Source organism: Ixodes scapularis, unplaced genomic scaffold, assembly GCF_016920785.2.
Source record: "Ixodes scapularis isolate PalLabHiFi unplaced genomic scaffold, ASM1692078v2 PGA_scaffold11__112_contigs__length_91849675, whole genome shotgun sequence".
Taxonomy (NCBI): Eukaryota; Metazoa; Arthropoda; class Arachnida; order Ixodida; family Ixodidae; genus Ixodes; species Ixodes scapularis.
Genome location: NW_024609837.1, coordinates 50637999 through 50709148, shown reverse-complemented (window position 1 = coordinate 50709148; position 71150 = coordinate 50637999). Strand labels below are relative to the sequence as shown.

The 71150-nt window shown below is 47.2% G+C and overlaps 4 protein-coding genes and 1 pseudogene across 5 annotated transcripts in view; 4 read left to right on the top strand and 1 right to left on the bottom strand.

The window, feature by feature from the left end:
* Positions 1 to 23493, top strand: part of LOC8027320 — a 599914-nt gene extending 576421 nt beyond the window's left edge. The window contains exons 2-3 of the mRNA XM_040211912.3: positions 13020 to 13167; positions 20669 to 23493. Of these exons, the coding sequence (XP_040067846.1) occupies positions 13020 to 13167; positions 20669 to 20906 (386 nt within the window). The 3' untranslated portion in view covers positions 20907 to 23493. The remainder of the gene's footprint in view (positions 1 to 13019; positions 13168 to 20668) is intronic.
* Positions 23494 to 28276: 4783 nt separating this feature from the next.
* On the bottom strand, positions 28277 to 36931 carry LOC121835064 (annotated as a pseudogene).
* Positions 36932 to 40068: 3137 nt separating this feature from the next.
* On the top strand, positions 40069 to 52728 carry LOC120850090. Of its 2 annotated transcripts, none has more exons than XR_006077449.1 (8): positions 40069 to 40161; positions 42409 to 42595; positions 45886 to 46182; positions 46613 to 46839; positions 47723 to 47882; positions 50905 to 51032; positions 51923 to 52024; positions 52312 to 52728. XR_006077449.1 is itself a non-coding variant. In XM_040222454.3 (8 exons), exons 2-7 carry the CDS (start codon positions 42412 to 42414, stop codon positions 51947 to 51949), a joined length of 1023 nt encoding a protein of 340 aa, XP_040078388.2. In that variant the 5' UTR covers positions 40069 to 40161; positions 42409 to 42411; the 3' UTR covers positions 51950 to 51975; positions 52312 to 52727. The 2 variants fall into 2 exon arrangements, 1 of the variants encoding a protein (XP_040078388.2); XM_040222454.3 differs by having other exon boundaries at positions 51923 to 51975; positions 52312 to 52727.
* Positions 40728 to 42299, top strand: LOC8035862. Its single transcript, XM_040211916.3, has one exon. The coding sequence runs from the start codon at positions 40728 to 40730 to the stop codon at positions 42297 to 42299; it is 1572 nt and encodes a 523-aa protein (XP_040067850.1).
* Positions 52729 to 59909: 7181 nt separating the features above from the next.
* LOC120841084 (legumain-like) lies at positions 59910 to 63991 on the top strand. Its single transcript, XM_040211915.1, has 3 exons — positions 59910 to 59937; positions 62662 to 63329; positions 63767 to 63991. Exons 1-3 carry the CDS (start codon positions 59910 to 59912, stop codon positions 63989 to 63991), a joined length of 921 nt encoding a protein of 306 aa, XP_040067849.1.
* Positions 63992 to 71150: the final 7159 nt, after the last annotated feature.

Sequence of the window (71150 nt, the reverse complement as noted above, 5' to 3'; positions counted from 1 at the left end):
AAAAATAGTGGGTAGACCCGAAGGCGGTCTACCCAATATCTTTTAAATCAAAGCCAACCAGAACTCGGCGTGGTCCTGACGTCAATACAAGTCCTGCGCAAGAGGCAGACGACATGCTGTCCGCATGCATATCGCGATGACCCTGAACGAGCCTCGAGCGCACGAGGCTGCCCTTGTTCTAAGTAGGTGTACGGCGGCACTTGGCGAGTGAACGCTATTTAAATTGACAGCACCGTGCAGATCTACTTTATATTTTTTATAGGGTGTTTCGAGTTACTTGGGAGTCCCCCGACCAGCTTAAGGGGGGGGGGGGGGGGAGGGAGGAGGGGGGTTAGTCTACCGCCCAAGGGTTGTGCTCTCAAGCAACAGCACCTAGAGGAGAAGGCCAGCACACGCCTCCGGTGACGTCACGGCAGCAGGCTGACGAGCGCCGCGCTATAGAGCTGAGCTGAAGGCTTCGCGCGTAGCTTTTACGTCGTAGAAACGCGGGTTTTCGCACTATTTATTTTTTATGAGCTAACGTGAGAACTGTGAACGCCGAGTGATATAAAGAACCAATTTTAGAAAGCAGGAAAATTCTTATAACTTACAATTATTGTAGTGAAATACGAGAAAGTGATATCTTGAGACAGATGTGTTATTTTTTAAGCGATAAACTGGGTGGTGTAATTATCTCTGAACGACATGGGACTTGTGTAATAAAAAAGAATCCCTATGAAATGACAATAATCGAAGTTGGAGGACCAGATAAAACGAACTGAAGTAACAATTGGATAAATGATGCAGAGGCATTCATTTCATTTAATTTCATTCACCTCAAAGGCATCCAAAGACGCATTACATCAGGGGGAATTCAAATAAATAAAAGACAAAATAGTAATTGAACATAAAAGAGACACCAACAAAAAGAAAATGTCACACACACACACACACACAAAACCGCTTATTAGCATGTTATTGTTATGATGCAGTTTTACAAATCAAAGTTCAGTTACACAAATTGATGCACTTTTTCAATGAAATGGGATATCTCTCAGTTACAATATGGTCAGGTAGTTTGTTCTAGTCAGTGTTGCAAGGTACTAAGGAAGAAAAAAGGAAAGTGTAATTATGGCACTGAAATGGTTCAATCTTGAAGGAATTATCTAACATGGATGATATGAAATTGGCAGCCCAGCACTAAGTAGATTGAAAATTGGAATCTGAGTAATATACATCTTGGAAAAAAAAACACACACACAATCAGACTATTTTTCGTCTTCTTTCTAGATTAGGAAGATTTATGCTAGCTTTTAAAGCGGAGACACTACTTTCGAATGAATAATCCCTACATATAAATCTGTCTGCTTTGTTCTGAAGATTCGAGCCTCTAGATTATAGGTAACTTAGGTGTGGATTCCAAATTATGCTCGCATATTCTAATGGTGGGAGGATAAATGTTTTGTATGCGAGTAGTTTTGCTTTAATAAGAGCTAGATCCCTACTAAAAATCTCATTTGTATGAGAAACTTCTGTGTCCAATAAACATGTATGAATCATACAAGATATATAAGAACATATAAGAGCCCTATAAGAAGTAGATTAGAATAATATAAGAAATTTGTAAGAGGTTTCTTATATATCTTATATAGTTCTTATATGGTTATCATATATCTTGCATGATTCATGCATTTATTGAACACAAGAATTTTCTCGTACAAATGGATTTTCACAAATTAAGTGTTTTTAGTGCGCTATTTGTTATTTGCTCAATCCATGATAATGAGTCTGTGAAATATGCGCCCAAATACTTGTACGACAGTGAGTCTTCTGGTGGTTTGGAAAGTAACGAGTACTGGGTTAGTGTTTTAGTGGAGGACTTAATTATGGACAATTCTTTGCATTTATATGTGTTAATGTTCATCTGCCATAGGGAACACCATGATGATATTGTATCTAAATCATCTTGTGATTAATATAGGTGTATTAATTTTCCGGTAAATAACTCATGCATTAGCAAACAGTCTAATTGTCGATTTGATTGATAATGGTAGGTCATTGATGTATATTAGAAACAATAGAGGCCCGAGTACACTACCCTTAGGGACATCTGATGCAACAGCAACGGGACCCAAATTGCCAGACAAGTATAAAAGTAATAACATTCTAAAATTGTGATGTGCTGGTTTGAAAAATGTATTGCACATAGTTTGAAAAATGTATTGCACATATTTTGAAAAAGGTATTCCACATATTTTGGCAAACTTTTCTTAGACCTGTGATCAAACTGCATAGGTTCAGCAATTCAAAGCGCTCTGCCTGTTCAAATATAGTACTTGTTTTGCAGCAAGCAACCTATCTGGTTACTACATCAAGAAACACCTGTGACCTATTTCTTGGCAATGTCATAATGTGAAAACTTTATATTTGCAAAAAAAAAAGTGCCGCAATACCCGAACGTTGCCCCATATGCAGATGTAATTCGACAGTACCGAGTCTGTGAAACGACACATTTAGGGCAGCTAAAAACAAGTTTTGTACACAAACAGAAGTGGGCATGGGAGCATCATATTCAAAGTTGCTTGCATTTACAATGCAGAAGAGTCATAAAGAAGAAATTGGTCACCTTTGAACACTGCGAAACGAGCCTCCTGGTATCCATAAGTTCTGAAAATATCCGTCTTCAAAAACATTTATACACATGCATCTCAGATGCTGTAGATTATGTGACACCGAGACACACAATATCTGTGCAGCATGTTGGCATTTACGTTGTAGCACCACAAGATACCCAACAGACTGCTACAAGGACACTGATTATCTGCACACACGTTTCTCAGTTGAAAGTTTTCACTGCAGTCCAACACATGCTTCAGCTCGAACTCACGATGGGTTCATCATCACAGGCGTCAGACATACTCTTCCTTGGTCCGAGTTCGCTTCTTGACATCCGTGACGGTTGGCAGCGAGTGTCTTTGATCGAGTTTCAGCTTTTCATTTCTTCTGTTTGGCATTCTTGGCGTTAATGCAAACATTCATTTCGCTACAGCATTTACACCAGCTCTGTCTTCCTGTGCAAGCAAACTGTAGCCGACTTGTTTCGTGCTGTCGATGCGGCCTTGCATTTTTCGCCCCTTAGGTTTTTCAAGGTGGTGTAGACTGCACAGCTGGCCACATAGCCCAACACCGGGAGGCTGTGCCTTATTTTTTTTACAGCCCAGGGCCACATTGCAGGTATACCACGTTGCAGGTAGGGCGTCAAGTATCCGCTCGCTTGGGAAGATCTTTCTAGTTTCCATTGCTAGCTGTAGTGATTGTTGACATTGTGCTCCACAGCAGTATTCTGTTTTCATCTTCGCAAATGTGCCTTGTAGACACCTGATATTAGAAGCAAGCCAGTTGCCTATGCACTCCGAAGCAGAGGTCGGCATTTTAGGTCGCCCTCACTCACCCTCACCCTCACAGCCACACTCACTTAAGCCCCTCACTCACCCTCACCCTCACAGCTACACTCACCTTGAGCCCCTCACTCACCCTCACCCTCACAGTCACACTCACCTTCAGCCCTTCACTCACCCTCACTGAACCTCACGGCCCTCACGCACTCACCGCCCTCACGGCCCTCACAGCCCTCACGCCCCTCACTCACTCATGGCCCTCACGAAACTCACCGTCCTCACGCCACTCACTGCCCTCACGGCCCTCACGCACTCATAGCCCTCACGCCACTCACCGCCCTCACGGCCCTCACCGCCCTCACGGCCCTCACGCCACTCACCGCCCTCACGGCCCTCACCGCCCTCACGGCCCTCATGCCACTCACCGCCCTCACGGCCCTCACCGCCCTCACCGCCCTCACGCCACTCACCGCCCATTAACAATACTAATGCACCTTTCTGAAACAGTTTATTTCCAAAAAACGATCGATTTCAAACCAGAACCAAGTCTTTCGGTGTCATCATCACCGGCACGAGGTATCACGTGAAAATTTTGCGTCCCTGATTGGATGCAGCCGCTTCAAACGTATTCGAATTGCTCCGAGTTGCTTGCTTATTTCGAGCCGGACCCGATCTCAGCAATTCGTGTCGATCTAGGGAAAGCTAGAGAACAACCCGTCATTAACACCTAAATTGCTGAGAAAGATACTCGATCTGAAGGGGGCCTCACGCACTCACCGCCCTCACGCACTCATGGCCCCCACACCACCTCATGCACTCACCGCCCTCACGGCCCTCACGGCCCTCACGCCTCTCATGCCACTCACTGCTCTCACGCACTCATGGCCCTCACACCCCTCACGCACTCACCACCCTCACACCACTCACGCGCTCATGGCCCTCACGCCACTCACCGCCCTCACGCCCCTCACGCACTCATGGCCCTCATACCCCTCACCGCCCTCATGGCCCTCACCGCCCTCACGGCCCTCACGACCCTCACCGCCCTCACGGCCCTCACGGCCCTCACGGCCCTCACCGCCCTCACCGCCCTCACAGCCCTCACGGCCCTCACCGCCCTCACAGCCCTCACGGCCCTCACTCACCCTCACACTCATGAATTTTCCTGGTTCAGAAACTCACTCACCCTCACCTCACCTGTGAGGATGAGGGTGAGTGAGGGTGAGTGAGGGCCCTCATGAGTGAGGTTTGCCGAGGTATGCTCCGAAGTACTCTTCTAAGGTGTCAGTTTTCAGCTTGTCCCATGGAGGCCGTACAGTAGCCAGAGTTCGTCAAAGCAGTATCCGGGATGTGTGACCGCTTCTGCAGGAAATAGAACGAAAAAGCAGAAAATTATATTAATCTAAAAAAAAGGTAATGTAATCAAAAATGGTTATAAAAAGAAAAAAACAAGAAGAAAGAATGCTCTTCTTTAAGCTGAAGTGGTTCCGTATTTGACAGAAAACACTGGCAGTGTTTCGATCTGGTATTTTGGATCACAAACATCAAAATTATTCTTGAATTTGATGGGCCGAATGCGCTATAATAGTAATAATAATAATAACAATGCTTATTGCACGAGCACATAGAACCAGGTAGAGAAAATAATAATAATTAATATAGCTTCCTGGTGTGTGGTGGGATTCTTTGGGGAGCCTGAAGCGGCTCCAGCTAAATTGTTAGTATATGGCTCTGGTGTATGGATAAGTGAATTGATCAATGAACCATATTCCGGCTTGCGTGCACTCCAAACTACAGCTCAGAGACCCGCTGAAATATAGGTCTTACTAGTTAGCTGTAGCGGATCATTTCTGCGCTCCGATGAGGATACGCAGAAACGACACAATGTACTTCTGTTGTTGTTGTCGTTTTTTAATTGATGTGCTGGTTGCAACCGCGATAACCTATCACTTGCGTAGCTTGCGAAAACATTCCAACCTGAACTCATAAATCAAGTCATTTTTATTTAATTCTGCACCTGCAAGTAGCGCCAGCATTTGAATATGTTGCTTCCAGGCCACAACCAAATCACTCCCAAGAATGCATTCAGCGAAAAGTAAAAACAAAAAAACGAAACCACGATGATAAAAATTAAAAGTTCTCACCCTGCCATGCCGTCAAGGAGCGAGATCTTCCCATCGATTCGCTGTATAGTCCACGCTTTCGTAGTCATCCTTGCAGAAACTCAAATATGGACACTTTCACATTCAGTTTTCCGTCAAAGCGCGGATAAACAACATCTGTACCGAATGACAGCACCGACCAGGCACCGACAACCGAAAGGCAGCTTTCACGTCCACACACGAGGCCGCGAGAGCACATTCCAAGATGTGCTCGATCTCACTCGAGAGTTGAACCTCTGACCCTCGGCGTCCAAAAACCTACTCGCTTCCAGAGTTGTTCTAGTTGATTCCTCCAGCCTTATTGTCACGTGACCCAACCCGCAGGAGTAAGTAAAAAAAGCCGTCGAAGAAAGGAACGCGACAAACGACCGTTGGGAAAAAAAAAAATAAATAAATAAAACGCGACGCCGTGGCGTTTTGTTTTCCCTTTTCCTCTACGCTTGACGGGGCGTCAAGCGTAGAGGGAAAGGAAAAGTAAAAGAGAACGTGCATTGCAAATAAGCCAACTGTCAAGGGGAGCCTTGCGGAGAAGCGCACTACCAGTTCAGCCTACTCACGCCGACGCTCCTTGAAGGGAGAGAGGGAAGCGCTCCGGCTTTCCATCTAGGTGGTGTTGTCTCAAGCCGGTTGGGGGCCCGACAGCTATAGGTGCTCCCTACTATAAAACCGCCTATAGTAACTCTTGACACAACAGCAGTCATTTCCTTGAGCACCTAATAGAACCAGCCGCTCTGTCCTCTCTATGTTTACATGGATATCACTTGACGTCATTCAAAGAGCGCTCTGATGGCCACCAGAGAAGAGGGCAAGAAGGAGCTTCCCTGTTATTAGGACCCCGTTTTGTGCCTCCCGGATTCGCACACACGTCGCTATTTTCCTCCAAGAAGATGATAGAAGATTAATTTGTCACTCAAAAATCTTACAAAAGCAGCTTCCCTCTCCTCCTCTTACATGGTGGTCAAAGTATGTGATATGACGTCAGTGCAACCCATGTATGCAAAATAAAGTAGCGGAATCTGCTAATATTTTTGCCAGAAAACAACTTCCGCGGTCTTGCATGTCTCCAGTACAAACGCGCCAGTGGTATCAGCATGCTTGCCTATATTATACCGAATCCCACAAGCGTTTGTGTGATGACGTATAGCTTGCAGGTCGGTAATACCAGTCGAAACGTTACAGGGAATCATTCGGCACAATTTCGTTGAGCACATTGCAAGGAGCTCACAAACAAGCTAAAGCACGACTATCCGTCGTGCTCTAGTTGGTCGTCTAGCTCGTCACACGTGGCTGCTTTCGAGCTTCCGAAAGATGAAAATGTTACAGTATTTTTTCGGACATTCAGTTAGACGTACGGCTTTGTAATTTTACAAGATAAAACCGACCTGGAAAATTCACCTTTGACGAAAAGTTTAGATTGGTACGTGCAGGTGCAGATATTTACGGCCCATTTTAGATCAAGCCTGGTTATTTCTGACACCCTATACCTTCATTGGTGACGTCACTGAAACATTCGTGGCGATGCAGCTGGAGCGAAAGGCGTGCTGAGGCGCGACACGGAAACGTGGCTTGGACAAGACGCCACGACGCAGCTGGACCGAATGGCGAAATCAACTTGGCAGCTGGCGACCTCTAAAGTGTTTTCTTACGTTTTCTTGCCGGCGAAGGCTGAGGCGACTAGGGTGAGGAAGCCTGCTCTAAAGAAGTTCGCCGCTCCGAGCGAACACGACCCTGACATATACTGTGCCATTTAAGTGCGCGGAGGATAAACTTAACGAGGCGTGTATCCTTCGACGCCGATGTCTTCAGCGTGTATGTTCCGCGTGTCGGAATAACAGACGACGGGCGTCGTGGCGGCAAGGCGCCGTCGCTTTTCTCTGACGCACGTTCATACTTTTTCCCTGACGGTAAACGGACGTCTCTCCTTTCCCGGTCGGCTCGGTATAGAAGATTATATGGCGGCGGTTCCTAGAACGACACCCCCACGAGTCCTCGGGGAGGAGTTGCGACCGCGAGTCGACGGCCCATATACATTTCTCGCGGCATTCGGGGCCAGCGATCATCATCTGCTGAGCCAAGGGCTTGCTGCTCTGTGCGAGACAGCGGCGTTCCTGGAAGACGGCAGCTAAAAATGGCAGCCTCATTTGGGTCTATCGCTGTTCCGTCCTCGTCGCCGCCTTCTTTTGTTTGTTTTGAGGTGTTGTTTTCAGTTACCCTTTTCCTGTTTGTGCGTTTGTTTTGTCGCCGTGTGTGTATCTCAGTCTCTCCGCGTGTGTAGCTGGTAGCGTCGGCTGCGTTTGGACTTTAGGGTGAAGCGAAGTATAGGTGCTCGAGTGCATGCGAATGAGACGCAAGATAAAGCCAAGCACTTTTACAGCAGTGGAAAGCTGCAGTGCTGTGGGTGTTACGCTGGCCTTGGCGATGTAGCACGAAATAGTTGACGCCGAGCGTAGAGCTTTCCAGCGTTTGTCACCCGGGCGAATAATGGTGAGTCACATAGTTGTGGACGCATGCGCAGCGTTCAATATATGGCACAGCAGATGAACAGCGCATGCTCAGAAGGCGGTCCACAGCCAGCTGCAGCGGACGAAAATGGCAGCGCGCAAAAGCCGATTTTCGCGAAGGTCGAGAGGATCTGTAGATATTACCGTGTTACGACAAACTTGGGTGTGTTACTGGAAGTTCAAAGCGATGTCACACCGGTCATAAACATTTAAACTGTAAAAGGGAACTTTCTGCAAAGCGTGTACATTCTGTCGCGGAATCTCTGAACTGTCACCAAACGTTACGCAAAGGATCAGAACCATTTGGGTGTTCTGTGAACAGTATAATATTTTGGTCGTTGACCAACATATAGGGGATGTCGAAACACAAAGAATGATTCCAAGCATCTGGTAGTGGAGAAGCCAAAGCAGCCTCAATAACAGGAACAAAGGCCAGGCTCATCCTTAAGGTGAACAGTTGGCTGCACCAGAGCAATTGAATGAGTCTGCATGTACACTTGTAAATGCGCAACTGTACTACATGTGTCGGCTTGAGAAAAATGAAGGCGACGCTGGCCACGAATCTTAAAGACACTGCAGTCTCGAACAACCAAATTATTTTCGCGGGTCCTGGAGTCTCAAAAGTCAGTTGCACATTAGATCTTCGCACAGCATGTGTTTAGTCTGTCAGAGTCTGGCGGCATTGTTGGACGCTATATATGAGGAATTTTGTCAATTCCATTCAACTTCTAGTCTAAGGTATGTAACGTATATCGAAACCAGCATATCTCGAATACTCTATTAAATATACTCTATTTCAATACCTTTAGTAGTCTTTTGGGTATCTGGAAAATACGCCTGATTTGGGATATCTGATAAACTATCCTAATTACGTTTTTGCTATGTTACTCGTTATCTAAAATGCATTAAAGTTGTTTTCAACTTTCAAAGAAATATATATCGCAGGAATAATTTACGGGAGTAAGAACACGCAGCGCTTCTGGAGCAATGTAACACAGCTTGTTTTTATGAACTTTATTCGTATAGGATTAAGATACATATTATTTTTGTCCAGGAAAGAAAAAAAAAGATTGAAAAAAAAAACACTATTGACTGGAATAGATAGACACTCAGGAACTCGGCAAAGAGCGCTTAGCAATCGCTAGAGAACGCAAAAACTGTACACGAGAACGTGAATCCAGCGTCGTTAGAAAGACTGAGTGGCGACGACCGCCGTCTCACCGAGGCACGCTGTTTGAGGAAGCGTTATTTCGGTGCCCAAGCTCCGCGTCGCGCCATCCCATTTCCGAGACGCGGTCGAGTCGAGATCCCGGGCCGCAGTCCTTTCCCCCTCTTTCTCAGGGTCGGGGCCTTCAGAATAAACTCGCAGCTGTCGTGAGGGTCGGCGTCACCCTGGGGTCCCGTGCCGCTGGCGTTCAAGCGCCGCCGTGAAGCGCTAGAGACGCGCATATAGTACGGCGGGCATGTGTCGTCGTGTCGTCTTCTGAAAAAGGAGCATCGTTTCTGGCACTGGCTTGGAGTTTCTTTTTTGTTTTGTTTTGGTTTGTTTGCAAAGGCTCATCCGTAGAGCCACGCGTTATGTCGGCGTGACTTGTGGCGTAGTAGGATGTCGTCTTGAGGACCGAGACCCGAGGCCGGTGGCCCTTGGCGTCGTGGCACGCGACAGCTGCCAAGAGATCGTCCAAATGGCTGAGACTAGAACCACTCATGAGTTCGCGCTTGGGAGCAACGACACTGCAGCCTTCTTGCTGCTCAGAATCACTGTTGCCTGTAGCTTGACGGGAAATTTCAAGAAACGCTTTTCCTTCCTTCAGAAAAGTTTTGACACTTCGGGACAGAGAAAAACGATAGCTTCATTCTTTCTTGGACATCTACGCCTTGCGGATATCTAACAACTGAACAGGAAAAAACATCGCAATGTTCCGCGACAATATATTAGATGGCAGTCATACAATATCAATAAACAGTAATTACACTTTTGGACGCGTATAGTTTTTATTCCCCGGCTTTACTGTTTATTTACATTGAATCATACAGGTCAAATTGAAAAAATGATCACTTTCTGCTTTTTGTTCTCAAAATATTGCAATCTTTTCCAGGTATTATTTTCCTGAGTATCATAGAAAGATCATTTATAAGTTTTGTTATTTCCTCGAAAACTTCTTATTCCACGGAGTGTCCCAGAGAGTTGGCCCTGGGTATTTTCGAATGTGTACTATTTCCAATTGCACCTGCTCTGGTAACAAAATGGTGACACCTACAAGATGATCGGGGGTTCATGCTTAAGTATAGGTTGTTTAAAGGTTCTTGTGGAGACCTTGTGTGTACGATAATTACGAGGTAATTTTTTCTTTGATCCCGATTTAATAGAAAAATCGACCACGCATAAATGTAATCTTTTTTTTTTTTTCCTGCTTCGAGCCCATAGATTGAGTGATTACCTTAACTAGACTATCGCAGAAAGTGGTTCAGTGCCCCTTTAAGAACGTAGTCTTTTTCTCCATCTACGCTCGCGTTTAGATTCTCTCTTTTACTTACTAACCGCTCATTCACACTGGAAGCGGATCCGCGTTCGCGAAGCGGTTGCGAAAGCGGTTGTATAAAGATCCAGTGCAATTGCACGCGCATTTGATGTCATCGTGTGCGCGTGCAATTGTACTGAATCCTTATACAACCGCGTTCGCAACCGCTTTGCGAACGCGGATCCGCTTCCAGTGTGAATGAGCCCTTAGTTCGCTTCTTTCGTTCACTCGAGGACCGTAGTAAGAAAAAAAAAAAAAAAAAAGTCAGGCTTCTCGCGGAACGTTAGTAATTTCCCCTTTCGTGCGTTGAATTAAGATAAACGTAGCGGCATTTAAGAATTGCTGTAGATTACTTTATCGAGACGTATGCGTTTGGAACACCGAACGCTTCGTTTATTTCTTCGACAATCAAATCTTGCAAGAACTCTACTTCACGCAGCGCAGCAGTGATGCGCAAAACGTCCTTTTTTTCTAATGTGAGCACGAAACAGGGATAGCGTGGCCGTAGTGCTCAATTTTCGGCGTCGCCTAGACCCTCGCGCGGAACACAGATTGGATTTTAATTACCTACGTGGCTTAAAAGCCAATTATACTATGCCCTCGTTCACTTTTATTTGCATTACTGCTTATTGGTTTGGAAAACGACAACAAATATCAACCTCGAAAAACTACTAGGGTTCCAGAAATAATGCAATGCGAGTCATCGTGTCTCTTCGTTATAATAATCGCACATCGGCTTATTGCAAGAAATCTCGCTCGCTTTTTGTGCGTCAGTTATATAAGCTTGAACTGTACGCAAGTTATCTTTCGTTATCTAAAAACTGACACGGGGTCATTTCGCACCCAATTTTTTTTAAGAAATAGTCACTACACCTTAGAATGCGTGGAATATATGCTAGAGGACGAATGTGTACGAGCTATGCTAAACACACATTGACACGGCAAATTTCCCAACTTCTAGGCATGCATTGAAAATTGGGTTTGGTCTAGTTGGTCTATTACTGAATAAAATGTAAAAAAAAAAAAAAAACGCGAGCACATGGGGACAATGAAAAAACACGGACGACAGTACAGAAGCTTCCTGTCACCTGTGCTGGCAAGCGCCTGTCCCGTCGTCCGTATTTCTTCATTGTCCCCATTTGTTCGCGCTTTTCACACTTTTATTCAATTCTAATCACGCATTCTCAAATTCTGGATATTGCTGATTGGTCAACGGCTATCAGCTGCTAAGCCAATGACGCACCAGAATAAAAGTGCCGGATAGTGTCCCATTCAGCGTTCCTGATTGCTTCAGCCACGGTGACAGCAAACGCACAAAGACGACGAGGGCCGTGACGATGCACTTTTGCCGCTTCCTGATTGACTGCGCCGAATCGTCGTCTGCCGTCGGCCCCATCGTGGTACGGAGTATAGTGTACACCGACGCACAGTTTACAAACAAGCCCGTGTTTTGCCCTCACCTGGTCTGGGCATTGAGCGTTCGCAGAAGCCAGATCCGTACGAGGCAAAGCATCTGCGCATGCGCAGTGCTAGCAGCAGCGCCACCACAGTGGCTTGACGTCAAAGAGTTGAGTTGTTCGAACCCTTCCAATCGGAGGAGCTCTGACTTGACCGCACGCTTTCGTCCCCTCGTCTCCTTGAGTTTCTCTCCGTATGTACCCTTCCACTTGAGAAATTCAGGCAGGTGCCATCTTCAGAGTTCGTGCGTTTGGTGCGTGTTTCGTTTGCTTTCCAAACTTACGAACACGCGCGTGCTGGGTTCTGTATTTCTCAACATTGGAATGAGGCGTATATTTGGCTTCTCCCGTTGTGTGCTGCTTTGTCGAAGCTAGCGTGCTTTCCACGGCGCCGTCGAAGCTTCTTGCGTAGGTACACGCAAATCGGGCTCAAGACGAAGCCACGTGCTCGCGCAGCAGTGCGAAACTGCGGCGCCGTGGAAAGTGGGCTGCAGCCTCGACGGCGTAACTGGAGTGTTGTGTGTAGCATCGTGAATTTGGCACCGGGGATGCGCATATTTTCACGTGGCCTTCTCCATCCTTAATGGAAGAACTTCCAGTATGGGTAAAAACGCTTTGCTCCAGACATGCCATTGGAAGTCTTTCGCGTCTTAGCCGTAAAGCCGTATTCGAACTGCTTCTATATCATTCAAAAGACACGGTTTTCACTGCAGACATGATATCAGAATTATATGCGTACCCGCCTCCGACATATTCGTAGCATGTTTTCTTCAAACGTATACATGCTTCGAACACGTCTGCAGATGAGCTTTGTGTAATCAAAAATTTAAAACCGTCATACAAAAAAAAAAAAAAAAACAAGAAAAAACAAGAAAAAGGAAACACGCATCAGGTGGCGCCTGGAAACTATCTTATGTTTTACAGTTTGTCCGCGGATTCAGTATCTTGCAGTACCGATGTTGTAAACAGGTCCTCGTCTGTTTCTTCTCTGGCCTTCCAGTGTGGCGCCTGGCGAGCGCTGCCGAGGACAAGTGCTTCGTGGAGACCGCCATCCGGGAGACGCAGCTGTGCAGCAACGTGTTCAAGAAACACGTGACCGACAAGACCTTCAACGCCTCGGACCCCAAGGACCTCAAGGAGGCCTGCTGGTGAGAGGACGCCCTCTCTGATATCGCCTCTGTTGTGAAACGAACCCTAGCTTTGCAAAACGAACCGGAGAAATAGGCACACAGAAAGCTCGAACTTTCACCGAATGTACGTGTTCAGTAATCTTTGCGTTTACTTTATTCGGTGGTGCAATATAGAGACGCTACATTCAAATGAAAGTTTGAAGTCTCCCCGTTCGCGGGAGAACGTCCCTTTTCGATATGGTCCCCATCAGCGGCGATGCACTTCCGCCAACAGTGTGCTCTAGTCTCCGCATGCCGTCGAATGAGGGCGGCTGTTGAGGACACCGACGGCGCACTGCATTCGTGACCTCTTCGGCGGACGCCAACTCTACGCTTCGGGTGTTCCTTCATCTTGAGAAACAGCCAGAGGTCTGATGGCTTCTGGCTGTGGATCCTGGGTTCAATCCTCACCCCTGCCCATTTCGATCTGGATGAGTATTGTACCGGCGTGCGAACGTGTTTCACTGCTGCGTGGTGCAAGTGTAAGACTAGGCTAGCAGTCCTGTTCGGGCTAAATATGTCATCTACATCTGAGACACCAGACGTCCACTGGGGCTAACTCCGGCTTAAACGGGACGCAATCACTCATGAGCAAGGGTTTCGCGAACTTTTGTCGAAGCTCTATTTTGACGTCGAATCTCAAAGTGCGACTGGTTCGCTGAACCTTCGAACTTTCACTAAAGCCGAAGTGGTTCGACATGTGAACGGTGTTGCCCGGCTTCTACACGAATAATTTGAATTCTGGGAAACAAAGAATTTAGAAAGTCCTTTATTTTATATTTTATAAAATGGTTACAATGTTTACACCATATATAGGGGGAAATATGCTTTTTTAATGTTTTCGTTAGGTAGTAATGTGAGCCAGTCATGCCAATACACCCAGCAAACATTGCGGTTTTCCTCCGCCAGGTAGAGTCAACTGATTTTCTGATTTTCGTGCATGAGCACAAAAGTCGAACTTGAGTCGAACCTTTGTCAGTTATCACGTTGAAAGTGCAAAAAAGTCGAATTTGGTTGAACTCGAACCTGGGCAGGTTCGCGACACCCGCACCAGAGACCGAAGCTCTAGAACTATCCGTTTTCTTAATCGAAACCTATAAGTGAGTTTCTGAAAATTTCGATGGGAAAATGGTGCCCGTTTTCGATAACTGGCGCCAATCAGCTGCATGTATTTCAAAGCCCTGTCGGCAGCCATTTTCCCAATGAAAATGTTACAAAATCGCTAATATCTTTTGAATGAGATAGCGGTTAGTTTTGAAACTTTGTCATCAGGTTCGCTACATCTGGACTGAGAATCGGCGTTCGGCGATGCCTACTTAATTGTTGAAATGAAAACAAAAATCGGTATATTGTTTGGGGAACACCCTGTACGTTTAGGTAGGTGGATTGTACAGTCGCAGTCAAACTAAACTGGATCGGTCGACCGCGCGTGTTTTTCCCCGGGGCGCTAGCCTGTTGGCAGCCAGCGGTGCCTATAGACGCTTTGCAGCAGCTGTGCATGGACGACGCCATAACTGACCTTCAGTTTTTGTTTGCTCTTATTTTGTTTATTTCACTTCATCATTACCATAGCAGGCCAGGTTATTGTCATATTAGATTCAACTGTGTCCTTTTCTAAAGAATCGTCCTTTGTAGAGAATCGTCAACTACCGTTTCAGTTGCTCGGCATCTCGGTAAGACAAGAGAAGGTCGGCTATGGCGGCTGCAATTTGGCGCGTGTGTAAAGCGTCTATAGGAAGTATTCACTAGCGGCCATAGCTGTGTGCGCGAATGCTGAGCGCGTGCTGATGGCGAGCTTCGAGTTCTCTTGTGACGTACACTCCGCACCATCAAGAATGTCGGTCTCAGCAGCCTATTGATGTGAGCTCGTTCTGAGCATGCGCTTTAAACAGTACCCACAAATATGGCGCCCAGTGAATACCCCATATAGGTCAGGTGGCGGCGGGCCATTTTAGAGTGCGGGGGGAGCGCGGTAGGTTCTTAAATAAAATGCTTGAAAAAAATGACACGCACCGCTTGTTTTCCTTTTATTTTTGTGTTGTATTTATATTCTGCACCTTGCATTACACAGCTCATTTCCCGGTAAAAAAAATCATTAAGATAAAATAAAAATTGCCCTGATTATTCCGTATTCTTGACACAGCTTGTTTAGCGTTATCTGGGCCCGTTTCCTCGAAGCGCTAACCGCGGCTAAAGTTAGCCGCAGTACCTAGGAGAGGGATTTTGAGACCACGTGACTGGCTCGGTAGGGATGCGGGGAAACATGGCGGTGCCCCAGTGAGTGAGCGCCGGTCGCTTTGGAACTAATATGCCGTTGTAGCTGCAATATCGGGCGCGTTAGTCAGCAACGAATAATGCAGGAGGCTTTCGCTTTGCCTTACCTCACTTAAACCGCAAAGCATGGGCAATGACATCGCCGCATTTTTTAGATAGTGTTTCGATTCTGGGCATTACTAAGCCTAAATGAACGCGATAATTGTCGGCATGGCAACGTCTTTGGAAAGCGGATTGTTGATAGCACACAAAAGCAGACAGCGTCCCGACAGACTTTTTTTCTAAATTATCCAAGCATCGTGAGGAGAACGCTGGAAGTGTAATTCTACGGTTCACGCGCACTGGCCTTCCACTTATAAAAAATTTGAAGCAAAAAATCATAAGGCTTTAACGAACGCGCGTGCAAGGAAAAATTTGTTTTATACTTTTTTCTTTAGAACGGTTACTACTGCAGACGCCAGCACGCGCAACGCGTGCCACTACAGTCGTAGCATGCACCTCGGTGCTTGGATAATTTAGAAAATAGGTCTGTTGGGACGCCGTCTGCTTTTGTGTGCTATCAACAATCCCCTTTCCAAAGACGTTGCTATGCCGACAATTATCGCGTTCATTTAGGCTTAGGAGCGCCCAGAATCGAAACACTATCTAAAAAATGCGGCGATGTCATTGCCCATGCTTGGCGGTTTAAGTGAGGTAAGGCAAAGCGAAAGCCTCCTGCACCATTCGTTGCTGACTAACGCGCCCGATATTGCAATTACAACGACATATTAGTTCCAAAGCGAGCGGTGCTCACTCACTGGGGCACCGCCATGTTTCCCCGCATCCCCACCGGGCCAGTCACGTGATCTCAAAATCCCTCTCCTAGGTACTGCGGCTAACTTTAGCCGCGGTTAGTGGTTCGAGCAAACGGGCCCTGATGTGATACCCGACCGAGCTCAGAGTCTACCGTGCGACCCCCCCCCCCCCCCCCTTTCCCTCTCCCTTTCCCTCCGAAATGGGCTCGCCGTCACGTGACCAATTGATACCATTGGATGTCGCCGCGCTAACGCCCCACGAAACAAAAGAAAAAAAATGAAAAGAACGCTCGCTCGAGCGTCCCATTTAAGCTTGACAGCGACTGTACCTTGTGAATTTAAAGAAAGAAAAAAGAAATAGCTCCCTTCCTCTCGAAAAAAAAACAAAAAAAAAACAGTTAGGCTAAGAAATATCTTAGGGTGAACGGCTAACGTGTGCGCGGGCGCATCGAACAGACGACTGCTGTCGGCTCGTTGTTCCGTTTTCTTGTCGGTACTCGAACGTGCTCCCAGTCTTTAGATCACGTGCATGTTCGCCGTAAGTTGGGGAGCTTTATGGTTGTTCAACATGAACCAAACGCCGATTTTTCTTGGTCACTAAAAATAGCACCGAAAAACAGAATATGGGACAGTAAAGGCCCTGTCACTCTGAGGCAACACGACAGCAACACAACACGCTGTCCAACAGTCGGGAAACTTGTCCAACAGATGGGCAAGTCCAACAAACCTGTCACATCGATGCAACAACGGCGCAACATGGACGACAGCGGAAATGTTGCCTCGGCATGACATCTTTCGGCAACAAAAACAGCCGCAACTTGTGTTGGACAACGTTTGTTGCCCTAATCGTTAGCTGGGCGAATTTCGGGCCGGCTACACGACAACACAGATAGCTTCGATGTCAGAGCTAGTTCCTTCTCAATAACGTCTTACTCAAATAAAGGCTTGGAAAACGTTATTTAACAATAATTAAGGCTGCGCGCAGCTAAAATAAGTATATGAATGCTTTTACTGCCTATTTACAGAAAGCGATTGTCGAAATGGTCACAGCTACGGGTCGTGAACGTTCAGACTGGTGTTGAAACTAGAACTCACGAGAGACCAGCTCACATTATTGCTAGTGAAATAAACTGGCATGTGTACTCACACGCGGATGAAGTATAATAATAATAATCCGGGAGAGGCAAAGATTAAAAAAGTCGAAGTATTAAAACGACCACTCTGATCATGATTATTGATACTTGGAACTTGGCTACAACCGCCAGCAGACACCTGATTGGTTTAAAAAGAAAATGCCCAGGACGTTTAAACAGCTTTGAAAAATATCTATTACGCCGATTGTTATTCCTAAGGCCGAACGTGTCGGGGTAGCAGTTTTTAAGAACTGTCAGTTGAGCTCGACACCACGCTACAAAAGACGCTCCGGAGAACTCAATTTTACAGTAAAAATAGGAATTGCATAAAAGAAAGAACCGGATAGAAACACTTCATACGGTGGCGTAAATCCCAAACATATATCAGCGATCTCACTTTCCTCGGTTAGGGCTCTCTGCTTTGTCATCGAATGAAGAACGGTTTTCTGATCACAGTCACTGGTTGATATCGTCCCGTGGCAATTTCCGGCCCTTCGAACGCACTAACACTTTGTAGAGTCACATTTCCAGCCGCGCCGTGCCGCACCGCACACGAACGAAGGTAAACTATAAAAATAGCGGAGTGTTCCCTGTGTTGTCCCCGCCGTTAGAGCGGTGTGACGGGGTTGTCGGACAACAAATCATACATCACGGTAACCGGGCGGCAGCAACATGTTGGCCTACTGTTGCCGTGGCCGCTATGTGACAGGACACGACTTCCTTGTGTTGCCGGATGTGCCTCATTCACACTGGCGGTTGAACCGCATTCGCGAAGCGGTTGCGACGCGGTTGCTTAAAGGTTTAGTGCAGTTTCACGCACATTTGATGGTGAAAACGAGAGGATCCGCTTCGCGGTTGCGATCGGAACGCTAGTGTGAATGCGGCAATAGAGTTGTCCAACTATTGCCTCAGTGTGACAGGGCCCTATAAGCAAACCCCGACAACAAGGAACCCTAAAGCCACGGTCACACCGCGAGCGCATCGTACGAAAGGGAGTCTACAGGCATTGGCTGAGGCAGCTTTCTTCCTCGTAACATTGTTCGGGCGAAAACTGTATATAGGGAGTATTCACTGGACGCCATATTTGTGGGCGCTTTTAGAGAGCGCATGCTCAGAACGAGCTCACATCAATAGGCTGCTAAGACCGGCACTCTTGATGGTGCGGAATACACGTTGCAAAAGAACTGTGGAAGCTGGCCGTCAGCACGCGTTCAGCATTCGCGCACACAGCTATGGCCGCCAGTGAATACTCCCTATAGGCATGATCGAAGTACGCGCGTTTAAGGAAGCTTCGAAAATCCGTGATGTGCAGCGAAGGTCTTTGGTGGGGTGTATGAGCAGGGTGACTTCTGCTCTAAACCTGCTTTGCACACACGCCTTTTTGCGACCCAGCCCGTCGCGCATCAATGAGCTGCCTCACAATCGCTTACGACCAGCGAACACACCATGGCACGCTTGCTCCATCTATCAGGTAGTCCTCGAACTACATCTGTAGCTAGAGTTAAGGTTTTGCAGTATTTGTCAACTCAAATGTGCGCACAATTTATGAGAAGCGATCGTTTATAAGATCATCAAATCGTTTTGAAAGCGGTCATACTTTTAATGCATAATAGAAGAAAAAAAGTGAAGGCCGTTTACAACTCCCTGTAACGCCAAATTAGAGCGCAGCTCTTGAGGAGGAGGAGGGAAGGGTACGGGGGGCGTCAACTGACCGGGGGGGGGAGGTCACGTGACCTTTGGGGCGTCACGTGACCTGGGGGTCACGTGACGATGACAATGCCGATGCGGTCATCAGTGACGTCACTGATGACGTCATCAGTCACGATGACGATGCGGATACCTATGACGTCATTAGTGACGCCACTGAGGACTTCATCAGTGACGATGACGATGCGGATTCGGCGACGTGATCAGTGACGTCACTGATGACGTCATCAGTGATAATGACCATGCGGATGCCGGTGACGTTATCAGTGACGTCACTGATGACGTCATCAGTGATGATGACGATGCGGATGTCGTTTTCGTCATCAGTGACGTCACTGGTGACGTCATCAGTGATGATGACGATGCGGATGTCGTTGACGTCGTCAGTGACGTCACTGATGACGTCACCAGTGATTATGACGATGACGATGTGGATGCTGGTGACGTCATCAGTGACGTCACTGATGACATTATCAGTGATGAGGACGATGACAATGCGGATGCCGGTGACGTCATCAGAGATGTCACTGATGACGTGATCAGTGATGATGACGATGCGGATGCCGGTGACGTCATCAAGGACGATAACGTCATCGGGGGTCACGTGCCGCCCCCCCCCCCCCGTGGTCACGTGACCCCGAGGGGGGGGGCTCGCGCGGTGCATTATGGGACTTTGCCCATAATGCACCGCGCGGTTACGCCGACGGCGCCGCCGACGCCGCTCAAGCCGGAAACGGGCGCCTAAGAGCTGCGCTCTAAAACTGTCTGCAGAAAATGTCGGGGGAAACTTTTACGACGATCCCTTAGTAACATAAAGCTTGTGTTCGAAGCACCTTCGAAGCAAGCATGCTTCGACGATGCTTGCGGACATGCCCGCAGGAAATTCTGCGATCATGTCTGCAGTGGACACCGTGTCCTTCGCATGATATAGGAGTTGCAGTCTTGCGCGCTTCTACAGGTAATCAATCACTTGTAATCTGTTAGTTTTTAGATGAATCTTGTGATTATTCGATTAGTTTAATTACGTGGCAATCGGGAAAGTAAGTTAATTACCTTTTCGAAGTACTAAAATTATTTTGCGACCGTTACTAATCTTGCCCACCCTTTTTAATGGCGCTGTCTGTTTCTGCAAGTTCTCGTTTCAAGGAATCATCGAACCGTATGCCTCCGACAGGAGGAGGGTCTAACGAAATTAGTGGGTCGGGCAGAGACGTAGCTGACAATTTGGTGATTCTAATCTAATACTGGACAGTACGAAAGGCCCGTTTTTCATACCAGTGGAAGATCTTTGTGTTTGAAAAAGTGAAGTAGTCGGGAAACGAGACTTTTACTTTTTCCTTTAATGGTCCATTCATTTTCGTCTAACATAAATCAGTAATCTAATTGAATACGTTTTAACCACTAGTTATTGTAGTAGTAATTGATTACTGTTCTTGAGTTACATGTACAACACTGGGCAGTGGGAGTACGGCTTAAGTACGTAAACCTGGCGTTACTATGGACGTTGTTCTGCGCAGCGGAGCACTTACTCCTCCCTGTGGACCTGGAGTGATTATGGTCGTTCTGTTTCAGCTCCGTGGACCGTCTGGAGCGGTGCTTCCAGGCGGCCGCCTTCAACTCGGGCTGCAAGGAGGAAGTGAGCGTGCTCGTGTCGTCTCTGATCAACGTGGCCCGGAACCTTCTGGGCAACGTATACAAGACCAAGTGCAAGTACTACAACTGCAACTCCGCCGCGGCGCCGTCGTCGTCTGCCCTAGCCCTGCTGCCGCTCCTGGCGTTGACACTCTTCAACAACATGCGCGCCTTATAGCGGGACACCCGGTAACCTCACCCACGTGACGGGTCGTGGCTTCGGACGGTCTCATCACGGGGTTGCGGACGTGTCTCGCAAGCGGCCGGGTGTGTCGCCCTGTGCTCAAGTACTTTTTCGGAGTCGGATGTTGCGGCAAGCAATATGGCGGGTGATTCTTCTTGCTGTGGTGGTGCGTGCGGGCGCGTGGACTCCTTCCGCGCAGTCTGATGTCGTCATGTACTTCAGCGGAACGGTTTGATGACGTCAAGTACTTTTTCCGCATGGCTCTGATGACGTCATGGGGTCTCCAGCGTGGATTCGTCCAGACGAGGGTGCTTGTTGGATGGTTAAGTGACGTCAACGCCTCTTTGATGTAGCTCCGATCTGGGAGTCGAACACGTTGATGGTGACGATCGAAGCACAATCTCGCGCTGAGGACTGATCAGTTGGACCTATTGGCGCTGAAGTTTGGATTCTTTTTTCTTCTTTTATTTTTGATTTTGTAGAACTCTGTAGGTCCTAATTCTCAGTCTAAATAATTTAGGATCATCTTCTAGCTGTGACGTGAATGTTAAGCTTGGGCGCTCCTCGAAGAATGCGCCTGTTGTTCTGACGCTCTGGTGACGCTCGCTGAAACGACGCAAAGAGATCCCAGAGCGTTAACTGGAATAACGTTGTTCATTTACAGTGTGTTTTGTATGGATCAGTTTTGTTATTGTGCACTCACCGCTGTGTCACACTTGAAGATCAGTTCGGGCCAATTGTCCTCTTCAGAAAGGGTGCAAACGGTCACGTTAAAAATATCATTCAAGAATGATCTACATTACATGCAGATCAAACGGTCTGGCTATCGTCCCCCGCCCTCTAGTAAGCAAACTAAAATGCTCAATATTCGTCATTTGCTTCGTTGCCTGGCAAGGCAAGCCTTTCGTTATCGTTTGTTTGTTCTCCAAACACTTGTGTTTTTATTTTTGGCAGGATCAGACTCGTGAACTCCTCACAGTCAAGAGTTACATATTGTGTTATTGTACGAGTGAACTACAAGAAAAAGTATACTTAATAAGAGAAACATTTAAGAGGGCGGTTAGGTGGCAGCGCGAGGGAGTGTATGCATACTGGCGGGCTCCATTTAAAACTTACCTTCGTTCAAGTCTTCCCCCCTCTCCCCCAAATCTAGTTCGCACAAACCTTCAACTTGGCAAAGTAAAAAAAAAAAAAAGATGTTGCTGTGAAGATTAGTTATTGGATTGTTTATTTCGGCGCAGAGGGAGAGGGAGAAGCGAGGAGAAACAAGTAGTACAACTATAATCACTGAAAAGGTCAGAACGGCAGGGACGGACGTCAGTTGCCCCGGCTCCAGCGGCAGCTTTCTACCTTCGACAGTGCTTCGGCGTCTCGGGCACTTGGAGTGCGTAGACAAAGCACAGCGGAAGGCAGGAAGCGCGTGCCAGAGGCTGGGCGGTCGAAAGACACGCCCTGCCCTTCTCATTCCGTCAGTGACTATAAGTGTGTGTATTCGGGAATAGTTTCGCAGCGGCTCGCAGAGTGGCGCTCCATACGTGGCGTTGCCTCGCGTTCTGTGTGGTTCATGCTCCGTACGTCTTCCGTATCGAGTAATGCAATATTGTCTTGCCGAATAATGAGCTACAACCTTCCATCACGTGTTACATTCACGTATATGAAACGCAAGATGGATGGAGCACGCGTGCAGTGTTGAGCGGGAAACCTGGCGCCATCTGGTGAACCGGTGTCACTAGATAAAAATACGCCAGTAAGTGGGGAGGCCTCTTTGCATTCTCTCCTCTTCCGAAGCGTGAGCGCTTTGATTCTGACCACCTTGTTGCAGTGCGGGGGTGGGGAGTGGATACAACAAACCAACTGGGTTGGTTCCATCCGAGTATAACAATGCAGCGGAGGTGTTTTCTCCGAATGAGTGTGAATGTAAAGAAGGAAGTACTTGTTGATTTTGTAATGTCGTGTTTATTTTTATTTGAAAAAGCCTCACTTAAAAAAAAAAGCAGGTCGTGTTTTTTATGGCCTCTTCTTTTTTTCTCGCAAAGTCCTCAATCGTCGTACCTTTTAGGAAGAGAGTGCTTATTCACTGAATACACCAAAGATTTCGATCGAGAGAGTTTCAAGAGTTATAACTTGTCTACGTGTACCACCTCTCTTCGTGGGGAAATCGTGTTGCTTCGAAATGAAATTAAGAAACAAATATTTTGCGGGTGTTGTGTCGGAGCGTGTGTTACGATGATTCGCCCGATCAGGAAGTGGCTCTAGGGAGATGTTACTGTTGCCTGTAGTTTGCTCACAGTCTCTTGCGCTCACCCCGACGTTACTTATCTATACTATATACTTATGTTTTTATGCTCTTTTCGTATTATTTAGAGAAGAAAGGGCGATGCATTGCCTTCCGACTTGGGCCCACGTGATCAGAATGATTTACGGCTTGAGAGATTTCACAGCTGATTGTCTTCTTGTGAGTTTTGTGTTACTTTTTTTGTTTCCTGAGATCGATACCTCTTTCACATGTTTCTTCTTTTTTTTCTCTGGGTACTGCGATTGTTGCAAACATTAAACCTGCCGATGAGTTGTCTTTTTTGAACGCTGTCCGCGACTGTTTTTTCTTTTTACAGTGGAGCTGTTAATGGCTACTTTCCCCAGCATCGTGTCCGTCAGCAAATAAGTGTCGACTCAACCCTCCGGACAGCTACCGGCATCTATGATCGACGACGGCAACCAAACAACCGGCATGCCGGTTGTCTGGTTTCCACCGTCGCTCATAGATGGCGGCAACCTCTCCAGCCTTTCCGCTCCGGCTTTCCGACTTGGGGCCGGCCATTTCTTCATTCCCACCATAGTACAGTTTCGCTGGTCTTCCTTCTTCACCAGAGGGGAAAGGCTGAACGTTTTTTTTTTTTACTTGTTCAACTTTGGTCTTTCGTTAGAGGAAGTAACAGCGCGAAAGGTCCAGGGCAAAGCGGAAGAGTCGCACAGATAGACGCACACCACCGCGGGGATCTGAGCTGAAATCTCGTGGCGAGAAACTCCACGAGATTTCTGATCGCCGCGATTTGCCAACGCCAAGGTCTAGCCCGGTGCTGGCCAATCACGGCCGGCGGTCAGAAATCTCGCCGACGTACTCGCCGTGAATCCAGCATAGGGTTCGTCTTTCTGTGTGTACCCCCCTGGCGTCATGATACACTTTTGCTCTGTTTCTACCCATACGATGGCTATATTACTGTTTTATAAGTGACAGTACGGATCTGATGCGAATCACCTCTCAGTCGCGTGTTGTCCGCAACTCGATGAATCGATTCATAGCATGAAGGTTGCAAGCGTCTGGAGGCGGCATGACGACACCAGAGGTGAAGCGAAAAGCGAGGAAGGCCACGCCCCCAACGATGACCAAAACCATGATTATGAACCATGACGTCATCGTTTGTGGATCACCGACCCGACACCGGCACGATCACCGACACCCAGGAAGGAAGCAAGATCTTGGCACAGGCGGAGCACCGGTTGGTAAGCGCCAGGATTCACGAGTGCCACTCCATCCTAAGGAGGAAAGAACTAGACCTGGTACTTCACGCGTCGGCAGCTTGAACATCGCATCCCCGGTGTGCTCCCGTCGTTGCAGTCGTTCGCTTCCAGCATCGCCTCGGGTACTAGAGGAAAACGACAGGCATCTCAAGAAGAGAAGCTTTCTAAGCTATGAAACAAAAGACCCAGAAAGGGAAGGCACTGACACTGCCAGTTTTGTCACGAACCTGTCTTCAAGACTGCTCCTCCAAGATTAAAGTCTTGGGAAAAGGCCACCTCTTCAACGTGATTATGACCCGGCCCCCTCTGCCAAAAATGGTTGCCGAGGTGGAGGACGGTATTGCGCGCCTAGAGCTTAGCGTCCGGAATGGTCTACGACTTAAAGCGACAGGCATCATTTCAAAACCTCCGCCGAGGCAACTCCACAATCTATCTCGCGATGAAACTGGTGCGCTTCGGAAGCTCCGCGAGGATACAGAGATTGTGCTACCGCCGGCAGATAAAGGAAAATCGACCATCGTCAAGGACCGGGAGGGGTACGAACAGAAGGCACGGGATCTTCTTGACAGTCCGGCCTTTGAAAAGCTCAAGAAAGATCCAGCATCCCAAGTTCAACGGAACATGAACAAGATGTTGTCTGACATTTTCAACCAATACCAAGAGTTGAAAGACCTTTAATTGCATATCATCTGCAGGAGTGGCTCTGCGCCAAGCTTCCACGGACTACCCAAGACCCACAAACCTAACGTCCCTTTGCTGCGACCTATCGTTGACTTCACGACCTCACCGCTCCGAGCTCTCTGATTACATTCGCGATCATAACGTTCTTCAGCAAAATTAACATTGCCTTGAAAGGAAGAAGATTTGCTGACATTTCTGACATCCAGCGCAACGCGACAATGTAAGTACTTCGAGGTATTTTGGAAAGCGAACACCGACAACGTATCGGGCAATGACACCATCGTCTTACGATGTGCATAGCTCCTCAAGGGGAGCACTAGAAAGTGTAGCGAACCCAGGGTCGTCCTTGTTGTCGGGCTACGCCGGAGCCACGCGCCGACCAGAACATCGGGAAGAAGGGTCTCGCAAGCAGGGTGGGTTTTCGATAGAAGTTTAATTTACATTTGTACAGGTACTAAACCCAAGCAGGAAGATCCCCTCTCGCAGAAGTTTGCTTCTTTTATAGGCACGAACCTTCTCGAGTCGGCTCCGTAGGCGCTTCCCTCCCACGAACAAACCCAGCCCCCAACCACACACGTAGACAGGGAGGAGAGAGTGTCAGCGGTAGCTTGTTCGGCTTCTTGGTCCGAGTATGAAGGAGCGGCCGTGGACCTTGTCCGGCTTGTTGGTCCGAGCACGAAGAAGCGGCCGTGGACAGGTATTAGGGAAGGCTGGCTGAGCGGCTGGCTCGGTGGTCTTTAAGGCTGGGAACGGGCAAGGACGGACATCCCCATCTGCAGGCTTCAAGAAGGGTATGGTTGGTTATAAATCAAGAAGGTAGGAGAAGCTCCTCCCCCAAGCGTGACGCGCCGGTTTCAAATCCCTCCGCAGTCAAAAGAAATGTTCACTGGAAACGCTCCTTGTTCCTCTTCAATGGATAGATATTTGCTACAGAGTGATGCCAACTTGTCTCCGATCCCACTTTTTAAGAAATGCGACCTTTGGATTCATCGGAGGGAGAACCGAGCCGCTGAAAGCAGCCGTTGTATTCATCGGAGCTGGAACCTAATCCCCGAAAGTCGCATTTCTTTCCATCGGAAGGGGAAAACTCTAATCTCGCTCTCGTGGCTTCTACAATGCTAACCTTCCTCGAAAGATAGAGCAAATATGTACAGAAAGGCAAGACCCTCCTCGCGCGTTGGTCGCGAAGTCACGGAAACGATAGGACGCTATTGGATGCGGAGGTGGCGGAGGGATATATGATTCCCTTTGAGGGGCATTTGCCGCTACCTTCTTGACTTGTAACCTATAGAAGTCATCCCGGACGTGGCTCGTCTGGCTCGCTGAGCTGACAGCGAACGGATAACCATGGAGGAAAGAATTGGCCGAAGTGGTCGGTTAATTACAAAGGCGACAAAATGACAACAACCGCTAGTGCACAGGTAAGAAAAATGTCATTTTACAGTGCCTTTTCGGGAATTGAATTGTCGCACAGCCCGTACATTGTTGGCTCCGCAACATCGGCTTCATGCGTGAGCGGTGGGAACTATAAGCTCGCTGTTGATAAATTTTCTTACTTAACTAGACGTGGGTAATAGGCGGGACACCACATTGAACCTGTTTCAGTCTTGTGTTCAACGGCGTTACAAGAAACGACGCTCATGAAATTTGTTTTAGGAGGAACGCTCCTCCAAAGCAGCTGCTTTGGAGGAACGTTTATACAAAGCTGCCTCCATGGCCCTTTCATGGGGAGTAGGAAGGGGCAATCATTCTTTAACTGGCTCAGAATGCCATTGATCGCTACGATTATACCCTGCTTTAGGTTAAGGAAAGCAAGACAAGCTAATTCCGCAAAACCCTAGATTCTTCCCACTTTAAGAGAGCGAACGCTGGAGAGGTTGCGAGCAAGGACTCGCTTCCTCTCAAGGGTTCGCTCTGCTAAACTGGAAAGAGGGGAGGGCTTTGCAGGGGAGCTTGTCCCGCTTTCCTTCACCTAGAGCGGGGTATGCATCGTCCACTCCTAGGCTGGTGGTGCGGTGGAATCTACTCCCTCGTCAAACCAGTTATTAGTCAGCTTTAATGCGTCCGCGTTATACCTCGTCTCACTAAAACCGTGCAGTACAGCCAAACCTACAGGGGAGAGAGTGTATCTGGACCTGTTTAAGAGGAGGGAAAGGAGGAACGGGTGAGAAGGGCTGGGATTCCCCCGTTCCTCCTTTCCCTCCTCTTGAACAGGAAGGCATACACTCTCTCCCCTGAAAATTTGGCTGTACTGCACGGTTTTAAAGGGATACTTCGATAAATATTTGAAATATTACCGTCGTGTTCAAAAATAGGTTGAATATGATCCACAATATCTGTAAATGACAATGGCACGTTTGTATTTTGATCCTGGTGGCTGTATTTTTCGTTATAAACGGCCCACTCTGGCAAGCGCTCGGAGAAGGCCCAGCTTAGAGCACGTGACATCCAACGCAATCGTGACGTAGGTCGTCTCAAGACGAGCAAAGCTACGGCGAGGCTGACGTCGAGAGGATGGCCTAGTCGTTCCAGCCGCCGAAGCGGCTGCTTTTGTACGAATTTTGAGTGACGGGTTAATCTTCTATAATCTTCTAGGGGGACAATAGCGACTTCTGCGACACACAAAAGGGATTCTCGGGAAGAGGGGAGTTCCTCCTTCCCCCCTTCTCTCGTCGTGGCCGGAGACGAGACAACCTCCGTCACTAGCTGTCAAGGTTCCTAGACGAGCATTACAAACGAGGCGTTAACGACATCCACCAGGTGCTCTTTGCTAATCGTTTAATTCGTTTTAAAATTCCTTTTCTAGACTTTTTAACAAGATATTGGTATGTTCCATGTGATACTGCACTTTTGAACACATATAGACCAAAAAATGAGCGCCGAAATTTCGTTGTAGTATCCCTTTGTTGTGTATTTAATCTTTACATAATATATACATTACTGCATACAGCGGGCACAACCGACCGGGTTGGGGCCAGAGCAGTCGAACGTCTCGTGCCTGCGCGCGTGCACCAGTTCACCGGCATCCCTGGATATCCTCGGTTGCCAACACACAACATCCCTCCCCCCTAGGTCACATAGTCCTTTAGGTAGTCGGGACGTCGCCGTTGTCGCTGGGGACGATTTGACTGTTCTTGCGCAGGCGCTGAAGTTGGCAACACTGTTTAGTGCCTCGGTTCATGGGGTGAAGCAGGTGAACGTTGTGGGGAAGCTGGAGGGGTTGCCACTGGGGTTGACTTTTCAGGGAAGTCCGCTTGACTCGTAGATGGTGGGCACTCTTCCACCGATTCATTCCTAAGCGATGGCTCGCTTGGTAAGGAGAGCTGCTGAGGTGACAGCTCTGTCGTAGGCTCCTCCTCGTCCAGGTATGTGCTCCACTTCCGTCTCCGGATTTGGTCCACGTGCCGCTTCCAGAAACGACCGTCGATGGTGCGAACCTTGTAAGACACCGGACCGGTGATCTCAGTGATGATACCGGGTAGCCACTTGGGGCCTGCTAAATAATTGCGGATGAAGACTGGTTCTCGCGGCTCGAATTCGCGTACACCTTGTCTTCCCCGCAGCGCTTGTTCCTCTTGCTTGTCCACCATCTCTGCTTGTAGGTCTGGGTGAAGCCGGTCCAGTGCAGTACGGAGTCTCCGACCAATCAACAATTCCGCCGGACTCTTTCCGGTCGTTGACTGCGGGAGAATATGCTGACTCAAAAGAAATCGGGCCAACTTGGTGGCCATGTCGCCTCCTTCCATGCGCCTGAGGACTTGTTTAGTTTCTTGGACCATGCGCTCCACTTGGCCATTTGACGATGGATGATATGGCGCCACCCTAACGTGCCGGATCTGGTTTCTCTGCAAAAATTCTTCAAATTCTTGTGAGACGAACGCTGTCCCATTGTCCGAGACTATAGTGTCGGGAACACCGTGTGTTGCGAACAGCACTCGCAGCCTTTGACACACTGCTGCTGACGACATGGATACTACTGGATGACTTCCAGCCATTTCGAATGCGCATCCACCACCAGAAGAAAAACCTTTCCTTGGAAGGGTCCTGCAAAATCGATGTGGATTCGGGACCATGGGTTTCTGGCAAATTCCCACGGATGCAGTCTTGCACGTGCAGGTTGCGGCCTTGTCTTCTGGCAGGGCAGGCAGGTTCGGACCTTCCTTTCGATATCTTGGTCGATACCCGGCCACCAAACTGTGCTTCTGGCAAGCGCCTTCATGCGGACGATTCCGGGATGCGTGGTATGCAGCAGCTCCAAAACCTGGTCTCTCGCTTGCTCTGGAATGATGACTCTACATCCCCACAGCAGGCATCCCCGATACTCCGACAACTCGTGCTGCCGTCGAACAAATGGCTTGAACTCGTCCGGCAGCCTGCCTTGAGGCCATCCAACCCCCGTCCAATGTCGAACTCTGCACAAGGTTGGGTCGTTCCGGGTGCATCGGGCAATCTTCTGGGCATCCCACGGAATCTCCGGCGCAGTCTCCAGCATCCGGACTTCAAAAAGTTTCTCGTCAGTTGAGCTGTCTTCCACAGTTAGAGGCAGTCGACTCAGTGCATCCGCGTTCCTGAGCTGATGAGCAGGCCTGTACTCCAGCTCGTAGTCGTAAGCCGACAACATTAACGACCATCGCAACATCCTCGGCGACAGCCGAATACAACTTCATCCACTCCAAAAACGCACTTGTCCCTTTTTAGCCGGACACCGTCGTCTTGAATTCTTTGAAGCACAGCTTGCAGACGGGTGTTGTGCTCGGCTTCATCTTTACCGCCTACCAGGATGTCATCGAGAAAAACTTGCACCCCTTCCAGCCCTTGCAGCAGCTCTTCCATGTACCTCTGAAAAATAGCGACTGCAACAGCTACTCCGAACTGTAGGCGCGTGACACGGTAAAGTCCACGGTGTGTGGTGATGGTGAGAAGGTCAGCTGTCTCACTGTCAACTGTCAGCTGCAGGTACGCTTGGTCTAAATCAAGCTTGGAAAACCTTGCACAGCCTGCCAGCTTCGCGAAAAGTTCCTCAGGTGTGGGTAGGGGGTAGCTTTCCCAACGGACCACAGGGTTTACCGTATTCTTGTAGTCGCGACAGATTCGCACTGTGCCATCCTTTTTTACCACAGGTACTATTGGAGTCGCCCAACTGGAATGTCGGACCGGTTCCAAAATGCCTTGCCTGATGAGCTTGTCCAAGGCTTCATCCACTTTTGGTAGTAAGGCAAAGGGAACTGGACGCGCGGTTTGAAAAACTTGGGCTGGGCAGTCGGTTCCACTTCGACTCGAACTGGTGGTCCCTTGCTCTTGCCTAGACCTGGTTGGAAAACGTCGGCGTGACGACTCAGCACTGCTGCGCTGGACGGGCTCTGATTGTTCGTTGCTTCTTCCAGCTGATTGACTCTCAGCTCAATCCCAAGAGCCTTGAACCAGTCTCGGCCAAGCAAGCCTACGCCTGCTCCCTTGATCACGACGAGACGCAGTCGTTTTTGACGCCCTTTATAGGTGACTTGGACCATCACGGAGCCTAGCACCTTCAATTCCTGCTGGTTGTACGTGCGAAGACGTAGTTCACACGGTCGCAGCTTGTGCTTGGACAACCGCAGCTGACGCATAGTTCTCTCGTTGATCACGGAGCACACCGCTCCTGAGTCGACTTCCATCTCGAGAGGGTTCCCGTTCACCTCTACGACCACGCGGATAGCAGGTTCCTCGGCAGTCATTTGGAAGATGCCGAAAACATCCGCTGTTTCACTGTCGCGCCGCCGGCCGTTCTGGCGGCTGCCACCTGTAGGCCTAGGCGTCGGTGAGGACTGTTTCGCTTTTCGTCGACAAACTTTCACGATATGGCCCCGCTGCTTGCAAAAGTGGCACTGTGCGTGTTGAAAACGACGCTCGTCTGGTGCGTGTGACCCTCCACAGCGAAAACACTTGCCAGCGTCTTGCTGTGACTTCGACGCAGTCCTTTCTCTTGCTGCCTCGGCATTAGGCTTAGCTCTCGGAGCCATTTGCTTACCAACACGACGCACATCGCTGCTCTCTGCGGACGCCCCCCTGATCTTTTCTGTCTGGTGGTGGGCGTACTCTGCTGCTATCGCCTTCTCTTTGGCCACCGCGAAGGTTAGTTCCGGCTCGGAGAGAAGCCGTCGCTGAAGGGACTCTTCCCGGAGGCCGCAGACTAACCTGTCTCGGAGCATGTCGTCCAACGTTGGCCCGAAAGCGCAGTGCTCCGACAGCCGACGAAGCTCGGCGATGTAGTCGGCGATACTTTCTCCTTGACGCTGGTCGCGCTTCCCGAACTGGAAACGCTGAACAATGGCGGAGGGCCTCGGGTTGAAGTGGGCCGCCAGTCGCGAGACGATGTCGTCGTTCGGAAGGTAGAGCCGGTGAGCAGACTGAACGAATGATGGCGTACGTTGCCGCCCCGCAGACCGTGCACACGATTGCACGCTTCTTCTCGGCTGACTTGATCTCATTTGCGATAAAGTAGAACTCAAGTCTTTCGTGGTACAGTGGCCAGGTTGCACCGGTGCTCGGTGCGAACTCTTCGATGCCGCCGAATGCCGGCGCCGCTGATGCCTTTGCTTCTGCCATGGCGCCGTGAACGGCGCTCTAGAAGGTCTTCCGCCGCAGGTTGACTCCACTTCGTCGCCAATGTTGTGTATTTAATCTTTACATAATATATACATTACAGCATACAGCGGGCACAACCGACCGGGTTGGGGCCAGAGCAGTCGAACGTCTCGTGCCTGCGCGCGTGCACCAGTTCCCCGGCATCCCTGGATATCCTCGGTTGCCAACACACAACACGCTTTAAGCGCGAAACACATGCACGACGAAACCTTCCGATCCGACGTGCGGACTGCCGAAATGACCTTGGGAGCGAGGGTTTTCGTAGCATCGGAGAGCGTTGAAAACCCCCACCTCTGACTCGTATTGCGTGGTCGGACGTCGGATCGGACGGTTTCGTCGTACATGTGTTTCGCGCTTTAGAGACGAAAAACCGGCTGTGTTTCGTTTGTCTGTTGTCGCGTGCAACGCTCCCATTGGTCCGAACCGCTGACGTGAGCACGCGTCATCCTCTCCCTCCTTCCCCGGTGCTGACAAACTGGCAGATACCGCCGGGTCTCCGTCAAAATGAGCACTTCGATTTTCGGCAAAGTCACGCGCACAACTGGCGCGGAGCCTGAGAGGAGGAGGCGCGGCGCAACACCTAGATAACAAAGCCGTCGTGCTGAATGAGATGGCTTATTCAGAGAAGGCCAACACTGGACACAGATTGGAAACGAGTGCTGCGTCAGCGCTCGGTATCGAGTCAAGTTTATTTATTGATTTATTTAAGAATACGGCAGGCCAATTGCGGCCCAAGCAGGATTGGGGGTTACAAAAGTGGAGTAAACAAAAAGCGCAACACCAGGTAGAGCAACACCAGGCAGCCGAACGTTGACGCAATCGTCGTGTCCAATCTATGCCCAGCGTTGGCCTTCTCTGATGTCATCTCATTCGGCACTATGGCTTTGTTATCTAGAAGGTGTTGCTCCGAGGTGTGGTGAACTGCGGGCGTGCTCAGTTGCCGCTCTGCCGTCGCCGGTTGTTCGTCGCTCTGGGTTTTCGTAGTGGCGGTGCGTGGGCTGTGTTGTGTCTGTGTAATTAAAACGATGGATGCGGTTCATTCCAGGAGTGATATGAATGCGGTTCCTTCTATGAGTGCTATGGGTGTGGTTGTTGGAGAATGTTACAATCTCTATCTGGCTGCTAATGCTACCAGATTTCATAGCGGTAGTTGTCGGTTACCTCGATTGCCATCACGAGACATTAAAACACTTCTTCTTCAGTTCCTGAAGCGAAAGGAACGACGGCGTCATGTTTCTGCTTAGCCGGCCACGTCCTGCCGGCCGTGCGGTCTATCCCCGCTTGTAACAATTGGCGACGAGAGAAAAAGACTTCGTTCAAGTTCTTCGAACGTCGCAAGTTCGCGACGTGCAAGTTCGCGACGTGAGCACCAGGCATTCTTCAAGCTTCTCAGCTCGCCATGCCCACGTTCGGCAGAATTTAACCTTTTGAGGGAGAAGGTGAGGAGTGGCCGTCATACGTCGAACGTGTTGAAGCTTTTTTTTTTCTGCGAACGACGTTGACGATACCAAGAAGAAGGACACTTTCTTCAGCTGTTGCGGCGCGAAGACCTACTCCCTACTGCGAGACCTGGTGAAGCCCGCCAAACCACAAGATAAGTCTTTAGACGAGGTTCTTGACGTTCTCGGGAGTCACAACTGCCCCAAGCCTTCTGCTGTCGTTCAACGGTTTCGTTTCAATTCGCGTGTTCGCGCGGAAGGGGAGACCGTAAGCAAGTTTGTTGCAGCATTGAAGAGCCTGTCGGAGCACTGCAATTTTGGAACAGAACTAGGGAACATGCTGAGAGACCGCATAGTCTGCGGAATAAACAGCGTTACAATCCAGACCAGACTCCTGGAGCGGCCGGACCTCACGTTCGAGGATGCCGTGCAGACCGCCTTGACCATGGAAGCAGCGAAGAAGGACGCCGGAGAGATTTGCCAGGCAAGCTCGAGCACCAATGCGTTCACGACTCACCGCGTCACGACACCGGCGGGAGACGTCACCTGCTACCGCTGCGGAGGTGGACACCTTGCGTCCAGCTGCAAGCATGTGAATACTACGTGCAACTACTGCCGCAAGCGGGGACACCTGTCGAAGGTGTGTAATTCAAAACAGAAGGACGCTCCGTCGTCCAAGAACAAACCTGCGAAGCATCGTTCTTCAGGGCCAGGACGCAAGTCCCGTCTTCCTCGTACACTTCCAATGAATGTCCTGGACGACAACACTGAAGATAGCGGAGTGACATCGTCCGAGGTTTTTGACATGTGGCAAATTGACAGCTCTGTGCCGTCACCGCCTTTCACCGTCACTGTCAACGTCTGCGGCAAGCCACTCTGCATGGAGATGGATACGGGAGCGACTGTCTCTGTCATGTCAAAAAAACGGTTTCAGGAGTTACTTCCAGCCGTACCTGTCAAGCCATCTATGGTGCTGTTGCGAAGTTATTTCGGGGAACTGACTCCGGTCCAAGGAGAAATTGATGCAAGAGTACAGTTCCAAGACAAGGAGGCGGTTTTATCTCTCTTCCTTACTGGAGATGGTTCCCCTACACTGCTTGGACGCAATTGGATTCGAGAACTGGGAATCAATTTCTCGGAGGTGGAGGCAACCGTTCATTCTCTCTCTGATGTGAAAACTCTGGTTCACGAGTTTTCGGAAGTCTTCGAGGAAAGCCTTGGTACCTTCAAGGGCAGGGAAGCCACTATTCATGTTCCACAAGATGCTCCTACGAAGTTCTTCAAGCCACGTCCGCTACCCTTTGCCTTGAAGGATGGGGATACACAAGAGCTCCAGCGCCTACAAAGAGAGAGTGTCTTTGTACCAGTAAAGACTTCAACCTGGGCTGCGCCCATTGTTCCTGTGGCCAAGAAGGATGGCCGTGTGAGGATTTGCGGTGACTTCAAAGTTACCGTAAATCCAGTGGCAACATTGGAGAAGTACCCCATTCCAAGGATCGAAGACCTGTGAGCCACGCTTTCCGGGGGCGAGAAGTTTACAAAGTTAGATTTGAGAGATGCCTACCAGCAAGTAGTTCTTGAGCAAGACTCCAGGAAGTATGTGACCATTTCGACACACATGGGTTTGTTTCAGTACACCCGTCTTCCTTTCGGGGTTTCGTCGGCTCCAGCTATCTTCCAGCGGGAGATGGAGAACTTGTTCCGAGGACTGCCACAAGTTGCTGTGTATTTTGATGACATTCTTGTCACTGGCACGTCCGACTCAGATCACCTTCACAATCTTCGTTCTGTTCTCGTTCGCCTTTGGGACGTTGGACGCAGGCTGAGGTCCGACAAGTGCCTTTTCTTCTTGCCTCAGGTAGAATACCTTGGGCATATCATCAGCAAGGAGGGACTGTCAGCAGGTCTCGGCAAGGTGGCAGCTGTCCTACATGCCCCGGCACCACGAAATGTCAGGGAACTTCAAAGTTTTTTAGGTTTAATCAACTTCTTCCTTCCTAACCTGTTTGGACGTCTTCGTCCACTGCACTTGCTTCTCACTGACGGGAAGAAGTAGGAGTGGGGAAAAGACCAAGAAGGAGCTTTCACGTCAAGCAAGCACCTCTTGACCTCAGCTCCGGTTCTCGCTCATTTCAACCCAGAGAAGCCTGTGTGTCTCAGTTCCAATGCCTCACCGTACGGGATTGGCGCCGTCTTGGCACACCGGGAAGCCGATGGTCAAGAACGACCCATCGCCTTCGCATCCAGAAGCTTGTCCCGAGCCGAACAAAACTACAGCCAGCTCGACAAAGAGGCATTAGCTTTGGTGTACGGTGTTGAGCAGTTCCACCAGTACCTGTGGGGAAACCCGTTCCAAGCCTTCACAGACCACAAGCCTCTACTTGGATTGCTGAGTCCTGACAAGCCGATTCCAGTCCACGCTTCGCCTCGACTCATTAGGTGGGCTCTCAAGCTTTTTGCTTACATGTACCAGCTTCTCTACAAACCGGGGAAAGACTTGGGACACGTGGACGCACTCAGTAGACTGCCAGTGCCGACAAACAGTGTTTCAGAACCTGTGCCGGCTGAAATCTTTATGCTCGAAGAGGCTTACCCCAGTCTTCTGTCACCTGCTGTAGTGGCTCAAGCAACGAAGAATGACCCGTTTCTGGGTAACGTGATGCTCGCTGTCCTGAGAGGAGAGGGCATTACATTGGGACCAGAAGGGAACCCATTCAGTGCAAGGAGTACTGAGCTAGGCCTTCATGACGGATGTTTGCTCTGGGGAACACGAGTAGTAGTCCCACAAGTGTTGCAAGATCGAGTCCTGAAGCTTCTTCATGCAGGCCATCCCGGCATTGAGAAAAGCAAACTGGTCGCCAGAAGCCACGTCTGGTGGCCGGGTATTGACGATGATATTGCCAAAAACGTGAAGAGCTGCACAGTTTGCCAAGCTCATCAACGGGCTCCACAGCCGGTTCAACAGACACCCTGGCCTTTTCCACAAAAGCCCTGGTCAAGGCTTCACATTGACTTTGGAGGCCCATTCATGGGGCGAACCTTCCTAGTCATTGTGGATGCATTCTCAAAGTGGGTAGAAGTTTTCCCCGTGCCATCCACCTCGGCAGAAGCTACTATCACAGCTTTGCGAGTAGCATTTGCCTAGCATGGACTGCCAGATCTGATAGTATCAGATAATGGTCCTGCCTTCGCAAGTGAACAATACTTGGAATTCTTGACACGCAACGGTATACGCCGCATGCTTGTACCACCCTATCATCCAGCTTCAAATGGTGCAGCGGAGCGTGTTGTTCAAACTGTCAAGAACGAACTTAAGAAGAGTGCATCTGGGTGTTTCCAGACTCAGATATCTAGACTTCTGTTCCACTACAGGACCACTCCGCATGAGGTCACCGGCAGAGCGCCGTGCGAGCTACTGGCCGGGAGACGTTTTAAAACACCGTTAGATGTCCTCCGGCCAAGCCTCCAGTCGTCAGTACTACTCAAACAGCTAAAGCAGAAGCTGTACACGGATAAAGGGTGCCGGCAAGATCCGTCATGTGGCACTGAAGACGAAGTCTTCGCAAGGAATTTCCGTCAAGGTGCGACATGCCCTAGTAGCACCATATGTTGCCATAACGTTACTGGAATGTCACAAATGTAATGTAACGTTGGGGCACATTTGGGTATGTTACAGCAACGTTAGAAAACTAACGTAACAGGTATGTTCACCTGTAACATTGTTTCACTGTCACTGAACGTCGTGCAACGTGTCATTACATAGGCAAACGTTCCAGGAATGTTAGAGAAGCAACATTGGAGTAACGTTTAGAAATAACCTCTTGGTAACATTTCCACCCTGACATAAGGGCAATGTTTTGCAGCGACGTTGGCCTTATGTGACGAACTGTGACACATCACCACATCACACAAAGACTGGTGAAGGATACACGAAGACACTAAACTTTGAATAGTTCAATAGATTTTCTTGGTCAAACATTTTTATTTTTATACAAACAGAAAGACCACCCTAATGCTTGTGAATGGCGTATTTGAAACAAGTGTTCAAAATGTACTCTAAACAAATTGCAGAAAACTAAAAAAAAATCTGTCCAAAAGGTTTATAATAAAATTGAATTCATTTGTGTGTGTGGCATTTGCTTGCACAATTTACAATCAAGTTTAATATAATGGGCTAAGTGGTAATGCAAGGCTGGCAAACTTATAATGAACATGGCTTACATTTCGTTGCCATAGGATTGTTCAGTGAGCCTCAACTCGAGGATGAAGGTGAACAAAATGGTTTGTTGTAGCCACACTAAAGCAGATGCAAACACACTAAGGCACCCTACTGTGGTTTTTGTCATACTATGAACAAAACACACACCAACAGAGGCCTTGTCGAGAAGTCTGTTGAGACTTGCCTGTTTGAGCTGGCTTCCTTCCTGCCCCTTAACCTGTCTCGCCCTTACAAAAATTATCAATGAGTTTCTGTTGAGTTTGCGCATTCTATAAGAACACATTAGGAATTCAATTGAAACTCATTTATCATTTTTGTAAGGGCGAGTTGGCGAGTCTGCTCAATATTCACAAGCTAACATGCACCCTTATCATTGCTTCTTAGGTTAGGATCATTCGGATGCCCAGCGTCTGGAACGCATGCTAAAGATAACAAGAGAGTGAAGTCATGAGGCGTTATTGTGTTATCGAAGGCGGAAAACTCATGCTAGTGACGTGACGACCCAAAGACCTCCCAAACATGTATAGGATGGCACGCGAGTGATAGCCTGTAAATTAAACTGGAACCTGAGCTAGCTGAAATTATCACCAAAGGTGTACTTTAGTGGTGTGCTCTATTACGTTAACTTTTGAAGCGTAGCTCTGTTTCTGTAAAAAAATATTAACATGATTACCCTACTACCAAGTCGCAGAGAGTTCTTGAGGTCGACTGAATGCTCTATCCGACCCGAGCTTCCTGCGAAAATATTTCTACTATTTAAAATAGAAGCAAGGAATAATTTCGCAATGGATTTGACTCAAATCGAGCGATTGGGTGGTTCTTACTCTCGCCGTCTTGGTTGTCTGCGTCAGTGCTTGCCATAGAGATTAAGCGAAATCTTGGAGCATGCAGTATAAAATACACCCTGGTTGAAAATTTGAAATAGTTACATGCGGAAGCTCATTTTTCAGTCCAATTTATAGGCCACCGCTCTGTTTCTTCGGAAAACTAAAAAAGTGGCGGCTCATTGCAACATACTGCAAGTGTGATGACCGGTGGTAGCCATCGTCTCATAGACAGAGGAGGGGAAAAGGGAGACGGTCCAGAGGGAAGGTGAGCGAGGAGATGGGAAGAAAGAGGTCAAGTATGAAGGTCGAAGGCCAAAAGCACATGCTCACACAAGGAAGAGAAGAGGCGGAAGGGAGAGGGGACTGAGGATGAAATGGCTGAGGGAGCATGAAGGGAGAGAAAGATGAAGAGAAGTTTGGCAGGGAGGAGCGAGATCGGACGGAGTAGAGAGGCAAGAGGGGAGGAAGAGCGCACAGAGGGAAGATGAGACCAATGGGGGAGAGGAAGGAGTGGAGGGGAATGAGGAGATGGGGAAGGGGTGGGGCCAGATAAAAGAGCGAGCAAGAAGGGGTGGTCCAGTAGCTTGTGGTACAAAGTCGAAGGTCATAGGCCACGGTTGCACGGACGCAAGATCATACTTCCCCGACCACTTAAAATGAAGAGCTATATCCAGCGACCACCATAAAAGCAAAGATCAAAGGCCATGAACACAGAATCACTCAAGCGAGAGAGAAGGGGGAAGAGGGGAGGAAAGGTGAGGTGGATGGATAGCGGGAAAAAAGAGAAAGATGGACGGGAGGGTGGAGGAAGAGGGGAGGGAGGGAAGAGGAGACCGAGGAGATAGATAGAAGGGGAGATGGCGAGGAGCAGCACCCAAGGGTCCAGAGTCGAAATCAAAGGTCAGAAGCTACGAACATATAATTCTATGGAGGTAGGGGAGGGGGAGCGAGGGGGAGCGAGAAAGTGAGGGGGGAAAGAAAAGGAAAGGCAACATAGGAGAGATGGTACGAGATGAAAGAAAAGTGGAGTGAGGATAAGGCCAGGTAGGAAGGAGATCCAGCGTCAAGGGCCACGGATACACGGACGCACTCCGCATTCCACTCAAAATCAAGGGCCGGAAGGGCCATGAACGGTTACTGCCGTAAAAGACGAAAAGAAGTGAGGCGCGTGGACGAGTGAGTGAGTGATGATAGCGCATACTACTGTTGCTGAACGGGATTTCCAGTGCACGGGTGGCTGTCCGTCACTCGTGTGCTTCTGCTTCGCTAGCAATTAAAATAAAACGATTAAAATCGCTGCGTCACTCGTGTGCTTCTGCTTCGCTCGCAATAAACATTAAACGAGTATAATCTCGCACATATTTAGTCCTTGTTCACTTCTCGCCAAAGAGCAGTCGACAGAAGTGGTCAGAACAAAACCAAGCTCGCTCTGCGTGGACCACTTTTTGCCTACATTTGTGGACACATCACAATGGCACAGCACAGTCGCATAGCTACGGAACTACCGTTTCGACGTTAATAGTTCACTATCATTGCCGATATTATGGTCCAGATCACGCACCGATCATTCCAAGCTCACCACCGTCCGCCATGATTGCATACGAGTACGGCATCACGGTTATGGCTGTACGGCTTACACCAATCTCCAGTTTCTCCAATCAATCTCATGTTTTGTAACCCTTAAAAAAAACGTATATTAGTACTGTCAGATAAATTTTTAGAGTTTATTCATACTTGAACTTTATAGTCGTTTACTCGTTTACGCACACTGTTGACAAGCCACGACGCCAAGATATGGAAGTAGCTCAAGCCAAGCAAGGTCGAAGCCAAGTCGACCACGTGAGCGCATCGACCGCACGTCAACGGACTCTCAAGCGAGGCTTGTTTCTGTTTCATCATACCGCTCTGCCGCTCTCGGCGTGGAGGAAACATAAACAAAGGTATGTTGCATTTTTGTTGTTGTTGCTAACTGTGCTGAACAATGGAGCGGGCGAAGCGTTCGCTATCGGAGCTGTCCGATCGCCAAAAAAGACGTAGGGTAGCCGAAAGTGTTCGCAAGGAACTTGAAAGTTGCGATACGAGCAGTGAGGAGTCGGTGGACACGGAGGAAGCATTCCCCCTGCCGACTGGACAACAGCCAGTGGCAGCACAGGCAAGTTTTTCCGGAGAGTGTGAGTACGAACGAGCTTCCGAGTGCGAATCTGAGACGAGTGACGACCTCTTGCTGTACGACCCGTTGGACGACTCTGAATGCGAATCTTTCGTGAATGAAGATGAGGTGGAAGAGCCATTGTACGAAGTGAATTTGGAGAAGCTCCCGAGTGAAGGCAGAAGTGATGAAGTGGCGCCCAGCCTAGGTACGAAGTTGGCTCACTGGGCTATCAACACTAACACGCCAGCATCGCACCTGACGCAATTGTTGAAACTTTTGCATCCTCACCACAAGGACCTTCCCATTGATGCAAGGACATTGCTAAAGACATTGCGCACCACTGAGGTTGCACAAATGGGAAGTGGTTTATACCACTACTTTGGAGTAGCTGCAGGGCTTATGGCAGAGGCCTCAGGCGGATTGCTCCCCAGCGGGTGTTCCACGCTGTCGCTCTCTATAAACGTAGATGGACTTCCAATCTCACGAAGTTCTCGTAAGCAGTTCTGGCCAGTGCTTGTTCTGGTGAAAGAAAGCCGCGGTCAGAACCCTTTCGTGGCGGCATTGTATGAAGGTGATGGGAAACCTGAAAACGTGGAACTCTTCATGAAGGATTTTGTTGAGGAACTGTCAGTGTCGTTGACCCAGGGCATCCATCTGAATAGCAAATTGTATACAGTAAAACTACATTCATTTATCTGTGATGCTCCAGCCAGGGCCTACCTCAAGTGCATCAAAGGGCACACTGCATACTATGGTTGTGAAAAGTGCAGTCAGAAGGGAAAACATGATGGAAAGAAAGTTACCTTTCCGGATATTGATGCTCCATTACGCACAGATGAAGACTTCACCAACCAAGTGAATGCAGACCATCATCATGCTGTTCCACCACTTTCAGCACTAGGTGTAGGCCTTGTGAGTTGCTTTCCTCTGGACTACATGCACTTGGTGTGCTTGGGCGTCATGAGAAGATTGATTGTGCAATACTGGACCTCACCCACACCTTCAGCATCGAAGTTGCCCATAAGGTCCCAACTTGAAATATCCGACAAGTTGATAAGCTTTCAGTCAAGCACACCTTGCGAGTTTAACCGCAAGCCACGTTCCCTCAAAGAACGAGACCACTGGAAGGCAGTAGAGTTCCGGAGCTTTTTGCTGTACTTTGGGCCAGTTCTTCTTCGAAGTAATTTGGACAAACACTTCTATGCCCACTTCCTGAAGCTGAGCTGTGCTATGACGATTCTAGCCAGCCCAAAGTTTTTTTTGACGCACTGCGATGTGGCAGAGTCCCTCTTGAGAGAGTTTGTTCGCGATGCCGGTTCCCTTTATGGGGATGGGGTGTATGTTTATAATGTGCACTCCCTGATCCACCTGACACAGGATGTTCGGCGGTTCGGTCCTGTGGACTTGTTCTCTGCCTTCCCTTTCGAGAACTTTCTTGGGAAACTAAAGAAGATGGTCAGAGGTCGTGCATTGGCTTTGCAGCAAGTCATTAGAAAATACTCGGAACTCAACGCTGCAACCAAAACAACCCGTGAACAACAGAAGTGTGGCATGCAAGGGCCACACCGAGATGGACCTGAGCCGCCAAACTTCGAGGGAACTCAGTACAGTGAGCTACTCCTAGATGGCACTCATCTTTCTCTCAAGCCTTCAGACAACTGTGTGCAGCTGAAAGATGGTAACATCATTCTTGTTAGGAACTTCATCGGATCGGGTAAAGAGCAAAGCATCTGCGGGCAGTTCTTCCAATGTCTGAACAACCTGTATACAACTAATGTGCCTTCATCAGAACTAGGAATTTTTAAGGCCACCAGTCTTTCCAGGCAGTACTCATTGTGGAGTGTGAAGGACATCAAGTGCAAGTGCGTCTGTTTGCAGTATCAACAGTGCTATGCTGTTTTTCCACTAGTTCACCTGCAAGTGTGATGATTCATATTTGCATAATCTAAGCTGGTCTTGATTGCTTTGGAAATAACATTTTCACATATTACTAAGGAGCTTTTAAAATAATAAAGCCTTCATTTGTTTGTTTCAGGAAATGTACTACGTCGTAAATTTTCTTGGGAAGAATGATATTTCGGCAGTTCCTGCCTGTTGGGTGCGGAATGACCGTTGTGCATGGCCACCCTACAGAGGCAAACAAATGACAAAAGCCATCAAGGACTGTGAGCAACCTTGTCCTGACTGGGCCACGTTTCCATGTCGAATAATGGGGTCAAGTTGTAAGTACAGCGACGGTGAAACAAAACCACTGCTTTGCAGTTGTACCGTTAGTTACTGCCGTTGAGTAGGACTATAATATTGCAAGAAATAATTTTTTATTTTCAGGGTTATGTCAGCTCCCAAAGTTTGAGCACAAAACTTTTGAGTGGTCTTGGAGAAGATTGAGTGTATACACTATGCGGAGGGCAAGTTCGTCTGCTTCTTGCGCAGGGGGTAGCGGTGACGTCAGAACACCGAGCCCTGATTGGCTGATCACGACCCCCTATCTGAGCGTCGTCTGCTCCTTTGCAACGTCGTCTGCGTCTGTCTTACCTTTCCTGCGACTTTCGGAAGTGCAGAGGCTAGATTCACGAAACGATTATACGCCAAAAATGTGCGTAAGACAAAACTTAAGAACAAATTCGTATTCACGAAACGAAATTTTCGTAAGTTTTGCGCAGGTTACGACGAAATTCTACGGTAGCTCCGAAGCTGTCTTACGCACTTCTTACGATCAAATCAGCATGGCCGACAGCGTCGCAGTCGCGACGACCCACGGACGTTTATTTTCTACGTGCGCTTCTCACGCGTCCCGACTTCAAGCAGCAAGAAAAAAGTAAAAAGTACTTGAAACAGACCACGACGAACAAGAACGCTGGATCCTTAAACACCCGGGAAAAGCTCCAACGTCCACGATTCCAGCGAATGCGACCAAGCGAGCTTTGCAGTTAGGCCTAGCAGGCACTCCGCGACTCGGCGACCGTCTGTCCACGACCGGCTGACGTGCTGAATGGAATATGCCCGCGCGACCCTTGTGAACCCTTCCCGTATTATACTTTCATTGCTGACCACAATTTTAGATTGAGAGGTCAATTTCTTCCTCTTGTTATCTCCTTGTTTCCCGAGGCAACGGTGACTCTCGCCGGCGAAAAAGCGGTGAATCTCCGACAGACACAGGAAAGGTAAAGCAGCCATCGCTTTGACTAGCAGACGTAAAGCAGACGACGTTAACTGCGCCAATCCGCCGACGCCGTTAAAGAGTGAGAAGTCTCGCCGCACACGAAAGGAGGGAAAAAGTATTTGGGAGGGAACTTGCGGACACTAACACGCTCACTCTCGGTTCTTAGCAAACAAACCTCGGCGCCTCGGAACACCTCGCCAATGAGTCCTTTGACTTCCCTTCTTGATGCGCGTCTGCTAGTTGTTAGATAAAAACAACGTACCGCTCGAGTTATTTCGTCTGCCCTCTTTGAAAGGCGAAGTCGAGCTCGCTCGTAAAGACCTGCACTTGCGAAAGTCGCAGGGAAGGTAAGACAGACGCAGACGCTGTTGCGAGCAGACGACGCTGAGATAGGGGGTCGCGATCAGCCAATCAGGGCTCGGCGTTCTGACGTCACCGCTACTTTCTTTCTCATGTGCAGAAGACGAAAATGAGCCCACTTGCGAGGCGTATATATATGTATATATCTATGTATATATATATGTGTATATATATATATATATATACGTGTATATATATATGTATATATATATATATGCACGCACGCGCTCGCACACGTGCCAGCGCGCACGCACGCACGTACGCGCGCGCGCACACACACACACACACACACACACACACACACACACACACACACACACACACACACACACACACACACACACACACACACACACACACACACACACACACACAGGATGTCCCAGCTATCTATAAACACCCGATTAAGTTGTTTTCAGCATGGCACACCTTGCGTGCTTCCTTCCTCCAGCCTTTAAAAGACGCCCATGAAATGCAAAAAAAGTGCTGTGTGCAACATGCTTCCCCAATCACAGCGCACGGGCCATCTGCAGGTGAGACAAAAGCAGATCGCAGATCTCACTGGATGTTGTGGGTGGCAGGCTGCTCACCACATGGTGGTATTTTGTGATGTCCTTGGTAATGCATCGTGTGGCAAACTGTACAGCATTCTTTGAGGAATGATGGAAAGAAGCAGGCAAGGCATACCATACTGCAAACACCTCCAACAGGTGTTTCTCAAGCCTCTCTACAACTTTCCACTTGGCTTCTCCGCCCTTAAAGGGTAGCTGCAAAGAATAAAAAAGTGTCTTTTTAAACAGCCTAATTGGGACAAGCATGTCACAAAACAAATCTTCTGCACGAAGCTAATTTTTTCCTAGCAATATTTATGCCATAGGACGTAATTTAGTCGGAGTCACAACTTCTCCACGTTTAAAACTCCCCCTCTTTCGACGCGCGCGAAGTGGCGGTTATACGTCGCTCCGTGACGTAGTGGCTGCCATACGTCAAGGTGGGACTTAAAAGGATGCTGATGCGAAATTGGGTTTTCACAAAATAAGGCTGCAGAAACGTCTGATGGGACGTTACAATCTCCAGTACATCACTCCTGCAGCAGTATCTCAAAACCAATGGCTGTATTTTTGAAGAAAAAAAAATGAGACATGTAACGTCGCATTCTTCTCTCAACAGTTCAGGAGGATAGGAAGTAGCCTCGCTTTCTCACCTCCTTTTGTTGCCTCCTCACCTTGGAATGCAGCCAGTGTGTCTCGCGAGAAGCGAAGGGAAAAGTAGGACTACTACGTTACAAGCTTTATTTGATTGCATTTCCGGAAATATGGCTATATGTTCAAGGTAGTGCTGCATGAGTTGTGATTCGTGGCGTCCTGCCTAGTCCTCCTGCCTTGTTTTGTGAAATCCAAATTTTGGTTCAGCATCCTTGTACAGAACTCCTCTTGAACTCATTTCTGAAATCAAACACTGTAAAAGCAAATAATTACACATAAATCTCCGAAAGCACTCAGTGCTGTTCCATGATTTTTAAAAGTTAGTTGTTTAGTATGACTAATGACCAGTAGCTAATTAGTCAATTTAATGTCATGTATTCACCTATGGAATGTTTTCAGAGCTCAGTGAAGGTGCTATTAATGTAGTGGTCCCCCAGCCCTCCTTCTTTTAAATTTGTTTGCACTGTGCTTGCGGTTATGCATGTAAAAAATAAACATTTTGCAGATAGAAAATACTGCTGCAAACCTCATTTAGTGGGCTAGCGCCACATTGGAATTCATGGTGCTTTCTACTTCCGGAATCAGTTATAACCTCATATGCGGACTACACCCTTTGAGTTATATCCCTTGTTCATTCAATCAGCCTTGTTTGTTTGTACTGTAGACAACAGTTAAAGGAAAGACAGTTTAGCCATGATGTCAGGGTTACAAGTATTCAGGTTTTGCATAAATGTCGAAGGAGTTTAGCTTTCAGTTAGTAATGTGGTTGGGTTTCTTGTTTCAGCAACATATGAAGATGCAAAACGTAAAGAAAAAAAGGCGGAGGAGATGTCGGATCTAGCAACTGAAGATGAAAGTTTGGCGAAAAGAAGAAGGAAGCGACCGCAGCACTTTCTTTCATCATCAGATGATGAAGACACCAATTGGCAAGCTATAGAGAGTGTAAATTCTGCAGCGCCATGCTCGGGATTTGTCAGCCCTCCTGCTCCCCCAAGGATGCCCCTAGCGCAAGTTCAACTTAACACTCGTCCAACGCCCCTACCCCAAGAATATGCTCGAGAGCCCAGGCGAAAACACTCGTGTAAGATAGCCAATTGCTCATATCCTTTTTCATCAGCTGGACTTGTAGTTAATGTACTGGATATACTTCTGTCTTTGTGCTATATAGGAATTTAAACATTTGTCACATCACATAAGCCATTGATAAGCATAGCTGTGAAGCAGGGCTACACAGCAAGTCACATGATAGCATATGCACGAATATCTACAGCAGATTGTGCTTGTAAATTTTTTCTGCATGGGAGCCACATTTATGCATAATGCTTGTTTTTATTTCTTTAGTTTTGTTGTTGTTTTTTTCTTTTTAAGTGTGTGGAATAAGATGGGTCATTTACATTGCATGGTCCATCCAAGCAGGTGCAAAATAATAAGCCTGATAATCCAAAAATTATGACGGGTAGATCATCAATATCATGTTGTGCAGTTAATGAAGCACTTTTTAAAATTGTCAGCATTCCAGGAACAGGTGCTCAGCCAGCTAAAAAATATGGCGGCACAGCTTGAGAGCCATGGGAAGATCCTGAAGCAGATGGAGATGCGTCAGCAGGGGGCAAGGACGGACACTCCTAACAAGCTCTCCGTCAGACCTGAGATCTACCAGCTTTTCCCACTGGCCACGCATGAGGATCTACTTTGCTTGGAGGACCATCTTAAAGACGGAGAAAATAAGGAGGCCCTGGTATGCTCACTGCCCTATATGCTCACTAGAGCGCTGCACAAGCCGTTTCTTTCAGCCCTGGCCTGGTCACTACCCAAGTAAACATAGGAGACTGAGAGTATGGGGTATCATTTATCGGGGTTATTGGAATGGTCTGTCAGAACCCCCTAGTGATGGGGTGCGTTACTCATCTACACAGCGTTACCAGCCCAATTTCCTTCGTGCTTTCTAAGTGAGAATCTTTCGCGCTGTGCGAGAAGCTCAGTCACCTTTCGTTCGAACAGAACGCGAGGCAGGAGCAAGGAGGCGTGTGCTTGAGCCTCGCTTGCCCCTTATTTATGCCATGTTGGATGGATGACGAAGAACCATGAGGAAAGGGCTAGGTGATGGCCCTATAAATCCTATGCATTTAAACGTTGAGTTGGGTTAGAGACTATAATTGCCAGTATTTGTTGACAGCGCTTTTGGCACTTTTTGTGCACCGAGTTTCGGAATCGTAAGAAAGGTAAAAAATTGTCGACAAAAAAATGTCCAAGCTGGTTGCTTTTTTTAAAAATTGTTTAAATTGGCTTAGTCTTTTATGGCAGCTATCTTTAAAATGGTGATTGCAACGTGGATCATAAAGCCAGTAATTAAAAAGTGAATAAATGAATTTTAGTTAATTACCGGGCCAACAGACTTACGGTTATCTGCAGGACTCACAAGAAACACGGCAAAGGCTGCATTCATGTAGCAGTGAGCCTCCTACTTTAAAAGGAACATGAAAAATACCATCTTCTATATACAGATGGTGTTGTAGTATGTGATGTGAATTTCAACTAAGTTTTCAAAAGGTAGGGCTTACAATGAAAGACATGTTGTATTTAACCAAAATGTGCTGCAGTAATATCTTTTTTTCCCCCAGATCTTGCATTTCGCACTTCTTGGAGGCTCAACGGTAGTAGACGTGACCCGCCAGGTGATGAGGCGGTGCATGCTTGACAGCCTCGCACAGAACTATTGTGTGACCGGCAGGAAGGGGAAGAAGCCCATGAGAGACCTTGGACTCCTTGGTGTCGTGATAGGTAGGGGAAACTAACCATACTCCAGGAAATCCTTTTTGTAAGCGGAAATAACTGGGGTTTTTCTGACACAATTTTTTCTAACATCTTTGCTATTTAGAGTTTTTTTTTTAGAAGGAGCAGAATTTTAAGGATTATTTTTATAACTGTTAAATATACCATGTTCATATATGTTCGGTAAAATCAAACTTATTTGTGGTGTTCATAATTCCAGCCTTATTCTTACTTTATGTAGTGACTGCCATGCTGTGGTGATTTGTTGCACTTTCAACCAGGCTCCAACCTCGTGTGTTTCCGGTAGCTCTCCACAGTTGCAAAGAATTAAAGTTAGTAAGAGGTTGAATGTCCAATATAAGCTCCACTTCCAGCAGGTACTAGCCACTCATCTTCCACATGAGCATTTGTGCTATCAAAGCTAAAAGAGTGCAGAGGTTCCTCTGCACTCTTAACCCCTCACCTATTGTAGTGAGAGTCTTGGTGTAACTTAAGAAGCATAATACTAAACCTTTTAGCACTGCAGCAGCTAGAGGAACACAGAAAGTTGCTTAAAAACTCAAGAATTGCTTGAAGTTCTTCAGTATGATAGACCTCATGTAAGGGTGCAAGTGAGCTGGTGAATGTTAAACATGTTAAAAAGAACCCAAGATTGAAGCTTCTAAAGGGATGACACTAACACATATTGGTCTCATACCTACAGGTGTTTGTGTCGTGCCTTCAGAATGATGGTCTCGAGTCATTTTTGTTTGTGTTCATGTTCATGGTAAACCTTTTTTTTTGTTTGCTTGCTGTTAGTGCACTCTAACCCTAACACGTTTTATGCACCTGTCCTCCGCTCTATATGTGGAATGGTTTGGGCAGCGTTCGGATCAACCATTCCTCAAGAAAAGGTGGTGCATTTCTTTTTACCCCACAGAGCACTCTTTACAGTAAGGTACACCCGTGAGCAATATGAAGGTGAACGGCCCTGTTCTTGCTTTTGATGCTCCTGCAAGTTTTGGTACAAGCTCTGTTCCAGAAGAGGGCTAGAACGCAAAGTTTAGACCACCAAGCCACGCACCATTTGAGACGTTGAGAGTTAATATAGCTTTAGGGAGCCGTAAATACAGGCAAGAAACCAGGTAAGGTGTCCACCTTCATATTGCCGGCGGGTGTACATTACCATATAGCTGAATGACACATTCAGCTATACACGTTTGCAAGCAGTCATGTTTCAAAAAGTAGCCTGGCCACCATGGGTGGGGAAATGCACTGTCAGGATTCCAATCTGTCAATCACGCCTTAGCTAGCTTTCATAATCGGCTTATCTGAGGTGCACCCCAGCTGCAAGATGGCAGTGCCCAAGGGCCCGCCATTTTGCAGACTCCGTTTCATTTGTGTTAGTGAGAAAAAAACGAAGGCCTCTTCAGTATCATCGGAAAATCCATGCCCAATATTATCTCTATTTAAATCTTTATGAAACAGATCAGCAGACTGCTAAGCCTAGCTGACAATGGAGGCGCAAACAACGCTACTACGGCGCCGGCGCACTAAGCACTAAGCTACTATGTCAGGTGCATTGTTATGTTTTCTTTGTTTTCTTCCATGCGAAGTCAGTCCTTGACTTGAGCGATGTCTTCTTCCAATGTTGGTTCAGCATTGTACACCTGATTGGCACAGACATGTATGTGCACGTTTCTCATGGTTCACCCCTGTTATAATAATGGCATTGTTTGCACAATTTTCACACACTCAATGGCTTATTTATGTACTATTTAGAAGACCTCACTGCATACTAATGCTCCTGAGATATTCCTTTGAGAAAACTTGGCTTTAGCATAGGTTGCAGTGATGTAGATGTCGTCCGACACGGAGCAGACAACACTCACGCCCGTCTGTCTGCGTCGTCCTCGCAGGGGTAGCACACAATCATCTGTATCATGGGATTGGTCATGTCTCTGCCATCGTTGCCTGTCAAAGCCAATGTTTTGGGGTTTTTTTGGGGCTATGTTTAAAGCAAAATTGCGGAGGAAATATTCTGCAATTAATGAAACTAAATAGGTGGGGCCGTTAATGATTTATTTTTATTTGAAATCCATCATAATTCCAAAACTTCGGAATTAAGCAGTGTTGCCTTTCAACAGCAAATGACTATTGCTATACAAGGCCATTAAGTGAGGAGCTTTTTTTTTTTTTTCTAAAAAGGCCAAATCCATGTGAAGCTAAACAGATAAATTGGAATGTTTGCTTATCAGTATAGCTTTGAGCCATCTACCGCAGCCACCTCTGTTGTGGTTTTTATAGCGTACTTTGACCGATTCCAGTGTAGTAGCATTTGAGATCAATGCACCAACGAATAGAGTTCTGATTTACAAAATACATTGGCTTGGTTTCAGAGTCTGGATTTGTCTCTATTAGAGGAAAGGGAACTGTGTGTCTTGGTGAAGCATGTGACAGCAGCCCACATAAGCTCACTCCAGTGGAGTTTTGTCCCATGCCTCGCTACCAAACTATCTCGCTCATTGGGAAACCTGGAATTGTTTGGGGATTTTTGAATCATCTGGAAAAGTCAGGGAATTGGGAATTGTCAGGGAGATTATCAAAAAGTTGGCCAAATCAGGGAAAATGGCCAGTGCAAGTAATGCGGTGGTGTGCGACGAAGCCAGAGAGTCACGCATTAATGTGGCTGCGCTAAATAACATTGCCCGAAACTTTGTAAGTCTTTGACTTCTTGAGCAACGTAAAGACCTATTTCAATAAGTAGTTTTAAATTGTGTGCGGTGTTCATTCATGATGTGTTTAGTAGCAGTTACCACATTTCAAGGCTTCTGTAACGGTCAGGGAATTTGATAGAAATAGTCGGGGAATTTGATAGAGGTAGTGGGGGAAAAGCTGGAAAAGTCGGGGAATTTAAAAGGAGGAATTTGCTAGACATTCTGACTGATTTCATAGTTACTGATGTCTGCCAAGTTATGCTGAAGTAGGGCATGAAATTGTCCATATTTCACTTCGGTAGCTGACGTGTTGTAATTCTATGCTTTTAAAACAGGAGCTGTGCGCACCTGCTTTAAGCAGAAGGCACAGAACGGTGAGCCAGCCATCACCGTTCAGGAAGCCGACGTCAAACGGGCTGTTGCAGAATGGGTGAGGCACGCACCTGCGAGGACCAAGAAAATGGTAATATGATATTTCTGATTTTGCTTACAAGTCCCCAGAAATAGTTTTGCGTCCTAAAACAAGTTTGTATTTCAAAACAAAGGCATTAGTCTACTTGACGTAAAGACATGTTAAGTATTAAGAAATTTATTTAGGAAATGAAAGGACAGCATGTTATGACATGGTCTGCAGTGAGCTTGACATTGTAGAAAATATGAGGCTCATTGACATTGCCCTACATTGTAAATGAAGAGAGAGAAAATCTTTTTCAGAACAATTGATATGACCAGCTGATAAGACTGCTGATCAGCTGCAATTGCCAGGTGTCTGGCATTCATGGTGCATTTCCAGTCATAGTCATATGAACACCCTGAAAGGGCTGTCTAAAGGTGCCCAGTGGACCAGTTGCTACACTAGTTTGTGGTGATTATAAAGAAACGAATGCTGGACAGGGCCCCAATTACTGTCTAAGAATGTTTTTAGCGTGTTATTATTAGGTCCACGTTAGGCTGCAGCTAGCTAAAGAGTTTGTTTTGCTAGCAGGCAGCTTTTTATGCCTCAGTGTAAAGAAGCTGAAGGAGGCCTAGAAGAAGAGGGAGAATCAGACACATAGCATGGCTTTCTGTGGGGCCGCCATTCAGATTGATGGCCGACCGTATGAGTGTGTTGCCAGTGCTCAGCCATCAAAACATGCTTCAGCAGGCGCATCACTCCTTGTGGGAAGGTCCTACTTTGCAGTGCAGAAAAGGTCTAAACTGGATGAAAAGAATGGCTTGTGCATGCAAACAAACTCAGGCAAAACTGCACTAGGACAGAAGTAGGCTTTTTTTGTTTATCTTGATGAGACATTGCACTGAAATAGGCACCCATTTTCTGAATGCAACCAACTTTTTTGTGTTATATTTTTGCAGGAACAGCGTGCCTCTTCCCAGGAGTGACTGGGGGGCTGCCACAAGGGGAGAAGGCAAGCATGTTTCTGATTACAAGAATGCACAGTTGGGCTAGGCTAGTTGGTAAGAATTCATGTAAAAACCGGTGCGGAATACATGGACAAAGAGAAAACACACAACACCTTGTCCTGTGTGTTCTCTTGTCCGTAGATTTCGCGCTGTTTTTTGGCATGTTTCTGCCTTGATTTTTCTGTTATAGTTTTAAATGTCAGTAGTTGGTTACTTTGATCCCTGTTGGGGACATGGAATTGGTTAATCGTGTTAAATGCAAAGAATTGAAAAAAAAATTATGTTATATATATTTAAAAGCTTTTTTGTCTAATGATTTCTTTCTCTTTTTTTTTTTACAGCCATCCCATGAGTACAGAGTGCCTGTTGTTCAAATTTTTTTATTGCAATTTGTAATATGCATATGTCACCTTTCATTTCTATTCATGCATACATTTTAGCCCCAGCTAGTGTTTTTTTTAAATTTAATTTATGTACACATTTGTATGGTATTTTTAGAGCTTTTAAAATTTTTGTTTTTTTTCTAGTCATTTTATGTTGCTTGGAGTTTTGATATTTGCAGTTTTATTTTCATGCAGATCAGCCTCGTAGTTTAGTGTGTTCTTTATGATTTTTGTAGATATAATAGCTTGTAAGAAACAAGATTACTTTGGTACTTGTAATGTTTGTTTTGTTTTTGAAATAAATTTATTCCAATAACTTGTTTTCTTCCGTTGTCCTGCTTCTAGGACTTCAAATTTTTGATTCATTAATGGCATGCAATACCCATCCGTTTACTCATATCAGGCACCAGCTCAAAAAAGGATTTCATGACAACCATATATGCAGTTTCCTGGCAATGCTTGTCAATGTTAGACAGCAATTTTCTGGTAACATTGTTCAGAAACATCCGAGTAACACATGCAGTAATATCTGGCCAGTGCCAGTGTGTTGTTAAAATGTTTACTGAAAGTTGACAGAACAAAAGCACTGAGGACAAACACAAACCACCGCTCTTTCATTTAGTTACGACGCTTTTTTTTTTTTGGAAGCAAGAATCACGCACAGGTCAAGATTAACTGCATACGGAAGGCTTGATGGAGGGGACTTCAGGGAGATAAGAGTTCAGTCAGTGACACTCCATGTGTTTTAGTCAAGATTGCCAGATTTTTGCAGTTCTGGCCCTTATCTCCCTATCCTCCGCTTCCCTCCCGCCTTTGGTTTATCTTGACCTGTGTGTGACTCCTTGCTTTTGAAAAAATAAACATTGTAGCGAAATGAAAAGTGGTCGTTTGTATATGTTCTTCATGTTTTTATTTATTTCTTCACTTTTAAGTAAGCCGTAATTTCAGTGCAGCATTTTGGTGTAACATTACTGGAAGGTAGAATTCGTGGCCATTAGCAACAATCAGCAACGTTATCTGACCAGGGGCGGATCCAGAACTCCATTTTGGGGGGGGGGGGGGGCGGCAAAATGTGTAAGGATACTAGTATTCTCCCATTCTTTTTTGTTCACCGGGGAGTCCACCACCCATGTCAAATTGCCCTCCAAGAAGGGGGGAGAGGGGTGGGGGGCGGCCGCCCCCGTCGCCCCCCCTTGGATCCGCCCCCGTATTTGACAACGTCCGAGTAACATCACTGATCTAATGTCCAGGTAACATATGGAGCTACGTTACTGCAACATTTTGATGCGACGTCACTGGGAGGTAGAACTAATAGCCATTAGCAACGTTTGGCAACGTTATCTAACAACGTTCCAGTGACGTTATTTGGGTAATGTCCAGGTAACGTATGCAGTTACGTTACTGTAACATTGTGGTGTAACGTTACTGGAGTGTAGAATCCGCGGTCGTTAGCAGCGTTCGGCAACGTTACCTGACAACATTCCAGTAACGTTGTAGCCACATTTTGTGCTACTTGGGTGGCTGCCTCCTCGTGTGATAGGCGCCACCAGTAACTCATCAGCACAAGTCCGCCTCAACGACGGTACAGTGTGGCATCGTCATGGTGACCACCTGCGGCCCAGACAGACGGAGACAACTGCAGCAGTCACCGAGCCACTTCGGCCCGAGACTGCCGCAGAGCAGCAAGAACTACAAACAGAAGACACCATCCAAACTGTTGATCCAGTTACGGTTCCACATGATTCCGTTGCTATGGTACCAGTTGGCACAGCTGCCGATGTTGACAAACCCATGGACAACCGTAGCACTGTCCTCGCCACAACCAGCAGCGCACCGCATCTGCGACGTAGCGCATGGGCTAGAAGACCCGTGCAGCGCTACTCTCCTTAGGTCTTTTTACGCGTGCAATGTTCTAAGGGGGGAGAGTTGTTACAATCTCTATCTGGCTGCTAGCGCTACCAGATTTCATAGCGGTAGTTGTCGGTTACCTCGATTGCCATCACGAGACATTAAAACACTTTTTCTTCAGTTCCTGAAGCGAAAGGAACGACGGCGTCATGTTTCTGCTTAGCCGGCCACGTCCTGCCGGCCGTGCGGTCTATCCCCACTTGTAACAGAGAAGGGACACGGGACGACGAGGAAGTGGGCAACGGGGTCACGCGCGGGACATGCGCCATGTTCTCATTCTGATAAACCGTTACCATCATGTTGATCGGGTCGTAGTTTCTTCAGATCCCTAACAGTGGTTATTTCCCCGAATGATATGGATGACCGTATTCCAGGACGTCGACGTACTCTGACAGGCAGAGTACAGAGTACAGAAATGGGGTGAAAATAATTCATAGGAAGATCCATTGATGGATTTTTGGGGAATCCGTTAGCATGTCCTTTGGGAAACGCCACACACGCCTCTTTTTGGGAAACGCTAACGTTGACCCGGTAACGAGGTAAAAAAGAGGGAGCGAAATAGAGGAACCTAAACAGATAGCCAAAAGAAAAAAAGTAAAGGTGACATTGTTAGTGTTTCCCAAAAGGTGGACGTGTGTAACGTTTCCAAGGGTCATGCTAACGCATTCCCTTAGAATGCATCAATGGACCTTTTTTTTTAGTAGTAGCTTTGTTTTCCAACGGCAGCAATAAAGCAACAGCCTCGTCACGTGATCAAGCTCGCTCCCATACCCATTCATAGAGAGCGGTGTTGGGTGATGAAAGGGAGGCGGCTGATTGGTCCGGTCACGCGTAGCTCCCACAGCACCATCAGTTGTGCGGTGAACGGAGTACAGCAGAAAACGAAAGGGGAAAAACGAGAGGCGTCGAGTGAAAGGCCGCAGCCGCACTCAGGCTGTAACTCAGGCTATAACTGCTGTTTTAGATGATAGTACATCTAAATTATGACCTCATTACACAAAAACATCCTCCAGAAAACGTGGATACCGTCACTACTTTGTGACGCAAACCCGGCCGGTAATTTGCAGCGACCGAAAACAAAACAGCTACGAAAAGTCGGCGTTACACACAATCTCGTTGATAGCTACAACGGCTAAGCTCGCGCTACAATATTCAAAGAAGTCCGTTCTTAAAACAAGTGGAAGCGACTGGCTGGCGGAGTAGTATTCATTCTTTTGAGTGGCGCACCGTCACTGTATTCTTGACCTGTCACTGACAAACAGAAATTCGGCTTCGAAGACAGGAACAAACTACCCTTTACACCGGGAACTTCATGGTAGGTACAGACCCCCCCAGACAAAAAAGAAAGAAGAAGAAAAGGAAAAACTTTGCTTAAGTATTTTCCAAACTGTGGGTCGCTATCGAAAACGGGGTTGCGAAACGGATCAGAATATAGAAAAGTGAAATTGGCTTCTTTGCGGTAGCACCGATGAAACAAAGTACGGGTCGCAGCTTAGCATCCAGCCGTGACTGCGATTTGCGGCCTTCAAGCTCTGCCCTTGATTTGGGAAACTGCTCTAACAAACAAACTGACTTTAGTTATTCCTGCTGGCATATAATTTTTCTTTTTCTTTTTTGCGATTGCTTTTAACTTAGCTGGGTCATTCTAACCATATTAAATGACAAAAAAAAAATCGACCAGTCGGAAGGCGACTTGCACGATAAAACGACATCATATTCTAAGGCAGTAAAAACAAGCGATTTGATGTATGAAGCAGTAATTTCTATCAAAATATTTTTTGATTCGTACAATGTTCGTATTAACACTTCAAGTCTTACCTCCACTTATAACGAACATGAGAAACAAAATTTAAAAAAATATAGGCAGCTGTCGCCGAACAACTGCCATGTTTCCTAAGATGGTGACACCAGTTCTGATAAGCGCTTTCAGAGCCTGCAGCCATGCCCTGGCAGATGAATCGCAACAATGAAAAGACAATGTACTGTAATGAGTAAACAACTTTGGGGAGGACCACACCTTAAGACCAGCCAAATTGCGAGAGCAGACGATATACAATACAAAAACCGTTCCTACCGAGGGAAAGTGATTTGGAAAGGAATATTTAGCGTCTTTATTGACCGGTTCCACATAACACCTCAAACTTAATTTGATTCTGTCAAATACCTTCTGCGGGAAGAGGAATTAAGAGAAACTAGCGCTGGTGCGATTGAACTTCGTCAGTTCCAATAATTATTTCCTACTTCTTGAGTCTCAATTTTACTTCAGAATTTCGTTTATTAACTAACCTCGGATAAAGGTTTTTTTAATGAACTTGTAGCTTTGTAGAGGTCCCATATTTCGGAGAGCGATCAACTCAAACCGCGGAAAGCACTTGCACTTGAATAATTTTCAACGTTCTTGGACATGAACGCTTCGGCGCAGGCACTAAAACGAGAATTTCAACTAAACAGGAGCAAACATCGCACCCTTCCCCGAGAATATCTTAGATGACATTAATAAATCGTCCATAAGCAGTAATTAAACTTTTAGTCACGTATAGTTTTTATTCAACGGCTCCACCGATATTCAGCTTTGAATCCTATGGAGCCCGTTCACAAGATTGTTGAGTTCTGCTTTTCTTGCTTAAAGATCGCAATGTTCGAGAAAGTTGGCCATGGGCAGACATGGTCGCACGCAGATTGGTGGAACTTCCGCAGGCGAGGTCATCTGTGGGATAGACGTAAAACACTTTCAGTTTCCACTTTTTTCTTTACGCGTAATTTTCGTTAGGCTTCGAGAAACCTTTGGACGATGTTATAAACGACCGTTTCTCGTAGGCAATACGTACATTTAATCCGGGAAAGACCGCAAGACCTTCGCGTTGGTGAAATGCAGTTCCAGGGTCATGGAACCAGCGTGCTTGCTATGTTCTCTAGTTGTAAGAAATCACGAGAGCTCGTTCCGATGGGCAAACGCAAGTACGTGAACTGACCCTTACACCACGACATTTCGACACCGATAACCTTTGCACATTGGAAAGGCTGGATGCGCTCAGCCCCGGGGTTTTTCCCTTCGAATTGGGAGGGGTTGGAGAGTCAGGTAGACGGGCGTCGCTGCAAGACCTGTATACGTAAAGCGGCACAAGTAACGCGTTACTTTTACCTAGCTACTCTTTTAGGTAAGAAAGGTACAACCTAGAAACCTGTTTTTTTTTTTTTTTTAAAGGAAATATTAACGCATTTTTGGAACTTTTTGTGAAGTATCGATTAGCGGTGTTACTTCTAGAGGGAGCTTGCACAACACAAGTAACCAACCCAGTTCTCGGCCCAACCCGCGCCAGCAAATTGTACGACTAGAAAACGCTACATTGAACATGGAAAATATGTGTACAAAGCTAGTCTGTATAGCCGGTTTTGCCTGAATGAACGCGATGAAAGACGAGGCATTATTGACCCCGACAAATGCAGGTAAGGGCTACTCTTTAATAAAAACAGCACATCCTGAGCGACGAGAAACTAACGCGACGTTCAAGCAAATGTAACGCGTCTCTTTGGAATCACAGTAAAAAGAAACGTATGAGGTTAATTTTTTGAGCGAGTAACGAGTAACGTGATTTAGTTAAGCTATTTGAGTAACGTGGCGCTGTCTTGGCGAATCCGTCGACAGCGCGAAAGCGCGATGAGCATACGTTATCCTGAACGCGGGGTGTCCCCACCCCTAGAGGAGGATTTGGCGCTGTATAATGCAAATGTGCGGAGCGGAATGGTATTCTCATAGCAAAGTATTAGTTTGTGTTTTTTTTCCGCACCGCCAAAACACGGCCCCTAGACCACGTGACTTAGATGAAGCAGTTTGAACTAGGAACCACACTCACACCTATAGGCACACTAGGGCTTTTCGGAACTCGTGGCGCCATCTCTCAATAAAGCTGGCAAACATGGCGGTCGTTCGATATCCTGTCCTGCCTACAGCTGGCGCTCTTCCACTGAAAATCATAATTTGACCCTGAAATGGCGATTGACCCCACCGTAGAGTCCACTGGGTCCACTGAGTGTCAGGCGTGAGGAGACATGGGATACGGGGATGGAGACAATAGGGAGTTGTAGTAGGTCGCTTTCCTCCTCCGCTACGGTATCCGGAACGGTCTACTACAATTCCCTATTGGAGCACTTGACGCTCACCTGCGAGTGCCTGTGTAGACAGCGTCAACACGAAAGAAACACGCGGAGCCAGCCGGTTCCAAAACGACCGACGCAGAGAGTTGGTCGTGTTGGGGACTTTCTGCAAGCACAGCGGTGTGGCAGAGGGTTGCAACTGGCGAGTACAGTGTGTTGAGTGGACGGAGGCGAGGCTGGAACACTGCTTGCAGGAGATGAAAAGCTGTGCAAGAGAGTAGTTTTATTTTTGGCTTTTCATATTTTATGTTGCCTTGGGCACGGAATTTTCTCAAGCTCGGCGGCTGCTAAGGGAAAAGTCACACCATCTTTATTATCCTCGTCGACGAGTATTCTAATTAATACAAATGTATATACATGCTTTTCTACATAACATTTGAATACTCGAGGGTACTCGCATCTTTAAAATACCCGCTCACTTTCTTGACCTCACGGCTGGCATTGTGTTCAAAATTAAGAAATAGCGCAGATATTAAGAAAGAATTTTGTCATATGGTGCTTACTACCTTTGGGGTGGCGAAATGTTCTTCCATATATATAACCACGCCTCGTTCCAAAGTAACGACCTCATACGCATTCAAGCAAATGGTAGCAAAGGGTTACTACGGCGTAAAGCAGCATGGCGGCCGATAAGCGAAAGGCGAGCGTATACAAATAAGGCCTAGCGAAATGCAGGGCTTTCCGGCATATTGCGTGAATCAGGCGCATTTGCTTATTCGACGTCTTTCGCGCTCCTTCAAACACTCCAAAAACCGCAAAGGGCATGCTGAAATATTGAACACAGACATTAACAATGAGGGAATGATGGTAGAGTCTTAACTCTAACAAAAAAGGGGTGTGTTCTTACGCCCGTTGTCACGTATAATGCACCCCAAAACTTCACTTCAACGTATGTAGAACAATTCTGTTCCACGAGCACTTCAAAGGCGTTCAGAGCCAGGGCCTTTGAAGCATCTGCGAACCAGCGCACACAGAGTGGCACGCTCAGAGTCGGCGTGGCGAGCTAATTTGCCGCCTACCCCCGGAGTTCTTAATATAAATGCCATTTGAAATATCCACGAAGTGGGTCATAATATTTTCTGAATTCATAAACAAGCAAGGAACGTAATTTAGGCGTCTGAAACACTTACGCCCCAGGTTCACCGAACCTTCGCACGATCGGCTCCAGTCGTGTAAACGGACGGAGAGGTTCATCGGCGGAATTATCCCAGCCGATAGCTTTCGATACTTTTAATTTTATTATAAGAGTAAAAGTGACAAACACGCTTAGAAAAGGTACGGAAGAACGTCGGTATCGGTCTTACCCTGCGGCTTGTACCGCGTGTAAACGATGTCCTGCTCCTCGAAGTGCTTGCTGCAAAGATTGGCCGACGTTAACGCTGCCTTTCCCATCCTTAGTTTGACTGTCCATGCTATATTTAACCTCGATAGCTTCGGGTGGTGAAAGCTGATACCGGCATCTTTTGGGGATTTGCATTGCGCCACTGATCAGCATGGTCGCAAACCAGGAAACGGGGGCAGGTAAGCGAGCCGTATGCGGAGATCGCAGATCGGAGTCCTTCCCCTGACGTCACGGTACATATCACCCAATCAGGGCTCGGCGACCGCATCGATCCTTGTGTTCGTTCTCGGGGCTAATACAGATAATCTAGGGATGACTTTCAGCAAGATTTCAAAGATGCTTTATGTATTTTAAGGCGTTAGCATTAGAACGCTCGTTTTCACGGGAACCCGCCTTTGTCATTCCTTGCGTCAGTTTGTCAGCGCCATGCATGACGTCGCGAGGTGAGGTGTGGTGAGGAGGTATCTTATTTACAGATTCAATGTCTTACCACGGCGGCGGGGAGAGAGGGAGAGGATGACGCGTGCTGACGTCAGCGCTTCGGATTAATACGAGCATCGCACAGCTGGCGCGGAGCCAGAGACGAGCTGGCGCCGGGCTGTTTGGAATGCGGCCCAGCCCTGTTGCCGCTCCGACGATGGATATGCTTCTTTCCACCAGCGATAAAGAAGGCGAAAAAATATTGAAAACTGGGCATAAACGACTCGAGATGGGTCATAAACAAATGCAAAGTAGTAAGAAACGACAGGAAAGCGGTGATAAACGAATGGCAAAAAGTCCTAAAGGAATGGAAAGAGGTGAAACAGGGGTGAGATGGAACCATTGCTAACACATATCCATCAGATAACTCCCATTGATCGTCGAATAAGTTTTTAAGCCTGCTTGACCTGAAAGTTTTAAAACAGTGGACGTCACGGATCCTGGAAGCGCGGGGAATTTTGAATGCTGGTTTTGTCATCCCCTCGAGCTGCCGTTTTCTCAATAGCTAATATTCTGAACTAAGAGATAATATATGGCATGCCGTCAAGAGTAAGTCACGGGTATTTCGAAAATTTAGTTTGTCCAGGTAGCTCGAAAATCTACAGGAACTTCCTTTCGAAGTACTGACGAATAACATTGGAGTAAAAAGAAGAAGGGACGGACGAACACAAAACATATTGTTGTATTTGAAGTTTTTGTTTGTTGGTTCATTCACTTCTTTGCTCCAAGGTTGCTATGTCAGCCTGAGATATGGTCGCCTTCACTCTTTCTTTAGTTTTTTAATGATTTCCTTCTAAAGGCCGTTTAAGTGCCCATAATACGGGGGTACTAAAACAATAAAAACGATTACGTGAAAATGTGAATATGATCCTTTTTCGCTTTTTGTTTGTTATATTTATCTCCTCTACTACTGCGTATCTCAGTAACTGGTGAATGTAAGCAGTGTTGTACACGTTCCTAAAAAAATGGAACGAAAGCTCGTTCCTCGTTCCTTCTAATGCTTGGAACGCGTTCCCATTACAAGTTCCATATGTGAAAAAGGAACTCGTTCCCGTTACAGTTAAAGAAATGGAACGTATCGTTACATGTACGTTACATTTGTATTTTGACAATAACCATATACAATTATTTTAAGCAAAGTGTTTTTTGTTGTTTTTTATCTATCCCATCAAATGGCAACATACATATTTGAATGCAGTAATGGAAAGGCACCAAGGGAAGAAGACAAGTAGAAGCAGTGTTTCATTTGTTGATATATTCACCTTTAAAAATCTCAACTTTTAACCATATTTTCTGGTGGGCGATTCAGACGAGCCAAATATACTGTTACCCCACATTGCACGAGCGTTTCACAACAACCTCACGCGTTTCAATATAACAAAGTCACTTGTTCGAACATAACAACACTTGCTTCTCGATATTGCTGTCCGTAAGACGAGCAGGTGAAGAAGGTAGGGCTGTTGGATGGCCAGTCTTGAAAAATACAAGTCCTTCTTCGTGAAGGTTAGGCTCGTAGTTCAGTTTCAAGATAGAAAACAAGGGGAGAAGAAATAAAAACTAATTTTTGTCTATATTTTATGCCACCAATATTCGGGATACAAGGGTGCGTTCTATACCGGGTAACCTGCTTTTCTGTTGTAACTGTAGCTCTCTTTGTGGAAGTTCAGTGATGGCTGCAGTCGGTCTTAGATTTCTGGGTGTATGAGGATTCGTGGAAGGAAAGAAAGTAGCTGAGTCCGAAACGTCTTTCTTTCTGTGTCGTTTTCTTTGAGTAAAAGTTTGGCTTTTTGTACCGCAGTCTCGGGCACTGAAAAAAGGTTCGATGTCCACTAGCTCTCCCGCACCCGACTGTCACCAAACGAGTATCACACAAAATTAACCATATGGTATGTAACCAAAAAGTTAACGAAATCTTTCTCTTCGTATAGATGGATATTGTTTTTACACTTCTAGAATTTCCCTTTCAGAAAAAAACTACCAATTAGTCCACTGGACGAAAAAAGGAACGCCGTTCCTTTTTCCGTTCCCACTGGACGAAAAAAGGAAAGCCGCTCCTTTTTCCGTTTCAGTAAAAATGTAACGCGTTCCCGTTCCAGTTCCACCAATGCCAAATGGAACGGCGGCGTTTCTTTGTTCCTCCTAAAAGGAACGCGTTTCAGGAACGCCGTTCCGTACAACACTGAATGCAAGCAACCAATGCTAACTCTTGAGTTAAACAAAGGTCCCAGCTAATATCGCAGGTTTTATCAATTCGGAATTGCATTTGTCTAGAACAATAAGGGACGGTCTTTCCAGGTTATTGGGGCTTCTTTTATTTTGTTTTGTTTTGTTTTGCAGCACGCCATTTAAGACTGCACTACAGGTAAACCAGGAGTTTTTGCGGCGACCTTTAAAAGAAGATATGCTTATTCGACATATTTTAGGTTGCGCAATTCTTATCAACAAAACCCTTGCTACGGAATTGGGGACAACTCAAGTACATTGGGATTCGGCATCTGTTAGACAGCGAGTGGCAAGCGATGACGTCACAAAGTGGGGTGTCATCGCGTCTGCTGGTCAAGACTACCACGATTACCATCTTCAAGCAGACGTGTGCCACGCCTATCACATCCTGTACCACTATGGCGTCCCAGATGACAACGTCGTAGTTATGATGTACGACGACATCGCTTACAACCCTCGGAACCCAACCCCCGGGATCGTCGTGAACTATCTTAACGGTCGAGACCACTACGCGGGCACAATCAAGGACTACATTGGAGCGAGCGTCACAGCCAGTAACTTCCTCGGTGTGCTACAAGGACGACGGGAACTCATCGAGGGTGGCAGCGGCAAGGTATGTGGGAGCGGGCCGAAAGACCACACTTTCGTTTACTTGGACAGTCTTGAGACCCGACGTCTTGTGAGTTTCTCCGACGACGCTTTGCACGCCAAGGATCTCACTGAGGCCATCAAGAAATTGCTCGAGGAGAGGAAATACGCCAAGATGGTCTTCTACCTCTACGCGTCTTTCTCAGCCTCCATGTTTGGCGGACGTCTGCTCTATAACATCAGCGTGTTTTCAACGACAGCTGCCGATCCTTACGAGGAAGCCTGTACCAGTGAATAGGACTACGTCAGCGGTATCTTCGTCAGCGACTACTACAGCGTGTCCTGGATGAGGAACACAGAAGCGGAGCTCTACCGCAGGAGGACGCTGCAGCAGCAGTTTGATGACACCCGTTTCAATACGACCTTCAGTACCGCGTCTGTCTACGGGAATATGCGCATGAGGAACACGAGGGTTAGCGAGTTTCAAAACGCTCATATCATACCGCCGCCTCCGGAACGCTTTCAAAGATCGCCGAGGAACAGCGCCACCAAATGCATGACTCCGATGAACATCCTGTGGGAAAACGTGCGGAACACGACGGAGCTGGGCAAAATAGCGATCATTAAAAAGTCAATGCACACGAAGGAGAAAATGAGTGCCTTTGCGAAGGACAAGCTGACTCAGATCATTGCTCATGGAACGGACTGTGTTTCCAGGGCGGCGATCGGTTCCTCAACACTAAGAGAGGGCTTACCAAGCACGCGTGCTTTAAAGCAGTGAGACACTTCGACTCGCGCTGCTTCGAAGTGCCGCGGAATTCATATGCCGTGAAGTACCTCGGATTGTTTATCAACCTATGCGAGGAGCGTGTTTCCACTCAAGACTTGCGGAGGGCGATGAATCAGGCGTGCACTCATCCAAGGATCGTCGGAATTTCTTAGACCGACATTAAAGGGCTACTGAACCGAAATTTCGAGCTCACTAAACAAGGCCGGGTGGATAGGCGGGAAGCTGCCAAACCAAAAAATATCACTCATAGGGCGATATATCTAACGGATCGCCGTATTTTTTGGCAAAGAAGTGCGCGATTGAACCCGGCCGACGAGGCCGACGAGACAAGGCACGTCACGATTCCCATTCTCTCTCCTCCTCGCTACGTCCCGTCAAGCTGGTGAACTGAAGCGAGGAGGAGGGAAGCGAGGCCGCTTCTCCTTATTCTCAAATTCTCCCGAAGGACAGTTACGTCAAAGAACTCGCTTGATCGCGCCCTTTTTTTCCAAAAGTACGGCCATCCGTTTGAGATATCGATGCACGAGTGATGTTTTGGAGCTCGTAGCGTTCCGTTCAACACTTCTACAGCCTTGCTTTGTGAACTCCAAATTTCGGTTCAGTATCCCTTAAAGCCGGAGACGCACTGGTGAAACATTTTGGAGAGCTTAACATATCTGTTAAGCGGTTTCTGACTCATATGTATAATAATAAAAAAGAACAAATTGATCAGTGAGGATCCGTGTGTTGAACAAATACAGTTTTCAACTATTTTCCCTGGCATAATTTTAGTGGCGCGACAAACATAATATTTATGCTTCCGTCGACTGAACCAAATCAACATTTTTGCGATCCGAGGAATATATCAAAGTACAACTCGTCCTCAAAGTTGGAAACATTTAGACCTTAGGTGGTGACACCCAAGCGGGAAGCATGTTGCTAACAACCTCTAGTTGATATGTACGCGAGCTACAATTTTTCGGCCTCATTCAACGACGGACTACAGCCAAAGCTTCGGGCCGTAATGTACAACTACAGCCATTTAGAATACGCGCGATGCATTGTCACGATGCGCGTATCAGCGCGCCCCTTACGGCGCACATCCGAGCAATAACCCACGTGGTTTCTAACTAGCTCGTGATTGGCCCCGGGTGCCCATAGCTGTGGCGGAGGTTCATCGCAGGGTGAGGCGGAGTTTAGTGCGACGTAGCCAGTCGTCAATGCGAGAGTGGAGAGAGTGTAAGCAAACAGAACACAGCAGCTGGAAACCCAGTGGACCGATGTCACGCCACGAGAAAGAGTCCATAGCCAACACCACCTAGAATAAGTAAGTCATGGGAACGACTTATTCCTTCATGGGACGGGATCACAGGTGAATGAAGCCAACTCAGCAATAAACCGATCTCACCAGCCAGTTTCCTCGCGCCACCGCTGCCGGCACGCCCCCAACCAAAGCATCTGCCGCAGTCAAATGTCCTTTCTTATCAACAAATTCCCCATGATCATAGTTCTATACACTCTGAAAGCAGTAAACCTCTTAGTAGACTGTCACATTTTCTACTTGATAAGCTACTTGAAGACGATGTTGGAGAAAAATTTAGTGCAAAGAAAATGTCGTCTGGAGACCTCCTTGAATAGATTAATACCAAACAGCAGAGTTTTGTCTTTTTGGCACTTATTGAAATGTAGGACTATAAATGCAGTGTCAGCCTTCACCGAAAGCTAAGCACAATTCAAGAAGTTATTTCCGAGAATGACTTGCTAGATTTCTTCCCAGCTAGGGTGTGGCTGTGGCACGGCGCATCACCAATTGCCATGAACACGAAAGGTGACTAAGCATGTTGTTCTCACTTTTGATTGCACTGCTCTTCCTGTGACTGTAAAGGCAGGCTACATCCAACGCCGCGTTCAACCCTGTTTGCCGAAATCTAAGTGGTGCTTTGAGTATCACCAGTTCGGCCATGGGTCACGGAGTTGTCGGGGGGCCGCCACTTGTGCTAAGTGCTCCAGTTAGGATCATGTATCAAGTGTTTGCGAGAATGAACCGAATATGCGATGGTTGTCACCCTGCCTACATTCGAGTCTGTCCACAATGCAAACGAGGAACGTAAGTCCTTACATTGAACGCAAATGAACACATTCCCTACTATGAGGCTAAGAAACGTCTTTCCTTCATATCGAAGGGCGGGTATGCCCAGGTCGTGCGGAGGGAACCTGCACGGTCACTGATGACATAGACGGGAACCCTGACGTTTTCGGACATTCTGCGCTTCTCGTCGAAGTCTATTCTTAAATACAAGGGATCGGCGCCAGTGGTACCGCGTCTTAACCGCAGAAAAGATGCTGGCACGCCAACATCCACCTAACAGCAGGAGATGGTTACCTTTACCTCTTTGCCCCTCCGGGCTGGGACCAACCACCCCGCACCCCGCACCAAGGTGAGCCGTCGAGGCAGTTGACCCCCAACGGCCAGCTGACGACATTACACGAAGAGCCATGAAGTTGACTCAGATTCCACCAGGAGGGTCTCCACTCTAGATTAGAGTCCTGCCTTTCTGCCCCAACCGTCTCTAGTGAGAGGCAGAAAGAATTGCTAACAAATATAACGCGCGTAAATACTGATGTTAAACTATGGTAACTACTATTTACTATATTGTACAGTTTTAATATTATAGTGTTCCAGTTAACCCTGCTGCGAGTAAACACTTATCCAGTGCAACTGTCGCGGCCTTTTGAATATTGATGGTGTCGATTCGTTTCTCAATGAGCTTCGTCCTTTTACAGGAGACTAATTTGAATAACAAACACTCGCAAGACTTACATCGTCGTCATCAGGTGTTTAAAAAGGACCGCCTTTACCCTAATCCTCCCGGTGATGCTGCAGAGATAGCACAAAATGGGCATATGTGCGCACAAGCTCCCCTGCAAACGCCGCTTGAGGCAGTAGAAGTTCGCACCCTCTTAGAACACCTGATCATCCTCGTTTGGCTCTACTTCCTATCCAACGTTCCTCTTTAAGATCCATGAACTACAAGAACTCGTAGATCAGCTGCCCAAGACTCTTTTTTTTTAAAAAATCTGGTTGATTGATCATTTACCGCTTTTAATTTTGGGAAATTTCTTACCCTCAACTGCTCAATTGTTGTCTGCAAAATTACATTTGTTGTCATCAAAATCAAATTTCTAAACGCAAACAAAATAGGAAAAGTAAAAAAAAAAGTCAGTGCTGCCATTTGTTGGCAGAACCTCAAACTAAGCCATGAGCGAGCCTGGTTCGTCCAGAACGGTTGAGTGCGTGAACCGCAGAAAACAGACGAGCTATACTCGCCCTGAACGGCCTGGGGGCGGCTCCACGTTGAGGACCTAGGCTCATCTAACACTTTTAAGGAGTTTATGGCGACACCCATTTGTTGGGAAGTTCCTGTCAGATTGCAATTGCATAAGCTGCTGCGGAAATGGCAGCTACGAAATCTTTCATATATGAAAAAGTTTTGCCACAGTGCATATCCTTTTCTTCCGTCAATCATTTGACATTTTGCTGTTTGCAAACATGAACTGCCGCTTGCGTCCCAAGCGGCTTCCGGTTGCACTGTCTTTGCAAGCCTGTTGAGCTCGCTTATGCCACCAGTACTAGAAAGCATAAATGATACACGTTCGACGAAGTAGGAGATTTAACGAGGGCCTCCGGCTGCGCAATATTACATCTTGGAGGAGGCAAGTTAGTTTACAAGAATACTCGAGACATTTTTACAGATCTCGCACTCCTTCGTTCTTTTGGCCTTCACTTGGAGATTCGGTGGTTAAACTTTTCATCTACACTTCAAGCAGCGGTGTTAAGGTGGATTTCGTTTATCCTTCTACAAAACCGGAAGTTCACTGGGACGTCAAGCACTGGAGCACCACCTGGTGGCGTTTGCAATAAAAAGAGTACATTGAGTGGCGAAGTAACGCAGGTGGGGCAATGACACGCTAGTGAGACTTAACAGGCGCTGGCTTTCAATCAGCCTTCAACTAGGGTGCCTTCATGTCCGCTTCGCATAGAGTGATGCCAACTGCTTGTTTCCCTTTTTCCCACCGCCATTTTGTTCCTCATTGTTTCCCCGTGCGTTTCCCGTGCGCCGGAAAGTGGCCTTTGTGTCTATCGGTCCCCCCATCCGAGGGGGGAAATGCTAATCCTCCCTCCGTGGGCTCCACAACGTTGCTCCCAACTTGTGAGATAAGGTGCTTGTTTCCGGGAGGGTTATAAGCCCCACGGATTATTGCCGAGACCAAAATGGCTGCTGGTTTGTCGGCGAGTGGTATTACAATGGTGGCACCACCCTAGCAAAGCGCACATGAAGGCTCCCTACCGTCAACTATGCCTGCCCTTTCTCGTATAAAGGTAAAATCTCTGACATATTAAGAAACGCAGAACGTGCCTCATTATGTTGCCGCTTGTCGCTTCGTGATTTTATCGTCGACTTTCTGACGCCGCAATCCTATTGGCTGCGTAATTGATTGCAAAATGTTCGGGACTTTCCACGTCAGACTTCTTTTGAGCCGTTAGTGACCGTGGTTGAAAGTTAGCGCGTGACATTTTTTACTTGCTTGATCGTGTCCAATTTCCGCCATCTTATCTGTACCAAGAAGGAATGTAAATGTGCCAGTCGATATCTCCTGTTCATGTATACAGAATAAACATCGATGGGGCTAATAGTTAAAAAAAATATAAGTATATTTACACTCGATGATATCACTCCCAAAAGCTGGAAAATTACCAATATATGCTATTTTGAAAGAAAGCTAGGCAGTTCAATATGCATGCATACAGCGCGTACACTAACGCTTTGATCCGAAATAGGACGGTCAGCATAAATCGGGTTCTTAACGTGCCGCGCCAAGATTTAGTACAGTGGTGCCCGAAGTTGGTGAAAGATGTCACTAAAATTGTGGAAATATTGGCTCACCCGATCTGTAAATCACGCAAAATTAAGAACTATGTTTCACATATTATTTGCCTGTACATTTAAATATTATTTTGTTACTGTGCCTCATATTATGGCAAAATGAAGTAAAGAATAGGCAAGCCAAATGTAGTTTCTTTTCATCCCACCTATATCTTTGTCATAATACGCGCCAAAATAGCTCAAGATGGTTTTTTGAAGATTTTGAGAATAAGGTCTCAGCGACAATTTTTCCACAAACAAAACCGGTTCCGGTATTCTTTCTTTTGACTCCGAATGTTTCATGCATTCATATACTGAATTAATGAATGCACCACCTTCGGGCACCTCTGTTGAAAATCCCAGCGCGATACACTGAAAAACCGATTTTGGACGGTCAGTCCAAATCGGCATCAAAGCGTTAGTGTACAAGTGGTACATACCTTAATGTCCAAGGTGTAATGCATGCTTATTTATGAGGTGGTGAAGTTTATAAAGGAGCCAATTGGGGTTATGCGAAAATACAGCGACGTCTGCCACTAACGTGGTCGCGCCTTGCCTTCACCATCGTGATTGTCTCAAGCATCCCTGGCATTGTGGCGGGTGAAGTTGGGGTGGGGGGAGTGCCGGCTTTTTATATGACGCTGGAGCGACGTTACTTTTCAAGTTTCAGCCACCCAACGGGAACGAAACATTTGGTTGTGTCACCTCTAATTTCTGACGACACCGAATCGCTTGGCAACCTCGGTGCGTCAAAGAAATCCTGCAGTTTAGCATGCATAGCTGAGGATGAGAACGTTTTGGAGGTCTTATTTGCGAAGGCTATAAATGGTGAAAATGTCCGAGGTCGCGTGTTGCAGACTGTGCCTCAGTATTTCCTTTCCGGTGTTACGAAGTGCGCAGATTAGTTGGAGTAGAAGCTGGCGCGTTGCAATAGTAAATGAGTGCTTTATCCAGCCCTGGCACAGACAGAATCTTGCTGATGGAGTTAAAGTTGTTTGTTGTTCCTCCCGGTGGTGTTGGAGGCAGGTTCCGCTCCGGTGGTCTGGAGCGTGGTGGCACGAACGTCCCTGAGTCACGGGTCAACTCACTGCTTGAATAGAACTATGTGCATTTATTTACACTCTAGTTACAAATCCCAACTTGGGAGACCATCCCGCCTCGTCTAAAGTCTTGACCCCCGTCCTCAATTTCTCTCCATCAAATCTCAAGTCCGAATCCCTCAAAATCCTCTCTGCACTCTTTTTGTAGGCCCGTAGGGGCCTCCTTTCCCCTCAGGAACCGATCAATCTCTTCAAATTCCACCACTCACACGTGGTACACTGTTCTCCAATGGTCGGCGAGTTGTCATCCTGGCGCTCCAACCGCCAAACCTAAATTCCTTGTAGAGTTGTTCTCTGCAATTTTCCCAGTCTGACTGGCGCCAACCTTTAAATTATTGCATCGCGCAAAGAGCGACAATTTTACACTAAGCGGCAAAACCCTCTTACACCGGCACACTCGGTTAACATCCACAAGCAGCTGCAAGAACGGGCTGTCCCAGGGATCTGTCCGAGCAGACTCCCGAAACCCGGGACGTTTCTTAACGACCGTGGGGGAACCGCTCCCGCATCTCGGCCGCTCTGCCCACGCAAACGCTCCCTCCAAAACGCCGACACCCACAAAAAAAAGCTAAAAAAAAAACAATGCCGACAACTCTGGAAAGTTCTAACAAAACAAAAAACATTAATTAATAAGCATGATTTCTATATACTTAACTGATGGTCTCGTAAAACACGACGTTAATGACACTAGCTGCTACTGCTTTTGCAATAAAATATATTTTTGTTCTCCACTAAGGGAAAACGACTGATAGGCCGGGAAACAAAGTTTACGTCCCCGGTGTAGATCTACTCTGCGACCGGTGCCCACTGTTGCATTATAGCAGTATACCGCAATCAAAGATTTTAGTTCCAACGCTATGATTTGGCAAGAGATGTAACTGTGGTTCCTAAAACGTATATCCGATCGGTTTGTTTACCACGTCCTAAAAAGTTGTCCCTCGGTTGTTTTCTGATGACGTCAGGGAAGTGTCGTAGTGTTGCCGTCCTCCATCCTGACGGTTTCGCAACTGCAGCGATGGTTTATGTAGCAGACGCCTGTCGCTCTTCAGCTGGACAGTCCACGGAAACTTCAGCAGCCAGGAGTTGGGATTCCGCGACGACAACGACACCTGCTTTTGCTCGTACTTTTTTTGCTAGAACTTCAATGCCCACCGCCAGGATCGCGACCTCCGACAGCGTGATACACCAACTACTGTGGCGTCATTTCTTGCCACCTCGGGACCTTTTTTGACGGATGGGCGGAACAGGACGCTAAACACGCCATTCGAAAACGCGTTTTAGGCAGCTTAACCTATCAGGAGATAGCG

Excerpts from the sequence above, each read along its gene's own strand:
- LOC8035862 (XM_040211916.3), top strand. The coding sequence starts at position 40,728 with ATGGGAAGTGGTTTATACCACTACTTTGGAGTAGCTGCAGGGCTTATG.
- LOC120850090 (XM_040222454.3), top strand. The coding sequence starts at position 42,412 with ATGTACTACGTCGTAAATTTTCTTGGGAAGAATGATATTTCGGCAGTT. Across the intron at positions 47,883-50,904 it reads ACTCCTTGGTGTCGTGATAG|GAGCTGTGCGCACCTGCTTT; the intron begins GTAGGGGAAACT and ends CTTTTAAAACAG. Across the intron at positions 51,033-51,922 it reads CTGCGAGGACCAAGAAAATG|GAACAGCGTGCCTCTTCCCA; the intron begins GTAATATGATAT and ends ATATTTTTGCAG.
- LOC120841084 (XM_040211915.1), top strand. The coding sequence starts at position 59,910 with ATGGTCGCAAACCAGGAAACGGGGGCAG. Across the intron at positions 59,938-62,661 it reads AAACCAGGAAACGGGGGCAG|GTTGCGCAATTCTTATCAAC; the intron begins GTAAGCGAGCCG and ends GACATATTTTAG. Across the intron at positions 63,330-63,766 it reads CTGCCGATCCTTACGAGGAA|GGCGGCGATCGGTTCCTCAA; the intron begins GCCTGTACCAGT and ends CTGTGTTTCCAG.